Below are 72,089 nucleotides of genomic sequence, written 5' to 3'. Positions count from 1 at the left end.
TCTGAGGGATTCAGTCCTTAGCAAGAACAAGGAGATTCCCAGAGACAGTCTGACTCAAGTTTTGGAGGGGAAATAAATCGTCTCAATTCCATGTGCCTCTGAAGAGTTTTGGGGCTAGGGCTAGGAAGTTGGGGAGCAGTAGATCTGAAAGTTAAGCAAGTGTGTTCCATATGAAGCCTTGTTAGGGGACCACCTTCATGAATGATCCCTTGAGAGTTACTGGTAGGATGGAGACAGCTGTGTCAGATCAATTTAGGTGGGGAAGGGCCTATATTTAATGGATATCCTGTGTGGTTTTGTGATTGGAGTTGGTTTTGGATAAGCCTAGAAATTATTAAGCATTTGAAAATCATATTTATTAGAAGAGACTGGAAAATATGGCCTCAGACAGGGACCTTGAGTCCCTAAACTAGAGCTTCCTCTGCCCTTGCACCTAGTTTTACAGAAGCGAGGAATAATGCAAGCCTGTGAGCTCAGCCACAAAGAAAGCAAATTCAGCACTCTCACAAAAACACTCTTGGGTAACCCTGAGCTTTATTTCTACATTCCTTTTGCGAGTTTCCATTTTCAATAGAAAAATCTGGAGCTAGGATGGAAAACTGTGTAACAGCATACAATCATCATCTAAAAGGCTTGACATTGTGACGTATGGCTCTAACTATTCCTCCAGGGTAAAATTCCCACAAATCACTTATCGATGTATCAATTACCCTGAATGCCAGTTACCGTTATAAGATGTTACCACGAAATAGGCTAATGCCTCTCCTGAACACTATTGCTTAACGTCCATTGCTAATCGTGGGAGGGAAGGCTGTGCTCGTTTCTAAAATAAAAATAATCCCAAAGCTAGACATATAATAATCCTTGCCCTGTAAATTCCATTCCAACAGTCACTTGTGTTTATGATAATAGAGTTTGAAGATATATTCTGACCTGTCAAAGAGAGTTCCAAACCACATGCATAAATGTCAACTAGATGTTCTAAGCTATTTCCTGAATACAAGTCAGGCATCTTTTGAAGCAGAATTAACACCTTGAGTCCCTGGTGTTTGAATACAACACTGCAGCCTTTATTTAATGATTAGCATTTGAATAACCTGAAAAAATGAATGTAACCTCCAAACTTATTTAAGCGTTTTGTAATGGGAAACCTCAGTTTATGTGTGACATTATAAATACTAGTTCAACTCACTGTTATTTCCATTTGCTAAAAATAAATGCAAATGTCCTTGTCTAATCTTTAGTATACTTGGACAGAGGAAGTGGCTCCCTGAATCACATTACTTGAGGACTATTTTCTTCAAAATTCCTCTTCATTGTCCTTTTTTTTCTTCTAAGAACTAAAACACGGTATCCAAGAAGTTCTTAAAAAAAAAGATATCCTTGGAAGAATGAACACAGTACAGTACTAACGCATTAGCATAAATTAGTTGTTAGATTAGCTACCATTTTCACCTTTGGGTTTTTAATTACGTTATTGCTCTTAACTACCTTGGAAAGGATTGTTTCTTCAAGTCTTTTCTTCCACAGTCTAGGAGCTCTTCAAAGACTGAAAATCTCCTTAATCCCTATGTTCTCTTATCCCTACTCCCCTGGAAACCCTGGTGTCTGGCAATGTGACGAACAAATAGTACTCAATAGATGTCTATTGAACAAAAGAATTAATAATTCAATATGAAAAATATAGCAAGTTGATTTAAATATTCAGAGGTGGAATTACAAAAGAGATTTCCCCTTTTATCATGGAAAAATCAATTTTATTTTAGATTAATTTTTTAAACAAAATTATCCTATAAAATTATAGCTAATTAAAAATAGCTATAATGGAAGGGAATGACTTGGAAAAAAGACCCTGTTCTAGTCGTATGTGGTCCATTCTATCACTCTTCAATTATTCTACAGTTCCCAAATATCTCTATTGACACTATTACTTCCATCAAACATTTCCAGAAGGAGAACAACAAATACATATATATTCAGTATTACTTTTCTTAGGTTGTAAATCACAACTATTACTAAAAATCACAGAGATATAGCCAATGATGCCTTTGATCTATGATTACTTTGCTCGTAATTGTTACAATGAAAATAAAATTTAAAATTTCGCTGGGACATTTCAGTGCATATACCATGGTCCTTGGCATTTGTTGCCACTATCATTACCTGTTCTGCTTTGTCATATTTCTAGGTGAACTTCCTATTGAGGTGAAACACCAGTCACACAAAGTAGGCCCAGATCCAGTAGAAAATAACCATATTGCCATATTTTTTGGTTAGGATGGTTTTAATCTGGAAGTGCCAGAAAACTCAGCATGTTTAAACAATAAGAAAATATATCAGTATTGGCTCAAATAAGAAGTCCAAAGGTAAGGCAACTTGTGAGTTAGCATAATTTAGTGGATCCAGTTTCTTTGCCCTTAGGTTTTTATGTCTCTGAATGTACCATATGTTCGCCTCATCCTTAAGATAAAATCAAGGAGACTGCATCATTTCTGGGCTTCACATACATGCGGGCTGTCCTTCCCGGCATTCTTTCTTAAGATGGAGAAGATATTTCCCAGAATCTTCGCAAACTTCATTTCACCTCTCACTGTCACATGCCTAATCTTGAACCAGTTTCATACTCCGGGATGTGCCATGCCCTGAAACTGAGGTCATCTCCCCAATCACATGGCTTCCATACAAATTAAGGGCATGAAGGCAAGCATCAAGGAGAAAATTATCATTTCCAATCACACCATCTTTGTACCAGGATTGTGTAACAACTATTATAAACAACTCTGATACTTTCAGCTAAAGATGAAATTTGTTTCTTTCAAAACTTACCCAGAATAACAAGAAGGATACAACAGGAGATGGCAACAACCCCAAATCACATACTATAAAATATCTGCCAACTATTACATTGGGGTCAAAATAAATAAGGGCATTGAGAGATAACATGTACTTCCTCAGACTTGTGGCAAAATACAGATGAGCTAAAAATAACTGTCACTGCCCAAAAAGGACCATCTACGGATGTTATGATTAAAAGAGCAAGATTTAGCTATATGTCAGGCAGTTGGGAGTGGCTATATGAAAAGCAGGTAATGTGATTTGACAGAGGTTGGTAGACATAAGAACCAAACTGAGGAGACCTGACATCCATATGAAAGGAATTTCTGAAGAATAATACAGAACATATGAAATAGAGAAAAGTATTCTACAACACAGAAGAAAACTTTTCTGGAATAATTGATAGAATTGAATCTACAGGTTGAAAGAAAAATCTCAACCCAGAAAAGATGATACAGAATAAGCAATCCCAAACTATATCCTAAAAAGAGCTTCCAGAACAACAACAAAAAAATGAGATGTAAGTTTACCCACAGGTGGAAAAATAAGTTTCTGAAGAAACTTATTTCTATAGCTCTCTAATCTCAAATCTCATATTATTTCTCTTGACAAATGTTAATAAAGTTTCAGAAGCCTATTATTTTCTACTATCGAAACAGAACAGGAAAAGCTAAAAGCAGCAGCAGCAAAACGTAGGAAGTAAATTTTTGTTAAAAAAAAACAAACAAAAAAAAACACCTCTGTGACTGCCTCTTTCTTCTCCAATATAAGATTTTTTAATGTTAAATTTATTGGATTACCTGATATTTGCATAATAACTTTCCTCTCATCATCTTCTTTCAGCTGATCTCAACTAATTAGTTTAAAATGACTTTCTTCTTTTCTAGATTTTTAGTCCACTGGTGGGTAAAATTTAGGTAATACATTTCTCTGAAGTACAGCGAAGAACCCATCCATCTGTGATGATAAACCACAGATTATCACAGAGAACTAAGCTCCTCACTTAGGTAGCGTCAGGCAGCCCTCCTTATCCAGTCCCTTTTGGTAAATGGCCTGATAAGCTGGGAGGCCAAGGCAAAATACAGTGACGTTTGGCTAACAATTCTTTTAGATTTTCCTTTCTTGAGTTGCCCTTGAACTAGAATATTGCATGGAAGATACTATCTGGCCAATAAAATTTCCCAAGAATTGGCTCACCAAGGAAGCTTTATCTTTTATAATGTTTACCCCAGGTCACCCAAAAGGAATATGACTTCTAAATGAGGGTTGAGTCCTTGAAGTTATAACACTTGCCTGTATTACTTCCCCTGGATTAGAAGTCTCTGATTGCTCTGTAGAATATTGAAAAAATGGCAGAGGAGACATAAGGGATTATATTGGTTTACGGGTTAGTGTGAAGGAGGAACCTGGCTTCAGAGGTCTCAAATGTCTGGTTTGATCTAAGGGAAACTCACCAGTTCCGGGGGAAGATGCTCCAGCCTGCAGAGAAAGAGATAATAGTCTGATTCCAGCCAACGCCTGCATGAGGGCCTCTTGTTCTGGACAGAGAAGAATAAGGGAAAAAGGATGGAAGGTGAGCTGTCTCAAGATATTATGTGAACCAATCAGAAAGAACAAAGAATTATTAATATTTATTTAATTGATGATTGGAACTGATATATGTAAAATTTTTACAGAGGGGACAAGTTTTTGGCATTTTTTGGTAAACATTTTAATACAACTGTCTTTTTATCTCTCTGCACTTCAATGATGGCATCTCTTTTAAGGATAGTGATGGCTCTAGCTTCCAGTCCACGTGACCACAGGAGTCTAGCCCTAACAAGGCTTCCCTTACTGATCATTTCTAGAACCCACAAGGAATGCTTGCACGGTCCACACACCTGTCTTGGCTGCTTGGCTGTACCCACCCCCTCTAGCCCCCTCACCAGCTCCTGTGTCTGCTCACCCCGCTGTCCCCTTCCTCTCACTATTTCTCCCAAGTGTGGGCACAGATCCCACATATCCTTCACTTCTCCAAAGCACAGCTAAGGCCAGACAATCATGTTTCACCAAATGTTACTGCGGGTTTAGGAGTCACAAAAGGTAATTAAAATATCGCAAACTTAAACATTGATATAAACTGGACTCTGCCCAAGGTCCCTAGATTACACCTCTACAGGGTCCCTCATTGGTGTCTCTGTCCTTAGATCATGATTTAGGGCCAATCTGACCTTCCTTCCTCACCCAATCTGAGACCTGGACTCCTCAGAGTCTTCCTGTCACCCCCAGACTCAGAGCAGCTTCTGCTGGGATATGACACCTCTCAAGGGGACAAACGGGACTGGGCTATGGGACTCATCCTCCCAACTTTTACCATTTAAAAAAAAGGTTTTTGGCTTCATCTTCCTTAATCATAAAGCCAAAATATTAGGTTGGTGCAAAAGTAATTGCGGGTTTTGCAATTATTTTTAACCTTTTAAACCGCAATTACTTTTGCACTAACCTAACAGATGTTTTCCCAATACAAACAAGGGCAATTTTCTCTTAAAGTTGAACTCATATCTCCACCTCTAAAAGAAATTTCAGACTTGTACTCCCAATTCTGTCAAAGAATATGGAGGGGCCAGTCTCAGGTACAGCACCCTGTAAAATGAGGCACAGGCAATATATTATTGATATTACTGTACACGTTATCTCCATTGTTAAGACAAGACAAAAAGCTGTTGATCCTGTCAAATTTGCCCCCAAAATTATAATGGTTGTCCTTCTTCCAACATTATAGGAGAATATCTCTAGAAAGAAAATCTCTGTGACAGATTTCTGATATTACTATAGAATTATATCAATAAGTTAATGTACACTTTAATTTTTTTTCCTAGTGAAAAACTAGAAGATACTTTTTCTTTTTCCTAGTGAAAAACTGAAGCATATTTTCGATCATTCTTAATCCTGCGGTGGACGGCTTTGTGAGTTCCCATTGATACAGCAGAAGAAATGGGATCCAGTTGTGCTCCTGGATGAAATTAGCTCCACTTGAAGGCATGGTCCCTTGTATAAAATTGCCACTTCAAAGACTTCTTTTGTCACCCAGCCTCTTCTGACCCCTCAATTTTGCTAGAAGCCTTTAAATTATTAAGCAATTATCTCTGTACCTCACAATTCTTTCCCTTCTTTATGAAATGAGCTTAGAGCTAGGTTTTGCCAATTTCATTCAATGTGGTAGTGCTTATTAATGATGTAAATGGTTTCTTGGCCATCTGTAGTAAGTTATTTTCCCATGCTCCTAGGTTCCATTGCCCTTGTTGAGAGGTCATTTCCTTGTGTTTACATGATTCCTTCCACACACACCCCAGCTTTTCTCTCTAGGACTTTGTATCCCAATCTAGTCCCTTACAAACAGGGTGACGACCCCCTGACTATTCACGTGTAATCCCTTCTTTCTTTTTTCTGAAACCCTCCATCCCTTGCTCTACTCCCAGACCATCTTGCACTGCTCATTTTAGCTTTTCAGATTGCTCACAGAATCATATATTGGCCTGAAATTTTTGTCAATAACAATATAGCATGTAGAGCCATGACCCTTTGGCCTTCTGGGGAAGTACCGTGTTTCCCCGAAAATAAGACCTAGCCAGACCAACAGCTCTAATGCGTCTTTTGGAGCAAAAATTAATATAAGACCCAGTCTTTTGGAGCAAAAATTAATATAAGACCCGGTCTTATATAAGAGCTGATTATCCGGCTAGGTCTTATTTTCGGGGAAACACAGTAAGGGGGTATTTTTACTCCATTTGCATGAAAATACTGCAATATGGCTTCTGTTAGGTCTCACCCAATTTCTCAGCTAAGAGTACAGTTGGCTGCATGATCTCATTGGGTTCCATGTGTTTGCCTATTAAATTCTTCCTTGCTTTTTTACAATATCACTCCTATTTTTGTTCAGAATTTCTGCTTATCTTATTGCCATCTTAAATGCAGCATTCTCATAAATTGATGGTGTGTGGGAAGGGAGCTGGACTTGAGATAAAAAAACAGAGTTACAATCTATCACTAAACTACACATAATATTGGGTAAGTTCTTCAGCCTCCTGTAAGCTTTAGTTTCCTCATCTTTAAGAGGAGGCAGATAGTGACGTCACACAGATGTTAGAAGGGTTCATTGAGAGCATAAGCCCGGACATAAACTCCTCAGGTCTGCTGGTTTATCATTATCCTGAAGGACATCTCACACGACGTTAAGAAGGTCACCTGAATGACGTTGAAGCACTTTCAGGTAAAAGATTTCATGTGTGTTCTAAGTATGTGCCATACAATCAGATCATGCTCTTCCCTGCTATCTTCCCATCTATTGCACCTGGGCAGGCTCTAACACCTTGCCTATCTGGGCACAATAGCTCTCGAGTTTCTGTAAAAGCAGGAATTAGGGGCAGCATTTTAGTATGGGGACTGGGGGATGGTTAAGTAGTGCTTTATTTGCAAAGCACTGGGGAATCTGCTATTATTTCTATCAGAGAATTGGTGGAGCTGGTGAAGCTTATGAAGGTCCCATTGCCCTCCCCCCCCGCCCCCCCCGCCACACAGACACAAATTAGTCTGCCCCTTGGTGCTGCCACTGGTTCGGTACAAAGGAGAGAGGGAGTTACTTTTATTTTGTGAAGTCAACCACTGAACAGAGTGCCCTAGGCAGCCCATGGCTTGGACATGGCAGCCAGAAGAATGTATTATGCTTGCACTTTCTAAGTGTGTAGGAAAACTTTCCCCATGAGCCAAGGGAAATTGAGAAACATATACACCATATTGGATCCCACCATTTCCCATTTTAAGCCTCATTATATGAGAGTAATCACCTCAAGAGGACAGCAGCATGTCCACTCTTTAGCTCTCTTGGAGTTTTTTACATTCTTTCCACCAAAGAGTCTTAATGTACTGTTCAGAATAGATTCTTCTCTCTCAGCTTGAGCCATAAATTCTAATCATGTACAGATCCAAAAGGCATCATCACCAGAATTTGCAAGAATGATCATTTTAATATGCCCAGTATATATCAGGTATTGTACTAGGTACACAGGACATAAAGATTATATCATGCTATTGGAGTCCTCAAGGAGTTTGTATTTTAGGGAGAGAATTAAGAAAAAATGTAGAAGAAAATATAAAGAAAGGAGCATAAATTCATATAACAGGTAGACCAGTACAGAAGAGTCAGTAGAGATCCAAGATCCTCATGGAGTTGGTGGTTACTTCCTCCCCCGGCTCCCTAACACTCTCTGCACTACTGACCCCGAATTACCCCCTTCTTCTTTTTAGTAATAGGATTCTGAATTTTATTAGGTGAGTGCAAAAGTAATTGCGGCTTTTGCAATTATTAACCTTTTAAACTGCAATTACTTTTGCACCAACCTAATAGCCTGGGTGGGACTCCCAGACAGAAACTACATTTCCCAGCCCCCCTTGTAGCTAACTAAGTGTGGTCCTGTGACTAAGTACTGCCCAATAAGATGAGAAAGGTAAATGATTTGCTCAACTTCCAAGTCACACCCTCCAAATGTAGCTGCTCATCTTCAACTTTCTCTCTTGCTTTTACTGTAGTCCGGAACACGGACCTTTGCCTTTTGCCCTGACGAAGCTCTCACCATGTGAATGAGTATAGCAACAAGACAGAAGGCTCTGGATCATCTCATAAACAGAGGCCTAGCCATTCCAGACTGCCTGCCTACCTCTAGACTATTACATGAGAGGAAAGTGAATCTCTGTCTTATTTGAGTTACGGAATGCTTTGGTCTCCTTTTTATCATAGGGTAACCTGTACAGTGGTAAAAGAGAAGATTTAGATGAAAGGGAAGTGAAAATGAAGGACGGTGAGAGAAAGAAAATAAGATTTCCCACTTGAAGCAAAATAAGAACAAAGGTCCACACCTTTGTGTACAAGACCTGTTTGAGGGGGAGTTGATGGACTGATTTTGTTGAAGCTAAAGATGTACACATAGGAGGGATAACAAAGTTCAAGTTGGGTTTGGACCAAATAGAGGAAGCACTTGAATAAAAATAAGTAAAGTAAAATTCTGTACATAGGAAATGGGAGTAGTGTTTTAATAGAAAATCTGTCTGAAGGGCACTGAACGGCCAGAGGCAGCTCACAGAGATGCCCCCTAGGAGGGCAAAGGAAAGGTGAGCCTGAATTGGGATGGAAAGAAAGAACAGATTTGGGGGAGACATTTGCTGGCCTTGTTGACGATTTAGATATGTAGAGGTGAGGTTTTGAGCCGAGATGACTGGAGGATAATGATACCACAGAGGAGGTACTTTAAAAATATACGCATATAAAGAAAGTCGGAGTTTTATATACTCTGAGATGATAGCAGTGCATGCATTGAAGAGGAAATACCCAAGAGCAGAAATGCGACATTAAAGCTCTGGGGATCTGTTCAGGTTGGAGATATATAATTAGAGGCATCAGAAAGAGAGACTAAAGCCATGTGAAAAGGGATGACAGAGAGATAGATGGAAAAGAAGAAAACAATGTGATTGAAGGTCAAGGGAAGATTTTTGACAAAATAGGAGCTAATTAACATGAGAATGTGAGAGGGAAGGTGACTATAAAAAGAGATTAAACTTGGCTCCAGGGTTCATGTTCTCTTTATCTCTATATCCTCAATCTAGCTTTACTTAAAATCTTTTTTTCCCTAAAATCTGTTCTTTTTTTCTTTCTCTCGGCTGCCAAGACACTCATCACATCCTGCCTTGATTTACACAAACTCCTTCTCATTGGCCTCTTTCTCATCAGTTCCCTACTGCAATCTTTGCCAAATGTTACTGCCAAGTCCATTTTCCTTTCCTGCTGTTCAGTCTATGTTTCTCCCACTCTGCCTTGGCTTCCCTTCACCTTGCAGCCTCCCCACGACTCTGCACCTGCTTACAACACTTCCTCATCCTTCCTGCAGCCCCCAGGCTGCACCACACCCCCACGTCTTTCTCTGGCCCTGTCATCTCCTCTGGCATCTGTAACTGTCAGATTCTGGCCCTCATAACTTCAGGCTCACGCCCCACGTTATCCTCCCCTGCAGACCTCCCAACTTGTGCACATGACCACAGCTCCTATTCCTGCCTGCTGCAAAGAAACCCAGCTATCCACTTCCTTTATGAAGCTAGCGAGCTCTAATAACTGTATGCCATGTGCTGCTTTTCCCCAGAGTATGCAAAAGAGTATTGCTTGTACTGTACTCTTTCCTGTCCCTAATACCTCTAGGGCCTTATATTGTTTGTTCTGGAAAAACATGATTTCATTACTGTCGGATGATTTCTGTTCCTTGTAAAGTACTTATTGGCGTTACCTTGGGGTACTGCATAAATAATACAAATCTGACAATGCCTCTTTGGTGAGAGGGCTTAAACCCAACCAGTTTGTTCAAAAGCACCTTGAATTTTGTCTTAGTAATGCTGGAAGAAAATCATATCTGTCAAAAAATATAAAATAAAAAAAGGTGTGTGGGGGAGATTAATGTACAGAAAGAAAGCTGTGGTTTCTATTGTCCTCAAAAAATAATGCCCCCTCCCCCGAAAAAATGTATCTAAGTGAAAGAGAAATTCAGAGAGCATCATAGATAGGTCAGCATAACTCCTCTACAGCTATGGAAACTTTTGTCAAGCACATATTGTACTGTCATCAGATAAAGCGACAATTTGCATTGCTGCCTTTGAAATTTTGCTCATGCATGTTTCACTTAGCAGAAGTATTCAGTACTTCATTTCTAATAAAGTAATAATAATAATAATAATAATACTCACTACAGAACCTAGAGGATTAATTTCAAATAATGTTTATATTTCAATACATAGATACGAAAAGAAATAAACTAGCATATATGTCTCTAAGAGCATGATTTAAATGATTATTGCTTAATCTTAAATTTTCTTCTTAACAAGAAAAAAGATTTGAATACCAATCATTTATCTAAATACATGTGATAGTTTCACAAAATTAGAAATTGAACATCAAAGAAAGATGTGTACTTTTTTTCCCCATTTTATTTCCTTTAAATGGTGAAAAGAAAAAACCTTTGATTTTCTATATCCAAGCTTCATTTTCAGCAAGAAGCAGAAAATGGTCAAAGACAAACTGTTTTTCTCATACAAATGACTTGATCACAGATAATAAAATTGCACAAACCTCAAAGCCTAAATAACCATGTAAATGGGTTCTATTTTTTTTTTTTTTTTGAGACAGATGGTGGATCACAACAGTGATGGGTTATGAATTCCAAAAAGATTGTCCTCAAGAATATAACAAAAGATGACTGAAGAAGTAGATTTAAAATATAATTAAAGTGGAACTAAAATGGAAAAATCACATCAATTTTTAAGAGATCAAGAAGACAAACAGAGAACATAAAGATTGTATTAAAACCACTCTGGGAAGAAAACCATTTTGAGCTGAAACATTATGCATATGTTAAAAGAAAGAAATTGGAATGTGTTTCAACAGGATGAGTAATACTATCTGCTTTATTCAATGTCATGTCCAAGATTGTAGAAAACTGCAGCCTGCTAAGTCTAACAACCACCTTATCACTTGCCACTGGCCCCAGAGGTATGCCCACCCACCGTGGTCATTGTTGGGAGCTCTTAATCTCCTGTGTCCAGCTCTTAGCTGCATAATATGAGAATAAATCGGGAACTGTTGTGAATGAGAATTAAGGTCTAATTAATGCAATTTTGCATTTCAGTAAGACTCAAAGGAATCCAGATTAAAGTATAAACTATCTAGGTAAGCATCAACAGTCATCATTTGTCAAAAGGCCAACAATAAATAGATTCCAGGAAGGTGTGGGCAAATACGGTGCAGCAAAATAATCAGGAGTGTTAATTTCAACACTGACTGCCTTGTTATGTGTTCTCAGGTCATTTAGCTATATTTTACACACACACACACACACACACACACACACACACACACACACACAACACCTGCTGCTGCATACATCCCCAGCCTCATCCCCCACAACTCTTTTTCCCTTTCTCTACACTCCAGTTCAGCCAGCCTTCTTTCACGTGTCATGCTCCTTCCTGACTCAGAGCCTTCACACCTGCTCTTCCTCTGCCTAGGCTCTCCTCCCCATTGACCGGGGTAATTCCTATTCAGGCTGTAATTCCTATTCAGTCTCCTTTTCCAGTTCCCCCTATAACAGCTTCACAAACAATTTCAGGTTTCCTTCAATATATTCATCCCAGTTGTGGTTAATTGTAATGTCTGTGTCTTGGGTAAATGACAAACTCTTAGAGAAGAGGGATCTTCTCTCTCTCTCTCTCTCTCTCTCTCTCTCACACACACACACACACACACACACACACACACACACATACACACACACAAACTATATTCCTCGTGCCTAGTACAGTACTTGGCTCATAGGAATAGCTTAATGAATGTTAGTTGAATGAAAGGATGAATGAAGAATTCTCTTGGTGAGTAAGGAATTATTTGAACACTTCACAAAATCCTGCTGCTGCATATACAGAGACCAATGTCTTGGGATCCAAAAGGAAAGACTCTTTTTGATACATAATTGCTTGGCTTGATTTACTTCAGGGATCCAAATGCAAAATTTAAGGCTTTCCCTGTGATTTTGGTGACTAGGAAAAGTAACAGGTGCCTAGAATTGAGTAGATGAGAACTAGAAGATGCCTCTGGCTCAGTCTGCTCGAGAGGGAAGAGATTGGCCCCTTTAATATTTAGTGGTGTGCAATGGAGACCTCATGGACCACGGCAAGGAGAGAGCCCCCTAACACACAGACAATAAGTGGCAAATGACAAAAGGTCTTTGTGAGACCTGGGGCATTTCATGGAAACCTGGAGCATATTATAATCTATTCCAATATAAAGTTTATTGCTTATTTCAACCTAATGCAGTGTGGTCATAGTACTTAAGAGAGAGGAGCCCCTAGTCTTAGGAGTAGGATGATTTTAAGAAAGGCCGTCAAGGTGGGTCTGGACCAGTGGAAAGTCTAAGTAACATCCAGAGAGCTAAGAGAAAACGCGCTACTATTGTCAAGTGCTTTGCTGATTTGCTGTGTGTTATACATTGAAAGACTAGCTCACTGAGCTCTGAGCTCTTGTAGACAGACCTATCAGACACTCCTGCTCCAAAGTGTATTTCTGAGTTGGTATAATATTAACATTCATGCATACTTCATTTAGTTCCACAGACCATCAATAAATTTGGAAATATTGTACCTATATCCCCTTCTTGGAGAGTAACAATGTGAAATGCACATTGATGGGGAGTTGTGCACTAAAGAAATCTTCAACTCATTTGACTATGAAAACTTATTTTTTTCAGAAAACATTTATGTGTCAGTCAGGATAGTCTTAGGAAGGTTGCTTATCAAACAACCTCTAGCCCTGTGGCTTAACATAACAAGTTTCTCTCTTTCTCATGCTATATAGTCACTGTTGGTTGATGACATTCTGTGCCATGTGGCCCTCACTCTGGGATCAAGGTGTCAGAGCAGTCACCATCTGAGCATTTCTCGTTGTTCTAGCAGAGAGAAGGTGACTGTGGAGGACAGATTCTTTCATTATGTGACCACTGTCTGTCCCGTGAGGTGGACCCAGGCTAGAACCGAGCTGACTTTCCACAGATTCTCTCTTTGTGACTGTCTGATTGTAACTGATGTTCACTTTGGTTCCTGGAGCAGGTTATTGTTCTGACCTGGTCAAGCATGTAAAGTAATTTCTATACCTGGCAGAGTTCACATCTAGTATCCCTTACTATTGCCCCATCGCTCTTACCTGTATAATTCTTTGGTGTCTGCCAAGTGGTACAGATCCAATTTGTCTTGCACATGCCCAGGACATGTCTCCTATGTAAGTTTCCCTTAAAAAACTCTGTTACTGGACTGGAGTGGCTACCCTCTTTCTTTGGTCTTTCCCTCCCTTCTGTTTATTGAGGTAGATTTTCAATCTCGGGGCTTTTTCCTGGGTCTGCATGTGCAAACAGTGAGCTCTGAAGATTTTCACAATGAAATGTTCTAGTCTGAAAGTCACATTTCAAATTTTGGCTCATAATTCATTGGCTAGAACTAGTCATATGGCCCCACTCAAACATGAGGGGCTGAGGAGGTACTATCCTACCACATGCCCACTGACAACCAAACCTTGTTAACCTGACTGAATATCGATGGTCATTGAAATACAGTTGGAAACCACTGCTGTTCATGGTTTTAAAAATAAGAATTGATAATAATTACTATTCAAGAATGTTTACCACGTAGACTAAAGTTGCATGACCATACTTAGTCAGAAATAAGAAATAGAAGGCTAATTTTTTTCACTTATCTGGGGGGAGGAAGGGTGTCATAAAAAGAAAAAAAAGATTCTTTTGGAATCTTTTATGAAAACAATTTCTTTTCACTTAAAATCTCTAGTGGAATTCTCACAACAGATAACAAAATCATTTTCTAGCCAATTTTTTATTGCTTCTCTCAAGTACAAATACTATGTAATAGAAAGCATGGATAATTCCACAACACAGCCTATTTCAGGCTGCTAGAGGAATTAATGCCCATTTACAATATCTTCTTCACAGATATGCAGAGATAATTCTATCATTAGAATTATATAAATCCCGTAATAATAACAATGAAGTTGGCATAGAATTCATCTAAACCAAAAATTAAGTGTATTTTGTGCTACTATCATAACCTCTGAAAATTAATTTCTGCTGAAGTCTACCTAATCAAGTTATCTAATGCAGTGGTATCTTGTTTGATACCATACAAAAAGGCAGTGATGTTCAGAAATAAGTACCTTGGTTTTGAGATGTTATCATCTGCATACCAACTACACTGAAGGAACTTAGTGGTTATTCAAAAGTCCTTAATTCACCGTTTCTGTGAGGAATACAGGGTATGCTAAATTCATGACATTTACTCAGCCACCTTCAAGTTCCTCCCCAGTTCTTTACACATTTCCAATATACAATCATAATTAAATTACCTAATATAGGTAAAATGCTTTGGGCAATGTTTGGAACACAGTAGTCACTAAGTGTTGTATGTTATCATTATTATTATTTCATGTCTTACAAGGGATGCTTTGTATGTCTCATGCCTTGCAGAGATGCTAAAGAATGATTGGCTTGATTTCCGGTCAAGATGGTGGAATAGGTAAATGCTGTGCTCACCTCTTCTCAGGACCACATCAATTACAACTAAACAACAGAACAACCATCATTGAGAATCACCTGAAGTCTAGCTGAACCAAAGCCTTACAACTACAGACAGAAGAAGCCACCTCAAGACTGGGAGGAGGGGCAGAGACATGGAATAGGCTGGTCCCACATCCCCATGTGACCATTAAGAATCAGGAGGGATAGCTCAGCTGCGGAGATACACCCCTGAGGAACGAGGGGTCCCAACCCCTACCCAGGCCAGGGTTTCAGTGCAGGGAAGAGAAGTCCCCATAACTTTTGGCTGCAAAAACCAGAAGAGATTGTGGCTGAGACAGAGGGCAGCTGCACTCCCAGGTGTTCCACTTAAAAAGCCCGCATACAGACTTACTCACTGATGAACTCATTCGCTCTGAGTTCCAGCGCTGGGGCAGCAGCTCAAAAGGTTCCAGAGATATACAGGGAGAAACTGAATTGTCTAGAATCAGGCTGAGGGCTGGAGGGGCAGCTTTTTCCTGAACGGAGAAGCTGGCAAAAGCCATTGTTTCTCTGTTAAGCCCTCCCTCTCCCTGCATGCAGATGCAGGCACATGCCATAACTGCGTCTCCGCCAAACTGGCTATCACCTTTCAGTTGCCCCGCCCTAGTGATTCCCTGAGACCACGCCCCACACAACTTTACGGCACACCCAAGCCGCTTCCATTGGCTTTTCCATATAAATGGCCTGCCTTGGCTCATGCTGCAGACTTTCCTAAAATCTCTTAAAGGTTCACAAAACCCAAACAAGGAAGATCTGGCTTCAGTGTGTCCTGTAGCTCTGGCTGAGCAGCCCTAAGCCCAGCACTGCAACAGCCAGTCTTGTTTCATAGCTTGGCCTCTCAGGGCACGTCCAAGTACAATGTGGGCAGCAGCTATCTCTGGATTGCTTTGTGGTTCATGCCTAGTGGCTTCAGTCAGGGCACAGACTGCAGCTGAACTTGGCCTGCAGTGGTTCCCCTCTTAGGAGGCCCCAGGGCTGGTAGGCCCAGTAGCCAGCTTCAGACTAGGCCAGAGCATCACCTGGCCACCTCCAAGGATGACAAACCCACAGGGCAGACTAGGTAGGCACCAGAGCCCCACTAAAGCAAACCTTGCTCTGTAGGGTCAGCCTGTTCTTAACAGCTCCTCTGCTATAGTCAGAGCCAGTCCTTACAACCAATCAGCCTGAGGGTCAATCCCTTTGATTGACATGCAAACAGCAATCAAGTCTCAACTGCAACAGGAGGGCATACACAATCCACACAGGGATACATCTGGGGCACCTGGCTCTGGTGAGCAGGGAGACTGCACCATTGGGTCCCACAGGACACCTACTACTTAAGGCCACTCTATTAAGACTGGGAGGCATAGCAGCCCTACATAAAAACAAACACAGGGAGGCAGCCAAAATAGAAAGACAAAGAAACATTTCACAAATAAAAGAACAGAACAAAGCTCCAGAAAAGGAACTAAACAAAATGGAGACAAGCAATCTACCAGACGCAGAGTTCCAAACGCTGGTTATAAGGATGCTCAGTGATCACAGTGACAACTTCAACAGACTGGAAACACAAAAATGGAGATAGAAAACATAAAAAATAATCAGAAATAAAGACTACAATAACTGAAAAGGATACATTAGAGGGAACCAACAGATTAGATGAAGCAGAAGATCAAATCAGTGATTTAGAAGGTAGCAAAAAACATCCACTCACAACAGCAAAAAGCAAAAAGAATCCAAAAAAATTAGGATAGTTTAAGGGACGTCTGGGACAATAACAAGCATACCAACATTCTCATCATAGGGGTACCAGAAGGAGAAGAGAGAGAGCAAGGAATTGAAAACCTATTTGAAGGAATAATGACTGGAAACTTCCATAATCTGGTAAAAGAAATAGACATACAAGCCCAAAAAGCACAAAGAGTCCCAAACAAGATGAACCCAAACAGGCCCACAACAAGACACATCATAATTAAAATGCCAAAAGTTTAAGACAAAGAGAGAATCTTAAAAAGCAGCAGAGAAAAGCAGTTAGCTACCTACAAAGGAGCTCCCATAAGACTGCCAGCTGATTTCTAAAAATAAACACTGCAGGCTAGACAGGATTGGAAAGAAATATTCAAAGTGATGAAAAGCACGGACCTATAACCAAGATTACCTCTCAAAGCTATTATTTAGAATTGAAGGACAGATAAAGAGCTTCCTAAACAAGAAGAAGCTAAAGGAGTTCCTCACCACCAAACCAGTATTACAATGAATGTTAGCGGGACTTATTTAAGATAGAAAAAAACATCAAAGTTATGAATAATAAAATGGCAATATCTACATATCTGTCAACAATTACTTTAAATGTAAATGGAATAAATGCTGAATGGATAAGAAACAAGAACATTACATGTGCTGCCTACAAGCGACTCACTTGTATACTCAAAGTATACTCAAAATGTATACACATTTTAAGAAAGGAAATTATATTTAAATTGTTATACTCAATATATACTGATAACAAAAGATGAATACAAGTCACGTTTGACTTCTGCAATTACAAGAGGTGCTCAAAATGGTTACCATCAGTGTCCAGACACTTCTGATTACAGCAAACTATTGCTTGAGCAACGTTAACCAAACTGTCCACTTGTATATATTTTTGGCACCCTGGTAGTAATAACTATGTATGGTGTCAAATGGGAACTAGATTTATTGGGGTGATACCACATTTCCCCAAAAATAATACCTAGCCAGACCATCAGCTCTAATGCGTCTTTTAGAGCAAAAATTAATATAAGACACGGTCTTATACTACATTATATAAGACCCGATCTTATATTAAAATAAGACCGGGTCTTACATTAATTTTTGCTCCAAAAGACGCATTAGAGCTGATGGTCTGGCTACTTCTTATTTTCAGGGAAACATGGTAGATGGGAGGGGGTGAGGGGCAGGGTGTAAAAGGTAAAGGCATTAAGTACAAATTGGGAGTTATAAAATAGTCACAGGGATATAAAGCAAAGCATAAGCAATATAGTCAATCATATGGTAATAACTACAAAGATCAGACAATTAAGTTCACGAACTCATCCTAGAAAAAGTGCTACATACCTCATTGCTGAATATCACTGTGGTCACCTTTGAAGGCTCCCCTCGGGAAGCTATGCACCCATGCCAGTGCCTGGTCCACCCTTCAAAGCAATTTTGGAACTCTTTTTCTGGAATGGCCATCAGACCTGTTGTCGCATTACCCTTGATATCCTGAATGTCATCAAAATATTTTCCTTTCAATATTTCCTTTATCTTCGGGTAAAGAAAGAAGTCATTGGGGGCCAGATCAGGTGAGTAGGGAGGGTGTTGCAATACAGTTATTTGTTTACTGGCTAAAAACCCCCTCAAAGACAGTGCTGTGTGAGTTGGTGCACTGTTGTGATGCAAGAGCCATGAATTGTTGGGGAAAAGTTCAGGTCATCTAACTTTTTCACGCAGCTTTTTCAGCACTTCCAAATGGTAGACTTGGTTAACTGTTTGTCCAGTTGGTACAAATTCATAATGAATAATCCCTCTGATATCCAAAAAAAGGTTAGCAACATTGTTGCAACAAGTTCACGAACTTACTTGTCAGACCTCATTTGTATAGTGTTAGGTGGGTACTAGACTAGTCAGGGGGATCACTTCTTAAATTATGTAAATGTCTAACCACTATGCTGTACACCTGAAATTAATATAAAATAATATTGAATATCGTAGTTGAGAAATTAACAAACGTGAGGAAAAGGTGAAGGGGAATAAGAGATTCAAATTTCCAGGTATAAAACAAGTAAGTCATGGGATATAACATACAGCATGGGGAAGTGAATAATGGTTGCTGGACTTGTGATCACTTCTTTAGATTATAAATGTTGAATAACGATCGTGTACACTTGAAACTAATGTAATATTGGATGTTAGCGGTATTTTAATAAAAATCTTAAAAATTATATAAAACATGATTAGCTTTACAAGTTCAAACCAGTGTTCCCAGCAGAGGGAAAGTCTAATATGCAAGGCATCTTCTACATTACATTCTTCTTGCTTGAGACAGAATAGGAAAATCAACTTAGAAGTGATCAAAGTGATAAAAAACGTGTTAGAAGATTTTGTTTGTGTGTATCTCTAGATAAATGTACCAAGTGATCATCTGAAATGGTAAATGTTGAAAACAAATTAAAAATAGTTTTTGATAACTCCATCACAAAGATGCACTGATTAAAACAGCCTCTTCTTATATTGTATTACCTTTAGACTGTGGTAAATCACCTGCAATATTATTAAAGTATTTCGCTATATATTTTATTTTTATAATAATGAATCTGATATGCTTGAATCTCCTTTGGTTTGTTATATATCATCCATACATCATTCATTCCATTCACTTAAGGCATCATCTTCCTGTCCAGGTATTTCTGTTGGTGATTGGTCAAAAGAAGTTGAATCTTTGTATCTCGTTGAACTCAGCTCAGAATGCATCTCAGCAGCTGAGGCTTTTGGCCCCCAGATAGCCTTAACTGCCGCCCTGGGAGAAAAAACAAAAACAAAAACAAAAAACTCTCTTAAGAATCTATTTCTGTTTAGTTTTCTCTATATAAAAGTGCATCCTTAGTCACAATATATTTCCAGTTTGTGGTGCAACAGTTGCATTGTGATAATAGATGAGCCCTCAGATGTACCAGGGTGTGATACTCATGAAAGTATTAGAAATATTTTCATATAAATGCATTGGTAGGTTATAATTAACCAAATGTTAGACTTGTGATAACTACAACTGACAACACAAATATTCATTCAATAAACTTTTTTTTTTTAGCAACTACTATGCAAAAATTTAAAAATTGCATTTAAAAGCTCTCTCATGACTGGGGAAGCAAGTCATGAGATTAGGTAGCCTGAACTAGGACAGTCACGGGAGGAATTAAGGGAGTTGGACGGTTTGAAGACACATGTGAGAAGCATCAATGACAGGGCTTTCAATTCATGGGACAAGGGAGGGGCAGATAGAAGGACATCAGTCCAGGGTGAGACTCAGCTTCAGTCCTTCACCTACCAGTTTATAATTATGAAGATCAGCACAAAGATCACAAATATGCAGATAACTACTCCTATGGTCAGCACAAAAACTAGGACTGCATCAGTGTCTGGTTGCCTTGATCTTTTCATCTGTAATTCTAGAGAAAACACACACACCTGATGATTATTACTACTGGAAAGAAAAAAAAAAGAAATGGACATCTAAATGGAAACTTTATATCTGAAAAACAACTCTAGAAAAAGAATCAGTGGAAAGAAAATTATTAACTAACTTGTTCTACATGTTTAAAATGTCAGTTTCAAACATGCAGAAGTTGAAAGAATTTGACAATGAACATCTTATAGTCCCACCACCTATGGTAGCTACTACCATCAATATTTTACTATTTATTCATGCTTCTATCAATCCATTGATCCATCTTATATTTTTGATGCATGCCAACATAATTTGGTGTCTGTACACTTTTCGCAAAATTTTTCTCAACAAGCATATCATTAACTAGAGTTCAGTATTTATTTATATATTTTCTTTTGACGTAAAATTTCAGATCAAAGAGCTGAAAGATCCTAAATGTACATTTGTTTAATTTTGGCAAATGCAAGCACACATGTGTAATTTAAACCCCCTATCAAGACACAAAATATGAGTATACCCCAAAAAGTTCCCTCGAGCCTCTCCCAGTTAATCCCTACCCCATCCTCCGGAGGCAAGTACTGTCCTCATTTTCTTTTTCACCATAGATTAGTTCTGCCTGTTCCAGAACTTCATAGAAACGGAAACATAGGCTATGTACTCTTTTGTGTAAGGCTTATTTATTCAGTATATTTTAGAAATTCACCCATGTCGGCACATGTATCACTAGTTTTTTTTCTGTTTGTTTGTTTTTTGTTTTTTTATTAATGAGTAGTATACCTCAATTTGTTTATAATTTGTTTATATATTCATTCTCCTACTGATGGACACTAAGAGTGTTCCAGTTTGGGGCTATTATAAAGTAACTGCTATGAACATTTCTGTAGAAGTCATTTTGTGAACACACATTTTCATTTCTTCTGGATAAATACCTAAGAGTGGAACTGCTGGGTTATAGGGTAGAGGGACACTTACTTTTCCAAGAAACTGCAAGATCTTTTCCTAAATTGATTGTACTGACTGTACATGTTTTATAATTATTTTTCTCCCAGATTTTGGCTTTCCTATTTATGTTTTAATGGTTTCTTTTAACGAACTGAAGTTTTTAACTTTAATGAAGCCTACTTTATCAATGTTTCCTTTTATGGTGATTGTTTTCTGAGTCATATCTAAGAAACCCTTGCCTACTCCTGAATCATGCAGATATTCTCCTATGTTTCCTTTTTAAAGCTTTATGGATTTAGTTCTTACATCCAGCACTATGCTACATCTTTAATTTTTGTATATATTGTAAGGGACGGTATAGAAGCTCATTCTTTTTTATACAAATACCCACACACCACTTTTAAATCAGTCATTCTTTCCTATATCTTTCTGCTCTTCCTGAAAATAAGGCTATTAAAGAGACAAAGCCAGCCTATCATATAACATTGTTACATTGTAATTGGTGAAAAGCCAATTTACATCAAGTATTACTCATTTTGTGAATTATACAGCTTTCTTGTGGCTCTTCCTGGTCCCTAAATCACACAATCATAAAATATTTAGGTGGGGAAGGACAAGGGATGCAACTGTTGAATCATACTGACAAGTAAAACAATGTCCAAGGAGATTTAATAATTTCTGCAAGCTATGTTTTATGTATTTTAAACATTTAATTTTGGTAAGTACCACTGTATCAGAAGTAGTCTACTATATGGACAATCTCAACCGTTTATTTGTCCGAATTTTTCTTTCTACACTTTAAATACCACAGAGTATAATTTTCCATTTTCCTTAGTAATTCTAGAGTTATACACTCAATTTAATGATCGCCAAATAGTTCCACATATGATAGAGAAATTACATGATATTTATATTCCAACGTTGTTGGACTTTAAAAATCTTTTTACTTTTGATAATTTTAGGTTTACAGAAGCAGAGGGATTTTTAAGCTCAAATAAAAGACATGTTTTAGGATTAAAACCTGAGAAGAAATCCAAAATTCCTTTCCATTTATCCACTACCCCAACACTAGCCAAGACAGGGTGGAGAATGAGGGGTATGAAGATTTCAGCTCATTTCAATAGTAGTCTTCTTGCAAGGGTCACTTAGATTACTTTCATATTGTGGACAGAAAAGGAGGTTCTGTGGAAAGTAATCTCACGTGGTGATCTAGTCATAAATTCCTAATTGGGCAGGTCACAGTGGGTATCCATGCCCCAGGGTATATAACTTTTTAGCAAAAGGTTTATCTTTGCCTTAACCAAGCCCTGTCCATTGTTTCTGTGCATCTAGCTAGGTTAACACATCTTTGAAATAAACCTTAAAACACCCCCAAGACAGCACATATTCTTAACTATCCTGTAATCCCATCCCTTGTTGCTTCCTCCCAACCTCATGTAATCTCCCCTATGTTCCCTCCTTAATCTCAAATGCATAAAAAAAATTGCAAACTGTTATTTTCGGAAGCATTTATCTCAGTCGGTTGAGCTCTGACTTCCAGGTGTATCCTCTTTCAGGCTCAAATAAATTTTTATAAAAATTCTCTATAAGTTTGGACATTTCTTACATGGACAATAGCTAATGACAACAAAAAAGGTTGCATTTCCTATTGAAATTTTCTAATGAAAAAATAGGCTGAATTTTGATGCTCTCACTTTTTACTAAAACTAAGCCTATGTCTGTATTAGTTTCCTAGGGCCACCATAACAAAGTACCACAAACTGGTTGACTTAAAAACAACACAAATGTATTGTCTCATAGTTCTAGAAGCCAAAATTCTGAACACAAGGTACTGGCAAGGCCATGCTCCCTCCAAAGACTCTGGGGGAGCATCCCTCCTTTCCTCTTCAGCTTCTGGTAGCTGTCCCTTGGCTGTAATCTCTGACTCCGTTTTCATAAGACAACTCTGTTGTCTTCTCCCGCCAACCCTCCCCACCCCCCATGTGTCTCTGTGTCTTCACATGGCATTCTCCTCTGTCTCTCTCTATCTACATCCACACTTTCCTCTTCTTATAAAGACACCAGTGATATTAGATCAAAAACCCACTCTAGTATGTATGTATGACCGTATCTTAACTGAACTAATTCTATCTGCAATGACCCTGTTTCCAAATATGAGGTTCTACAAGTTAGGACTTGAAAATATCTTTTTAGGGGAAATACAATTCAATCCAAAACAATGCCTAATTATGAAGGACAACTACTGTGGAAGTGAAAAATCTAATATGACAGGAAATTTTCATTAACTAAATCATATTTACCCTAAAAATATTCAAGTATGTATTTGTTTCAAGCCAGTACCATATTGTGTGCACATTTATAGCCAACACAGCTGTTTGATGTCTAAACAACCAAAAGGGTCTGTCACATGGTGTACCCAATTGTCATTTAAAAAAGAAACTAATAGATATCAAAGTGTTTTGAAAACACTTTATCGTTTAACCAGTGCATGTATTGAGATGGCAGAGCTACCCCATCAGCCCTAGCGTGCTACGGGAGAAGAATCAACTTTGTCTCACTTAAGGGCTGACATTTTGGGGTCTGTGTTCCAGCCCTTAGCTTACACACTATCAAATGCATGTTGCCTTCTAATCACGGAAAGAGCTAACCACTGAGTTGTCTTACAAGGACCAGGCTATGAGGACAAAAACTGAGAATGGCCCCCAAAACTTTTGATGGCCTGAACTAGGACTCAATTAGATATTTTTCAGTTTGATGATGCTTGGTCCTTTTTTGCTTTTGTAGCACCTTGTTGAAATTATCCTTTTAATAACACCTGATATCCAACATAGGCGTAAGATTATTAGCCTTCACTATAAAGATGTTTTTCAAAGACACTATGCAACACATCAAAAAAAGTTATAGTTTATTTTTAAAAACCACCCCCCAAATAGTTTAGCTTGTTTTCATTTCAATAAAAGGTGCTATGTTGTTGTACGGCATCTCTAGACTACAGCATAAATTCTTCACTTAGGATTAAGAAATAGCTTCAAGAAATCCATGAACTCCCTTAAAATTACAGGTAACTTTTGGCATGTTTGTAAATGTGGGCATTTTTCTGGGAAAAGCCTCTTGAGCTTGATTGGATTCCAAAACACCCTATGACCAAACCCCCACACTCACAACAAAGATGACAGCAACAATAAAAACAGTTAAGAGCAACTGAACAAAAATAAATAATTATTTGGATATAGACGACATCATAGTTTAAATTGAAAGGACATGCACATGAATCCATTTCACAAGGGAAGTAATTTCTAACATGTAAAATTACATTCAGGACAAGATTTGCCTTTTGTGACATATCGATGACTATTATTGTTTCATCAAAAACATTTTCTTTAAATGAATAATTTTCAGAGAGACATGCCTTGACATAATGTTTCTTAATTTTATTTACTTTACTGTACAAAAATTTTTGTTAGCATACATAAGAATTCCATGTATCCATTTTCACTTTCGTGATAGAAGTAAAAGTAAGAATATAATACAAGTTAGAGGACTATTCTTTGGAGATACTTCAGAAATACACCAGATTCCCCAAAGTAAGGCACACCTGGCTTTACTTTGTGAAAAATAAATTAAGCACTACCTTGTGAGAAAGTCTAAATGGTATAAACCAGTGGTTCTCACATTGTGGTCTCCCAGTAGCACCTGGGAACTTGTTAGAAACGCAAATTCTTGTGTCAGCCCCACCCAAAATCTACCGAATCAGAAACTTGGTGGGTGGGGTTATGGATCTGTGTTTCAATAAGCCCCCCCCACCCCCCCACCCCCCCAGGTGATTTTGACCCTCTTTAAAGTTTGAGATATGAGGAAACCAAAACATTGCTGGGCACTTACCATTTGTTGTATAGATTGTGAATTTAATAGATGCTACTATTTCATTATTATCAAAGGTATCACACTGGAAAGCCAAGGGGTGGATTTCCCTGTGTACATCCAGGATTGCTGAATCATTTGCAAGTACAATGGGTTGCTATTTTAAAAGAAAAGAAAGTATCAACACTCTTCATGTAAACATAAGATCAGGAAACAATTTTATTTCCTGTAAAAAAGAGTCATTGTCTCTCAGTCTGGGACAGTAATTAATTATGCACATGAATTTTACAGTCAGACAAACCAGACATCAAGTACCAATGCTACCACTTCCTGCCTGTATGACCTAGAATAAGTTACTTTCTGCATTTCAGTTACTTATCTGTAAAATGGGTGTGTGATAGAAATTACCTTATAGGATTGCTTTGTGTGTTAAAAGAAACACTAACACTCGGCGTACGTCTGTGTATAGAGCATTTATTATGAACACAAAATGGACGCTAATAATTCTGATAGCTACGTCAATCACAAAGTGACAGCAATGCCAGGGCATCATGTGAAAGGAATGCCTAGTGAATGCCCTAACCAGATAACTCCAGATGCAGAGTGGAGTGTGACCATCTGGACGGCTTTATGGGTCTGCAGATGGATGCACCGCACCCAGTGTTGAACATAAAATCAGAGCTCTTTGACGGCTCATCGCCCAGGCCTCACTGATGAGCTGACAGCCGCATCTGCACTCATCCCAGACAGAGATCTTGAAGCCGTCTCTGGACTGTCTCACCAGCCCAGCCTGAGGCCCAACGCTACGAACCCCAGTACCATAGGTACTCTTGCTGAACACCAGACTCTCATCCTGCTGTCGTAAGACCCTTGCCTAACCCTACTGCTTGCAAACCGGTGTGACCCTCTTGTGTGAAACTGCTCTACCCTGACTATTGGAGGCTATCCTCTGGCCAGAGCCTTGGTTAATGCCTGTGGTAAACCGAGTCAGTAGGACTAGATCCAGGGCTTTATTCTAATAAAGGCTGACATTGTGGAAAGACACAAACCTGGGTGAGACTGCTACTTTGATAACCACATCCCTCTCACAACAGTCTGGCACTTAATAAGCCCTCAATTAATGTTAGCTACTGTTATCATTACATAACTCCTATGTATACAAATGAAAACCTTGCTCCAAAATAGACTACTTTATATAAAATGGAGGTTTTTAAATTCTGATAACTAACCCTAAAACATATATAAATATATAAATAATGAAAAAACTTAAATCCTAGTAACAATAAAGTTGTATGATTTTAACTTCATTTTTGCAAACTTCTTTTAAAGACAGTTTTCTGACAGTCATCAAGCACTGCGAAACAAATTTTATCACTCACTAGGAAGCACCAAATTACATATTCATTACTCACTTGGTCTGGCCTTAGAAGTTTCCAAACATATTTGAAACGATTTACAGGCGATGTATGAACACATGCCAATTTAGCACTTTCAAGGCTTTCTGATATTGGTTTACCCCCTGAAAAAAGGAAAAATTAAATACACATATACCATGGGGCACTGCAAATTGCTTTATAAACCATATTACTTTTAAAAGCCACCTCCAATTTCAAAATCAATTATATGCTGGAAGTTATCAAATGTATTGAGTGTTTGGGTGTAGAAGAACAGAGAGGAGTGATGGGTGCAAAGATGAAGTCACCAAAAGCAGCAGGTGGGAGACACCACAGCTATCTGCTCCTTCTGCAGAATAAATTGTGAAAAAGAGGTATAGTAAGGGCAACCAACTTAGTGATCGTATAAGCTTTGAGGTCTACTAGTGGCTTCCAATTTACTGGTTAGGGGCCTCTATTAGAAATATTGAAATCTCAGAATAGTGTACTTTGATATAGAACATCTCTTAAAGTTCCCAATTTAGGGTGGACCAATCTACTGATATAATGGCATGACTAACATGTCCAATGCATTTCACTATAGGACAGCTTGACCACAGGCCCTGCGTACAATAAGGTTACAGTGTATCCCAGAGAATATATGTTAAATGTTAGACATCATTGAAAAATATAAAGCAACAACAGAAAGTAACTCAGAGCTGCAACTGTCTAGAGAAATGGAATTTTAAGTTTTATTACAATTTCCTTTCAGTATAGCAGTTCTTCACGGCAACCTGAGATTAAGGCTATCTCCCCAGAGTAAACTCTTTCCCCCTCCGTCTCCCCACCAACAGAGTCCAACTCACAGCCACAGTCTACCGGTCCATGGCATTCTTCCACCCGGACAATACACTTAGATTCACCTCCAGGGCATCCATTCGTTAATATAACTTCTCTAATACCAACACCTTTGGTAAAAGAAATCAGCAAATGTTAAGAAAACTAATTCCAGAGAATCTTTTTTTTTTCCATCTAGATCTCTTTTGAGACTTTTCTTCTAATTTCAGAAATTAAATTCCTAAATTCAAGGTGATAACATTTAGAATGCTTCTAGGCTTCTCATTTTGAATTACTTCATAAAACAGCATTACCAAAGCAAGTTACATGAAACACTAGTTCCTCTGGTTGTTACCATAAGAAAAAGAAATCCATGATTATACACATTTGAAAACGATACATTAAATAAAATTAAAGGGACCTCTTTACTACACAATTTGTGGGAGACTTTTAATATGCTAATAAATTAATGTGCTATTGTGTATAAACTTTCATTGATCTAAGATGTAAAATTTTTGTATTCTAACATCTTTGAAATCAGAATGCATCTTACAATTGACAGCATGTCACAAATTGGCAGCATTTTTCCTTTTGGGGGGGGTGTATAAAATGTGCTTCTTACAGCCAATAAATTCTTAGATTTAATGAAACACAGTAGTACACAGGATCTCCCAAATTTATTTGACCATGGAACTTTTAGGAGGGAGAGGGGGATTTGGGGGATTGGGATTTGGAGGAAATTCCAAAATCACATTTTAACATAAATAATGCTTTTTAATATTTAGATTGGTAATAAATATAGCAGGACAAAGTATTTATGATCAAATCTCCATTTCCAACAAGATATTCTCTTTAGAATTGCCACACATTTTTATAACAAGAAATCAAGTCTTTACTAACTGATTTCAAATTTCCACTGAGTTTGCCTTTCATCACCAGAATTGAGGGAGATAAAATGCTGCAGCAGTGACATGCTGAACATGTCCTGTGACAAATGACTGTGGACAAAAACGGGCACACATACTTAACCTGACAAGCTCCAGAGAGGTCTGCATGGCAGGCCTTACAAACTCAGGGACCAAAAGTAACCACAGAGGATGGTTTGAACATAAAAATTCCTAACTAAAAGCGGGTCATGGAGGGTAGTCACGTCCTAGGCCTGTAGCTTCCTTGACAAAGGTCAGTCTTTACCATAAGAGAGTCTTTTTGCATCTAAGATAACATACTTTTGAAATGTCAGAGTAATCTTCTTTTCCAGACCCCTTAAGGCCCAACCTTGGGACAGGAGAATATGAGATCACATAACCCCTCATCGTTGTACTGTACCCTGCATACCATCTGTATGTGCTGTGGACGTTTATTATGAACTACTCTGCACTCACCAATGTGTCTCTCTGTTTCACTTTTTATCCAATCCCAGAGATTTCCCTGGTTTGATTTCTCCTGCCCCCTTAATCTACTATGAATGGATTTCATGTAACCCTCTTTACATCTCCTCCTTTTATTCTAATGTATAAAATAAGCTGCAAAATTGCCATTCTCTGGAGCATTTTCTCAATCCCTTGAAATTTTGCTTCCTGGCAATTGTCAGTTTGGCTCAAATAAACTTATAAAAATTCTCCACATGTTTAGACGTTTCTTACGTCGACATGACCTATAATGACGACATAGTCATAGGCCAAGGAACTGTCCATCTTGGTTTCCTTGTCTCCCAGATTTCCTCTTTCAACTCCTACAAGGTGTTAATCCTAAAACCCATTCTCAAGGGCAAGGGAAAGTTGAAATTTACAACAGTGCTTCTCAAAGTTCAGAGTGCATGCAAATCACCTGGGGATCTTCCTAACATGAAGTTCTGATTTGGCAGGTCTCAAGTAGGTCCTGCGATTCTGCATTTCTAACGAATTCCCAGGCAATGCTGATGTGGCTGGTCTCTGGACCAAACTTTGAGTAGCAAGGAAGAGGATTCCATATGAGATAAGGAGATAGAAGGTTGGAGATAAACGGTCTCTTTTGATTAAAAGCAATACCTAAGAATGACTACAGTATGGCTCAACTTGAATTTATGAAAGGTACTTCTCTAGAAGCACAGAGTTATTCTGACATATATAAATATTTTTCAAGCAGGTGTTTTATGTATTTATTTATTTAACCAAATACAGTTCATTGCGATGATGTGTGTAGGTGTGAGCTTTTATGTTCAGTCCAAGTAAAACTTAAAAAATCTGTCTGTGTATTCCAGAAAAAGAAAACTTTTTGACTACTAAAATATTGTTTTGCACTACAGCACTATAGCATTTTTTCCTCTGTATAGTTCTGTTATAAATGGAAAAGATTTTTAAATGTTTAAAAAATATCTTAGATGTGAACTATTGCATTTTCTGGTTTATTTTCCCCGTTAGAACTTATCACTGTCTGATATATTACATATATTACATATTATTTATCACTTTATCCCAACTAAAATACATACTGCTTGAAGGCAGATTTTTCTCTGCTTTGTTCACTGCTGTATTCCCAGTACTAAAACAATGCCTACCGCATACGTGTTTCCCCAAAAATAAGACCTAGCAGACCATCAGCTCCAATGTGTCTTTTGGAGCAAAAATTAATATAAGACCCAGTATTATATTATATTATATTATATTATATTATATTATATTATACCAGGTATTATATTATATTATATTATATTATATTATATTATATTATATTCGGTCTTATATTAAAATAAGACCGGTTCTTATATTAATTTTTGCTCCAAAAGACGCATTAGAGCTGATGGTCTGGCTAGGTCTTATTTTCAGGTAAACATGGTAGTAGTAAAAAGTTTTTTAAAAGCCCCCAAAACAGAGAATCATTTGTTGAATGAACAAATGTAACATATAATTTCTGAAACACATCCTTAAATAATAAAAGTAAAACAATATCATTTGTTATGAAAATAATTCTCTTATGAAAATTTCTCAAGCAGCAGAAGAAAGATATAAATTGCAAATAAATAATCACAGGTTTATTACAGGCTTAATTTTTTTTCACTCATTAAGAAGTTAAGGTGAAAAACAGGTTTAAAAACTATCTCAAGAGACAAAGAGTAGAATGGTGGTTTCCAAAGGCTGAGGAAGGGGGAAGTGGAGAATTAGTGTTTAATGAGTGGGGAGGTTTCAGTTTGGGATGATGAAAAAGTTCTGGAGACAGATGATGATGATGGTCGTACAATAATGTGAACGTGCTTAGTGTCACTGAATTGGACATTTAAAAATAGTTAAAATAGTAAGTTTTATGTTTACCTAACACAGTTTACCAAACACACACACACACACACACACACACACACACACAGAGCTATTGCAAATAAAAACAATTCAAGTATAATTTTTGACAAAAAAAAGTCATTCTGATCAAGATATTCATGGATTTTCTGTCCTCTTACCCTCTGGTTTTTGTCTTTCCCTCCTATTACTGTCTTTTTTTTTTCAAGGCAGATTCTGTTAAGAATAAACTTAATTTCATTGTGAATTATCTATTATCTGCTCAGCATGCTAGTCTATTGTGGTTCTCAAAGTGGTTCTCAAAAGATGGTCTTGTAACCAGCGGCATCGACTTCACTTGTGAACTTGTTTAGAAATATAAATTCTTAGGCCCCTCTGAAGGCCTAGTGAGTTCGAAACTCTGGGGTAGGCCCAGCAATCTGTTTTAACAAGCGCTTCAGGCACTAAGGGTGAACAGTTAGTTTGAGAAACACTGGTCTATTATAGAACACGTGTTGCCTTAAGCCAATCCTCATGTAAGAGATTTTATGGCCAATTTCCATCCATGGAATGATCAAAATAAGTCACAGTCCCTGAATATTATGTTCCCCACAAAGCCAATCCTCTTTTTTCCAAGATATGACATATACATCAGAGAAATGTAGAATTTAGAACAGACTATTACAAATAAGCAAATTTCATAGATTTGCCACCAAAGTATGTGGGAAGACATCTGTGAGATTCATTGGAAGATCTTTCATCTTCTGAACATCTGTGAGATAAAGAAAATTTTACTTTGGTTGAAGGCAGTTTATGTGACAAAAAATATAGGGAGCTGGCTTAAAATAAGACTTAGAACTGATATAAGCAACCTTTTAAAGAAATCAGTTTCCATTTTGTGTGCAAATTGGAGTCATTAGAAATAGAAATCAATGAGAGAGTACAAAAATTACAAATACAAACTGCCACAGTTTTTACCATTCCTCCCCCCCAAAATTACGATATTGTTTATGTGCTCTATGCTACTTACCACATGTAACGGTGCACATCCCAAATTCTACTTCTTTGACTGCTGTCGAATTTGAAACTAAACATAAAGTGCAAAACACATTATTTAACTATATTAAAATTATTCTAAGTGCAAAACTCTTACTTGGGAATGGAGGATGCAAGTACTTATCATGTGGGAAGCAGATATTTTAAATTTTTTATTAAATCAGAAAAGCAGTACTATTCTTAGTATATCTTCTATTATTGTTTAAATAAAAAGGAGCCTAAGCCTTTAAAGTAATAAATTATGAAATAACTTGCAAATAAAGTTTATATTTAAACCTTGAATATAACTTAAAAATAATTTTTTAATTAGTTTAATACATGGTGAGTTAAAGTTCTATAGAAGGTCAGAAAAACACAAAAAAGCCAGCTAATTGTAAGGTCTAATTTTTTTCTAGTCCCTATTTCTCAAAAAAAAAAAAATTGGATATATCATTTCCATCCAAAACAGAAGTCTTTATACCACGTGTTCATTAAAATCATGTTATAGGTTGGTTCTACTCATTCTCAGGTTAAGATAGTAAATTATTCCTAAGAATTTATTTCAACACTTTATTTAGCAGGATAATTTAGGAATATAAAAGTATTTAAGCAGTTAAATATCATTGGTTTTAAATGACATAATGTGTTTCTTTTTCTAATCTTTCTGAAATTTGGCATGAATTCCACTAGCTGTGTAGTATATAACCAATTCTCCATAGCTCAGATTAGGATGAAAATCTCAACAGAAAAAATATTAATGAAGTATTAGAAGATAATTTTTAAAAGTCATTGTATCGTGAGGCAATACTATTACATGGGAAAGTGCACTGAAGTCCAAATTACTGCTTCTACCACTAATTAGCTGTTTTGAGTTTGAATAAATTACTTAAACTGTCAGGCCTAGTTAACCTTCAGTAAAATTTGAAAAAGGATAAGCTGTCTTATTTGACAACTATGAGAATTAAATGAGAGAATGTGTATGAAAACATTCTGTAACTTGTTTAGAGCTATAGGTATGCTTAAGATATAACTTCACTCACACTCATTTCATACTTATTGACTTTATATAATCCTAAATTCTTTTTTGTATTTTGATTACTGTAAAATACTTTCATAAACACCTCTATTCTATACTTATATGCACCAAATACAGTGCCTTGAATACATAGTAAGCACCAGTATATATGTTAAGTAAATCAACATTGACTATTAAATAAATTATTTGGACTATCACAATCAATTTTGAATTGACATTTTTGCTTGAAATGCTTGGATACTTTCTGCTGGAAACATATGATATATAAATTAAAAGCCAAATCTTGAATATAGAAAACACAGGTAGGAGAATGAGTACTAGACTTTTTAAAATAACCTCTTTTCGAAAACCATTTAAAAAATTACTTAATCAGCTCGATTATTCACTGCCTATGCTACTTTGGGAAGGTTACTTAAGTTCTCCTAACTTTAAAAAAAGAAAGAGAGAAAGATTTAATCAGATTATTTTCAGAGTCCCTTTCCTCTTTGAGTATTGAGTGCCCATTAAGTCATTCAATGACTTCCTTTTCTGATGAGGATCCTACAATGGTGGGACAAGGGAAATTATATGTATCTGGACTCCAGTGTGGCATTTGTCAAAATTTCCCGTTGTGCAGCTATGAGTGAAAAGGAAAAATATGGTTTTAATGTCATTAAAGTTTTATGTGTAACTTGCTAAACAGTAAGATCTACTGATGCTAATTAATTGGTTGGTGTCAATGTGTCAGTGTCACAGGACTCTGTCTTGTTCAACATTTTTATTAATGACAGAAAATACTGAGTTCATGCTGACTGAATCTGGGGATTCTGCAAAACCACAAAGGATAGCAAATATGTTTGGAGATAAATCTGGATCTAAAGAGGACAGGGTGGAATAATGGGCAAATATAACAAAATGAAACCTGAGAAATAAAAAGTCCTGTACACAGAACTGAAAAGCCAGGTATTCCCCAGGTACTTTATAGGCTGTCTTAATTTGATAGCAGAACAGGTGAAAATGAGTGAAGTTCAACGTGAGTTCAATAGGAGTCAAGAGTGTGCTGAGTGCTCCCCCAAAATCTACTTGGTCTTAGATGTGCTGATAAAACCTTGACATCTACAATGATGCAGATCATGATCCTGCTCTTTGTTGTTCTGGCCAGATGCTGGAATGTTCTCTTCAATTCTGGATAGCACCCTTTGTTGGTATATACTATTAGAGTCCAATTTTTAATTTTTTAGCTCCTTTTTTGAAAGTTGACTTGTAAGGTTATTTCATGATTTTTATTCTTCCATAGAAGTCTTCCAAAGAAAAAGAAAAAAATATATACAGGATAAAACTCATTTTATAGAATAAAACTCTATCTTGCAATTATTATGTAGGTCTACTATTGGTCCCTTTTATAAATCTAAGGGTAAATAGGGTAAGAATAAATTATAAATCTTAAGATTTATAAAAGGTATATGGGTATATTATAAAAGGTATAAAAGGAACAGGGGTATAAAAGGTTTATGAGTATATATCTAACATAATATCTTGGTAATTTTTCCTACATTTTGAAACACTGCTATTTCATCATCCATAATGATGGATTTTAGTACTACTTATCACCTATTCCCAACTACATTTTTAGAAAAAACTATAATAATAAAGGGAATAATGGTTGGAGTTGTCTAGAAAGATGATGTAATTGTGAAATAAATCACAGCTACTACGTCACCTTTTGTTTTCTTATTGCTTTGCTCAAAGGATCACATCATCTTTCAGGAAGATGTAAAAGAAGTCTAGAGGCACCTTTCTCACAAATTATTTTCAGCTTTCATTGAACACAGCTGAGATTTTAGAATTTTTCTTTTATTTCTTTTTGTCCATACTGGGAAAGAAAAGAAAACTGATAGAGAAAAATATTTCACAATTATTGGATGAATCAGAAGATGAACATAGACATAGAGTAGCATTCTAGATGCCAGTGATGATTGTGAAATTGATTGCATAAGCAAAATGAGAGATGGTATCTTAGATGAATATCCTATATCAATTTTCTCTAATTCAAGAATCAATAAATGAACACTGTATTTCTAAGGATGAAAAGGATATATGGTATTCTCATCCAGTTAGTCTTTCAACAGGAAGGAGTTGATCCTGAAATATTTTGTGAAAATAAGCTAGACGATTCCTGTTTTGCTAAAAGGATATGGACAGTATTCTTTCCTTTTTTTAAGTTGTTTATACCACAAAATTTACTTGATAATGTTTGTAAACAGACAAATCAGGATGGCAGGTGTGTATACAAAGGTGATTGGAAAAAAAAACCAGAAGATGTAGAAATGAATAAATTCATTGGACCAATAATTCTAATTGTTTTATAAATCTAAGATGAACATGTTTTGCAATTATGGAGAAAGAATATGGCAGTCTTCTCAACAAAATATGTGCCTTCATAGTTTTCAAAAGTATTGTTTTTACAATGCAAGTGCAAAAATAACAATAACTAGAATCTATTAGAAATGTACTTGAAATCTGGAATCAGTACTTACAAGATGGATCTATTCCAGACTCATGCATAACAATTGATGAGCTTTCAGTTGCGTTCAAAGTACTTTGCCCATATATCTTTAAAACCAGGGAAAATGAGTAAAATTGGGGGTTTTCCATGTTTAAATTCTTGTTGAAATTTCAAGCAAGTTGTTTTCACAATTCCTTTATTCCTACTTTTGTAAATTATTTGTAAAATGACTCAAAAGTAAAAAAAACAGAGTTCATGAGATAGTAAATGGTGATGACTATTTTTATACTGGTCCCCTGAGGGTTAAGAGGACAAATTTTAATAATGGCTCTGGAAATTTTCAGATGTCAGATACCTCAGATTAAAGTTCTGGATTCTCACTCTCCCCAGGAAAACGCAGCTACGCATGAAATTGTATATATAAAAATCCAGAAGGTACATGGCCTCCCTGAAGTTCACAGATAAGGAAATGAAGACTGGGAGCGAGAATAAATAACTTTCCTACATTTGAATTTGAATCTAAGGCATTCTAACTCCATCACATGGCTTTAGCCTAAACTCTGTTTAGCATTTATAGCTAGGACTATTCCCTTGACAAGTTTAGTACTAAAATTGTTAATTCAATTACTTTTAAAACTAGAGTGAAACGCTACTGTGCTTTGTTTAAAACATGTTTTCTTCTCTAGTCCTCTTTTTCACATTTCCAAAGTCAAGGACCTCTGCAAGTTCTCTGTAATCAAGTCAGTACAAACCTCAACCCCACCATTAACCTCAGATAGCCAATTTCTTTCTGTCACTGAGGGTCACTATCTGTCATCAGGAAATAAAAAAACGCTGATAAATATAGAACCTACTCTGTATGTATAGGAGACATGAGACTGCCAAGGATATTAAAAGAATCTCAGCTGGGTCATTTATGGGGGAAGGGAATCATTTCCCTTTAGATGGCTGCAAACCTGCAACTGACCTTATACCTACTAGCATGTGAGTTACTAATCAATATAACATGTACAACAGCTTGTCAAGTTTTATTGCTTAATGAGCCAGCAGAGTAAGGCAAATTTATGTACCAAGCACAGGCTCATTCTCCCTTGGTTAACGCGTATCATCTAACAAAGCCACTGGTTGGATCCCTTGACAGATGTTATTCTAAGGCCACCCGTTCCTTTGTGGGTCGAATGTACAAATAAAACACCACACTGCAAAGGTGCTCAAGGTTAGGGCTGCAAGGAGTTGATAAAGGGCTTCTGGGCAGTTTTATCAGCATATTGGCCTATCTAGATGTGTCACAGTGAGGGGAATTCTGAATTCCATTGTGTTCAAAATCAAAGTGCAAATGTGGAAAGGAGGAAGACCTCAAGCAATTTGGAACTTCAAAATAAATCCACAATGGGAACGAAAAACTTAACTGCACAGGAAGTCAAAATAATGCCCCTAGGTGGAAGGTTACTCCTACCAATTTGGGAAAGAAAGAAAAAAAAGCATCGTTTTCCTTTTCCGGAGCAATATTTAGCAGTATTTCTGTAGCAACTTCTAGATGTGGGCTTGTTTAGCTTGCTGTGGCCTTGTAGGATTAACACACCTTTCTTCAAGGCCACTACGCATGCGAAAAATGTATACATTTGGGGCTATTTAGGACAGGGTTCTGTAGATGTTAACACGGATAATTCTCATTGCCATCGGACAAAGCTGGGCTTTGCCCTCCAACAGGTGCCTTCGAACCCAGCAAGGAGCCTCCTACCCTCACCATCCTCCCGGGGCGCGGTCTCAGCATCGCCCATGTAGTTCTCGGGCTCTTCCTCGCCCTCGTTCTCATTCTCGCTCTCGCCTTCGGCTTCGCCTTCGCCTTCGCCTTCAGCTTCGCCCTCGGCGCCGCCCAAGCCGGGATCCTGGATGGCAGTGACGTTTGTCCCCCACGCGGACTGGAGGCCCGCCAGGAGCAGCCAGCCGACCGTCAGCAGCAGCCCCGCGGAGCAGCCTGCGCCCCCGGGGCTCATGCTTCTCGGCCCCGACGGCCGCCCAAGCGCAATCGCAGCCGCCCGCTCTCAACGAAAAGTGTCGAAGGAAGGAGCCGCGGGTCTTCGAAACCCCACGGCGCACCCGGGCAACCACTGCGGCGTCACAGCTCGTCACAGGCGCGCGGCCCGCCGCCTCGGCCCTCGGCGCCCGCGGAACGGGAGCGGGCCCGCCTGCGTCGCGCCGCGCGGACCACTTACGACGGCGCCCCGGCCGCGGCTTCGCCTTCCGGCGCTCGTGCGGCGCCGCCCCTGCTCGCGTGGCCTCCTGAGCTACCCGCTAACCGCCGCCTGGGCCTTTCTCGCTCACCCTGCTTGCTCCTGAAAGACATTCGTCCTTCCTACGTTTACTCCTCGCTGTGACTCCGTCTACGTGTGACTTGGTTTCAGATTCCTTAAGCAGAACACGCAAGTCGGCGCGTATCAAGATGGAGTCCTCACAGCCTGATGGAGAGTATGGTGCCGCCAGCTAGTTCCGTCTCTGCAGATGAGTCTTGACTTACAGGTGATATAGGGGCGCACGTCCTTTGATCTAAACACTAGTGTTATTGTAGCTCGAGCATGTAATTACATTTTAAGATTTTGTGCAGTGCCTTCAGCTCTGTGTGGGGCTTCATTGTGCTAGATTGGGGAGCTCGGAGAGAGGAAGGGCGAGGGTCCAACTATTGTCAAGCTGGTTCTTCTCCATTCTGTGTTTGGCTAGCGGATGCTTTTGGAACCAAATATCAGACTTAAACGTTGCCCCTGTTAATTTCTGATCTCTTGCTTTTGACCTATTTTTTAAGCTTCCTTGGTATTCTTTTGAATCCTGATTCTGTTGTCTTAACATATTAGATATTTCTCCCAAGTTTGATTTGGAAAATATGTCTCCTTAAGGTCGCTAACAAAAATATTAAAAAGGGCAACGAGCAACTGTAGGGCACCAAGAGATTACTCTGACAATGATCCACTAATTTACCATTGATTTAACCCAAGAGTCAATTATTTTACCAAAAAGGAGCCATATTTTTTACTAGAGTTGATTCAGACTAGAAGCAAGAATACCTTGGCATTCCCACTTGAATCAGTAGAAAATCGTAGAAGGAAATGTAATTCCCCACAGCTTCTTGATGGTGTTCAGTATCAATATGTCCAGTTGTGCCATAGAAAGAAATAAAGTTTGGTAGATTCCGTTGATTGATGTTCATTTCAAGAAGCCTGCTCTATTCATTCAGATTTCTTCTTTAGGAATACAATCACAGACCCTTTGAGTCAGAAAGAAGCTTAGAAATCATCTACTACTCCAAGACCCTGATTTTTAAATGAGGAGATAAAGAACTGGATAGATTAAATGTCTCACTCAGAATCATCCAGCAAATGATTTGCAAAGCAGGATCTCACCAGCCAGATCTCCTGAATGCTCATCCAGTGCTTAGTGATTCGTATAATTTAAAGTTAACAATAAAGAAGCATTCATTGGGGTGTTTGGGAGTCAAGAGTTCAAGCACTGAAAAAAAATAGGGTTGAATTTTTTATCTTGTTATTCCAAGTTTGATTTGATCTAATAGCTACAATGTGGTAGTAAGAGAATATTAATGAGTAGGAGGTTCAATGGATTTATATCTGGGCTTGTAACAAACCTCATTTGGCTATGTTTCTATATACTATCCTATACTTTGAGGTTTAATGTCTAAATTCTTAAGATTCATGGGATAAAGAGTAACCTACTACAAAGTGAACTTGAGGAATAAACTCTGGCTTTTGGAACATATGTATATCTGGCCTCAGTAGACTAACAGGTAAGCAAGTAACAAAAAATACTAAGAGAGTCTTCAGATCCACTTATAACAAAAATAGATTATTTGAAACAAAAGTAGAAACTTTTATTTGAATTTTAATCTCACAGAGGCTTCTAGTTGTGAAAATAGGAAAAGACAAGAACTGCTTATAATGGTCAGTATTAAAGTTAAAATTGGTATTGTGAGGAGTTTCTGGGAATATTTTATATCAACTAAAATACCATAAAATACAGCACCTGACAAGATTACGAGGGAAATTAAAATGGGAAAATTAGGTATGATCTTGAGACATAAAGACTTTTGTGTTTTGGCCAAATGAAGGAGTCAAAACTTTTCTTTTTGAAATGCTAAAAAAATAAGTAAGGAGTTATGCTTTCAAATACAAACTTTAAAACCATCTATAGTAGTGTCACAGGTAATATTGTTGAATATTTCAAGTCAAATTAGGACATAGTTCCTGAAGATAGTATCCTTTTTGGTCAGAGGAAGTCCAATAAACTCTAAAGTATGTAATTTGATTCAAGGAGACATTAATGATGAAATAAACAGCTCAAAAGAGAATCCAAATGGAAATTAAGGGTTTCAAAGAGGAACTGAAAGACTTGACTCTGGAATAAAGAATATTAAAATAATACCTGTAATAGCAACAATACAAATCACTTGTAAAATATTGTTACATAAATTATAAGAAACAGTATAATATCTGTCCTCAACAAATTTATGCTATCTAGTTAAAGTCACACATAAGTGAAAGGTAAATATTTAGCCAGAGGGTAAAGACACAGCATGCAGAAGGGTTGACCCTACTCTGACCTAAGAATACCAAGGACCAGGAATTTCAATCTCAATCCCTGATTTGTTCCTCTGACCCACTTCACCTCAGTTCACATAGCTCCCCTGACCCTGCCTGGCAGTAAACATCTTCACCTTTACCCCCAGTTTCCAAGGAGCAGAGATTGAGTCTTCTGTGACTTCTCTGCCTCACTCACTCCACCCAAACCTCTCTCACCTATCCTGATCTGCCTTTACCTTTCCTGAGCTCACCTGGCATGCCTGGAGGGAAGTAAAATCATTTATCTGGTTTCCACTTTACCCTAGAGAAGGACCTCATGCTCTGAAAAGGAAGACCAATATGAAGTTTTTGTAATATAAACACAAGATAATAAAGGCCTGAAAAAAAATTACTATAATAATGGGGAAAAAAAGAAATGAATGAGAGAAATTACAAAGGAAGGGTTAACAAAATTGAGGGACTGGCTGCCTAAAATAATGAGGGAGAGGAGCAAGTAAAGGGAATTAGGAAAGTCAGTAGATGTTTTGTTTAGACATGTTAATTTGGAGATCAAAGGTTAAGGTGAAGTTGGATGTATGAGATCAAGTGGAAATGTCCAGGGGGCAGTTAGAGTTGACCACAAGAAAAAAAAGAAAGAAAGCCAGAAGATGAAGACCACTGCCAAAGTTACTAACGTTAGTTTACAGTAGTATTTGTGAAAATTGGTACATTGGAGCTAAATTGATTTTGGCTTTAATATGCTTGAATTAGTAAAAAGCATTACCCATAATAACCCCCCAGAGAGAAGGCCTTCAAACCACTTTTATCCTATTTTCAATGTTTAGGGGAAAAGAGTTTTCTCTTCCAGGAACAAGTTTTTAAGAGCAGAATTTCTCCCCTATCTTTTTGGCACACTCACCCCTGCTGTGATCATATATTGTGCTTCTTTCTTTTACTTTTGAGTCAATGGTAAGGACAAGTACTCTGATTTCCTTTGGTTACTGAGGAACAAGGTCTCTCCCACAATTCCATTTCCACACTGTTGTACTTGCACCCATTGCAAACCCAACTTAACTGCTCTCCTGTTTTGTTCATCTAATTCCTCCAAAATAGATGAGCATTCTGAGCACAGACTCCCAGGTGACAAGCCTAAACTGTCCTAATTTCTGAACTCAAAAGTTCCCCCCAAATCTCAAGTTTCTTTATAGTATCTAGAATATATAATAACACCTGCTAAAATTTAAAAAAAATGACAATACCAAATGTTGGTGAGAATGCAGAGAACATCAATCACTCATATTTTGCTGGTGGAAATGTAAAATGGCACTGTTTTCCAGAGTGATTGTACCCTTGTTGTGCCCTCATTCTCTGTCGGTCATTTAAAACTATATTGTTAAACAATGGAGTAATTTTGTCATAGAAACTATAGGAAGCCCCCTGGATTTTTGTACATAGGAATAGTGCTTTCAAATAGCCACAGTATGTCTTCTCAGTCTATCAAATGTCCACTCATTTCTTTATTCCAGTCTCAGCCACTCCTACCCCTTTATTTTCTCATCTAATGGAGCTGCCCACAAAGGCCCTTCTTCTAAATGCCTTCTAAGGCAATAAGTATTGACAAGGTGCTAAGGGAAGAGCAGTACCCAAAAGATGTTCTTTCTCTATTTTAGTGACAAGAGTTGAAAAAGCTTTTGAAAATTAAATTATATTCTAGAGAAAGGCAATCAGTATTTTGTGAAAGAAATGTGTCACTTGGTGAAAGCAATAAGTGTCACATTGTGAATAAGTCTGGATAGAATGCATGTGGTACTCTCAAATGCATTTATTTGTAGGGTTATTTAAGCCACGTTTCTAAGATTGAATAGGGTGCCCCCTCTGTGGTTACTCAGGTTATAGGTGCACAGCCCCACTCAGCTACATGTGTCCCACATGAATACATAAAACAGAGTTCTGATCTTTGGATTTCCCCTGTAATTTTTGTGATCACTTGGAAAGAATTTGTATTTAGCTACTGTTGGGTGGAATGTTCTATAAATGTCAGTTACGTTCTGTTTGTTCTTGGTGCGGTTGAGTTGTTCTATATCCTTGCTGATTTTTCTGTCTAGTTGTTCTATTGCTGAGAGAGTGCTGTGTTGAGTCTCCAACTATAATTTTGGATCGTATGTTTCTCCTTTCAGTTCTATCAGGTTTTGCTTCATACATTTTGCAACTCTTGTTCAGTACATACACATTTAAAATTGCAATGTCTTCTTGAAGGATTGACTTGTTTATCATTTTATGTAATGTCAAATCCATTTCCTCACTCAGAGTCCACCAGGCTCTGCCTAACTTTACCCTCCTTGTGCCACAGACTGGAAACTCTCACAGGGCAAAATGGGGCAACTGTAGGCTCACCTCATTTGTTTCCTGTCATTCATGGATGACTGTACTTCATAGCCTGATGGCCAGTGTCTTCACAACTGTTGTTTCATGTCTTTTTATTCCTGTTTTTTTTTTATTTGTTTGCTTTTTGTTGTTTGTTTGTGGGTGTTTTTTTGTTTTGTTTTTTGGTGAGTGGGGGTGTTGCTAGAAATGACAGGGTAAAGCTGATCCCTCATATTCCATCTTTGGCATAAGCCAAAGTCTCAATATGAGTATTTTTTTTGTTGTTGTTGTTTTTTAAGTGGTGAAAGAGTAATTTATTAGAAGAGATAGTACACTTCAAAGAAATGGAAGTGGACCCGAGTAGTAGAGAATGGCTCAAGGGCTCAATATGAGTTTGAATAGTATTGGATATAGTGGACTCCTTCCCTGTGCTCCTATTCTCTAAACGACAATCTAGAAAATTCAGGCTTTCAGAAAGCTCCAGTTGAATATTATGAATAAGGAGTTAGTCCAACTTTGCATTACAGTGCAGTGATAAGTTTAGATTTTATGGACAAGGCTCTGAGACTTTTTCTCTTGAGAGACAGTTTTATAGCTGCTCGAGTCCACATTTTTTACATCTCAAAACCAGTTTTGATTTGGTGAATAAAACCTCTTCTCTGCATGTTTATTATTAATAGTCTAGTAGGTAGAGTAGTTCCTTTATAGGAGCCAAGTATTTAGGGGAAAGTGGCCAATAGGTGTCATTATTAGACATGATTTCTAGTCATTAGATAACTTTCCCAAGTTTGAGATGGCTTTTTCCCTGGTAGATCTGGGTTGGACAAGCTTTTATGCAGGTACTCTGTTATAATCAGTTATAAGCACTGCAGGTCCTTGAATAATGTCATTTAACTAAATATCATTTTGTTATAACATTCATGTGAAAAAAGTCGAATCCCAGCAGGGCTACTGTCTGTGTGGAGTTTGCACATTCTCTCCATGTCTGTGTGGGTTTTCTCTGGTACTTTGGTTTCCTCTCATGTCTCAATGATGTGCATGTTAGGTTAATTGGAGTGTCTAAATTGTCCCAATACAAATGAGAGAGAGAGAGAGACAGAGAGGGAAGAGGGAAAAGGAAGGATGGAGGAGGGAAAATGCACCCTGTGATGGAATGGCATCCTGTCTAGGTTTGATTCCCACCTGTTCACTGAGCTGCCAGGATAGGCTCCTGGCCACCTGCAACCTTGAACTAAAATAAATAGATTAGAAAAGAATTATCTTACTTGTTTTTATTAATCTTTCATCTATATATGTGTATGTGTGTGTGTGTGTGTGTGTGTGTGTGTGTGTGTATATATATATATGTATGTATGTATATATATATATATATATATATATATATATATATATATATATACAGAGAGAGAGAGAGAGAGAGAGAGTTCACATTTATTTCAGTCTTTAATATTAGAAGTTTTTTGCATCTTTAGAAGATTGGTGATGTTTTTTGTGATCAGAAATATGGTGTAGGAATTTCACTCTTGTTTATATCAATTAGCCTATAGTAAAATTGGTTTTATTATACATCATTTCACTTAAAGTTGCAGTTTCTAAGAAACTGCATTCAGTGAGGACTTACTGTACCTTTAAAATAAATGAATCATGTATACACTTATCACCTGAGTTTTAAATTCACATTTTATTTAATAAAGATGCCTTTAGTTGTAGAGGGAGCATCATAATGGCACCAGCCTCTACCCTAGCAGTAGAACTTGTCTGAACACTATATAACATGATAGGGACATTCTCCCTCCTTTCCGAGTGTTTCACAAGAAATTTTTTTTCACACCAAACTTAGGACCAGTTGACTTAATAGTGGTACATCTCCTCTTTTTCTTTTTTATTTATAGAATATATTTGATGGAATTGTGAATACTGTTTTGAGGTTGTAGATGAAAGACCATCTTATATTTGATTTTTTAAATCTTGTTTTAATCTTATACAATTACTCTTGACTTGCTAGGTAGACTATATGTCCAAGAAATCATAACCATTCTAAACATGTATGCACCTAATAACAGGGTGTCAAAATATGTGACACAAAGATTGTTGGAATTGAAAGGATAAATACACAAATCCATTATTATAGTTGGAGACTTCAACACCCCTCTCTCAAGTAATTGAGAGATCAAGCAAGCAGATGATAAATAAAGATACAGTTGACCTGAACAGCACTATCAATCAACTGGATCTAAGTGACATTTCTAAAATACTCCATCTAACAGCAACAGAATACTCATTCTTTTCAAACTCATCTGGAACATTCATCAAGATAGGCCACGCCTTAACAGATATTTAAAGATAGAAATCATACAAAGTATGTTCTCAGACTGCAATCAAATTAAGCTGGAAATCAATAAAAGATAGCTAGAAAATCACCAACATATTTGGACATTAAACTACACACTTCCAAATAACACGAGTCAAAGAATAACTCTCAAGGGAAACTTAGAAATATTTTGAACTAAGTGAAGATAAAAATATAACTAATCAAGATTTGTGGGATATAGTAAAAGCAATGCTTAGAGGGAATTTTATAGCATTGAATGCATATACTAGAAGAGGAAACATATCTAAAAATCAATAATCCAAAGCTTCTACTTTAAACTAGAAAAAGTAAAAAATTAAACCCAAATAAGCAGAAGAAAAGAAATAATAAAAACTAGACTGGAAACTCATGAAATTGAAAACAGGAAATCAATAAAGAAAATCAACAAAACCCAAAAGATTGATAAAATCAATAAACTTCTAGCGAGTCTAAGTAAGAAAAAAAGGGAGAAGACACAAATTACCAATATTGGAAAGGAAAGTAGGGCCATTACTACTGATCCTATGGACATTCAAAGGATAATAACAGAATAGTATAACAAACTCTATGCCCACAGATTTGACAACCTAGATGAAATGGACAAATTCCTTGAAAGACACAATCTACCGAAACTTACACAAGGAGAAATAGACTATCTGAACAGCTTATATCTATTAAGGAAATTAAATCAATAATTAATGACCTGCCAAAACAGAAAGCACCAGGCCTAGGTGGCTTTACTTGTAAATACTACCAAACATATAAGGAAGAAATTATACCAATTCTCTACAATCTCTTCCAGAAAACAGAAGCAGAGGGACTGCCTCCTAACTAATTCTATGAGACCAGTATTACTCTAATACTAAAACGAGACAAACACATTACAAAAAAGGAAAACTAGAGACCAGTAACTCTCAAAAATATAGATGCAAAAATGTTCAACAAAATACTAGTAAATCAAATCCAACATTATAAAAGGAATTACACATGACCAGATAGGATTTATTCCAGTTATGCAAGACTAGTTCAACATTTAAAAAATCAATATAATTCATTATGTCAACAGGTTAAAAAATAAATATGATTATATCAATAAATGCAGAAAAATATTTTATAAAATCCAACACCTATTCATGATAAAAACTCTGAGCCAAATAGGAAAAAGGAGAACTTCCTCAACTTGATATAGAACATCTACAAAAACCCTACAGCTAACATTATACTTAGTGGTGAGAAATTAGATGCCGTCTCCCTAAGATCAGGAAGAAGGCAAGGATGTCTGCTTTTAACACTCCCATTCAACAGTGTATTGGAAGTCCTAGCTAACTCAATAAGACAAGAAAATGAAATAAAAACTATACAGATTGGGAAAGAAGAAATAAAACTTTTTTTGCAGATGACATGATTGGCTGTATAAAAAATACAAAAGAATAAACAAAATCTGGAACTAATAAGGAATTATAGCAAGGTTACAGGATACAAGGTTAATACACAAAAGTCAGTTGCTTTCTTATATACTGGCAAGGAAAATTTATATTTGGAATTTTAGAAAATCATTTACATTAGCACCCCCTCCCAAAATACTTAAGTATAAATCTAACAAAATATGTACAAGAGCTATATGAGATAAACCACAAAATTCTGATGAAAGAAATCAAGGAGCATCTAAATATATGGAGAGACATTCCATGTACACAGATAGAAAGACTTAATGTTTTCAAGTTGTCAGTTCTTCCCAACTTAATCTGTAAATTCAACACAATCCCAATCAAAATCCCAGTTTGTGGACATCAACAAACTGTTGACATCTAAAGTTTACATGGAAAGGTAAAACAACCAGAATAGCCAATACACTATTTGAAAGAGGAGAGCGTCAGAGGACTGACACTGCCTGACTTCAAGATTTAATATACAGCTGCAGTAACCCAGACAATGTGATGTTGGCAAAAAAAAAAAAAAAAAAAAAAAAAAGAAAGAAAGAAAGAAAGAAAGAAAAGATAAACAGTTCTTCAGTGGAACAGCCGAGAGCCCAGAAATGGACTCAAACAAATACAGTCAACAGATCTTTGACAGAGGAGCAAAGGTAATCCAATGCAGAAAGGATAACTTTTTCAACAAATGGTGCTGGAACAACTGGTCATCCACATGCAAAAAAAAAAAGATAATTCAAAATGAATCTTAGACTTAAATGTAAAATGCAAACTATAAAACTACTAGAAGATAACATAGAAAATCTAGGGGACATTGGGATTGGCAATGATTTCTTAGATACAACACAAAAAGCCTAATCTATGAACGAAAAAATTGATAAGTTGGACTTCATTCGAATTAAAAAAAATGTCTGCTCTGTGAAAGACACTGTTAAGAGAATGAAAAGACAAGCCACCAACTGGAAGAAAATGTTTGCAAAGCACATGTCTGGTAAAGGACTGGTATCCAAAATATATAAAGAACTCTTAAAGCTCAACAATAAAACAAACAACTTGATATAAAACTGGACAAAAGATCTGAATAGACATCAAAGAAGATATACAGATGGCAAATAAGCATATGAAAAATGTTCAACACTATGTCATTAGGGAATTGCAAATTAAAACGATATATCACTACACACTTAAAATAAAAAACACTGAAACACCAGATGCTGGCAAGGATGTGGAGCAACAAGGAACTCATTCATTGCTGATGGAAATGCAAAATGGTATGGCTACTTTGGAATACAGTTTGGTAGTACAGTATTTAAAGAACTAAACATACTACTCTTATTGTCTCATCAACCACAGAGCAGTTGAGCTTCTTGGTGTTTACTAAAAATGAATTAAAAATCTAAGTCCACACAAAAACCTGTACACAAATGTTTATAGCAGCTTTATTCATAATTGCTAAAATTTGGAAGCAACAAAGGTGAATGGATAAACTATGGTACATCCATACAACAGAGTATCATTCAACAGTTAAAAGAAATGAGCTATCAAGCCATAAAAAGACATGGAAGAACCTTAAACGCATATGGCCAAGTTAAAAAAGCCAATCAGAAATGGCTATATACTGTATGATTCCAACTATAAAACATTCTGGAGAAGGCACAACTATGGAGACAACACAAAAATTAATGGTGCCAGAGGTTTAAGGTAAGGGAGAAGTGAATAAGTGGACCACAGTTGATTTAGTTGATTTTTAGAGCAGGGAAACTATTCTGTATGCTACTGTAATAGTGGATATACGTCATTTGTCAAAATCCACAGGATGTACAACACAAAGAGTAAACCCTGATGTGAACTATGGGCTCTATTTTATAACAGTGGTCAATATTGGCCCATCAGTTGTAGCAAATGTACCACACTAATGTGAGATGTTAATAATAGGGGACTGGGTTCAGCAGGTTGGCGGGGAGGGTGGAGGCTCCTATGTTCTATATGGGAACAATGTACTTACTGCTCAATTTTTCTGTAAACCTACAACTGCTAAAAAAATAAAGTCTATTAATTTTTTAAATTAAAAAATAGTGAGAAAGAGATTTAAAGTGGGAAAACAGTGAGCATAAGGCTGCACTTACCAAACTTTTCTCAATCTGTTAGTGGTGGAGGGTGACCGTCCAGGAGGCTTTTGCTCTCTCCAGCTCTACTCAGAAAATTGCAGAGCACAGTATCTCAACACATGTGCAGCCCATTCATGGCTTAGGCCACAAAACACGTGTTGGGAAATTCTGCTCTAAGAAAACAAGAGAGAAAACGTGAATTTTAATGATGGTTTTAATTATTTTCATTGTGAAAAATCATGAGCTGTATACTTATTAATTAGCAAATTTGGAAATAACTGTTTCTGTTGCAAGATGTGGTGAAACTGGAATGCTCTAACAACGCAGGTTTCAAAGTAAGTTTGTTATAGACCATTTCTAAAAGAGCTTATACATAAGTTTTCAAGTATGTATAGTATTATACCCAATAATCCCAATATTGGTGCTATGGAAATAAATTTAATGCTACGGAAATAAATGTAATGAATTAAATTATTATGCAAAGGTGTTCATTACTAAATTATGTATAAAAGCAAAACATAGAAACTATCTGACTATCCACAGACTAGGAGAATGATGAAATAATCTTTGTGCATCAACTCAATGGGATGTGATGCAGCCATTAGGAAGTTTGATTATAGTTGGAATTGTTATTAATAATCATGATTGTTATTTCAACATAGTACTTTATGAAAAAGAATGAATACAAAAGCTTCAGACATGACATTCTTTCCATTTAACCTCCACAAGTTGGTCCACACTAGCCCCTTACCTTGGAATAAATGAATTAGTATACAGATACAAGTATGCAAATATTGTATGTAAATATACAGAAGATATTGGCAAGGCATTGAAATTAAAAAGCCACATGGTGAGATATAGGATTTTCTTTTTAATTTTTAAATTCCTATCATTATACAATAAATAATTTATCTTTAAATGATGAGCAGTGCTATGCCTCTCCCAATTCATTAGGGATTTAAGAGACTTAAATGATTACCCTTGAACAGTCATCATGGCAGTACCAACTCAGGCAGAAAATTTTGAGAATTGAGATACTTATCCAGATAATTCCACATCCTGATCATTCCCCAAAATAATCATGTAAAAAAAAATCATATGGATAATTGAAACAGGTTTTTTTTTTGTTTTTGTTTTTTCCCCTTAGATAAAACTCTCAACTCACTTTGCTGGTTAAAATCTGTTACAGCAATGCTTCTCGAAGTTTAATTGTATATGAATCACCTGGTGATCTTATTAAAAGGCAGGCTTTTTGATTTGGTAGATGTAAGGCGGGGCCTGAGAATCTTCATTTCTCACAAGCTCCCTGTGATGCGTATGCTGCTGTTCCAAGGACCATAGCTGAGTAACAAAAGCATAGAGCCTTTGAGTGATTTACTTATCCTAGTGAATCCAGATAATTCATGTACTTACATATATGTGTGTATGCATATATGTGCATACATATGCCTACATACCTATACATATATTTTAAATGTTCTGTCAGGTTTGGCTATCAACATCAAGCAACTTTTGAAAATAGCCCAATTTACACTGCAATTTATGCTATATGAACAGCCTAATTTCCTTAGTTTTCTGATTTTTGAAACACAGATAATAAACATGGTTACTGTTCCTAAATTCTGTGGTAAAGAAAGAAATGAAATGTTGAGTGAGATCACTCTTGGCAGAGGTTTGACTTGTTCAATGATATAAAAGCAAAATCTGGTTGTAAATGTTCAGAAAGCATCAATAGACTATCGTAACTCTTGCTGATGGAATTGACACCTGGCACTCTTCTTTCTCAGAGACTATGCTCAATAAATACTTGCTGGTGAATGCCACATGAACAAATTCATGAATACCTACAGCTATATATCTTTAATATCTTTATAATGCATCTTATGCAGCAATTTTTAGCTACTGGCTGAAAATATTATCTTTTTTTCATGGTGTTCTCAAATGATAACTTTATCAACTTCAAATATGATGACAGTATTCATTTTGTGGAAAATCTTAAATCAGTGAGATGCAGTTTTCTACGACATAGTGCTTGAATCAATATCTTCCAGAGTCACTGAGTAACTCTCAACAAATTTTATTTTCCAAACACTGTCCTCAGCAAAAATAATGCTGAGAGGTCAGGGCACATCTGCAGAGTGTAAAAACGCATAATCTGAAATACTCTTTTCACTTGCTTCTTTGCATAGATAATGCATTGCTTTCCCCCACTGAATAGGGATTGTTGCCATAGTAATGTTTTTAAAACACTCCTAGATCAATATTAGAACTGCAAAAAGTATCTCAGATATGCAACACAATTTGTGAGTCTAAAGCTATACCTTCCTTCTTTTGTTTATTTGCTCAACTGTAGAATAAAAATTTGACAAACTCCTCATGACTCATCAGTTCTATAATATGAAGAATTGGTCAACCAACAAGTGTCCTGTAACAGCTTTGAAAGCAGAGGACTATGCCAGATGCTAAAACACAGTAATGTCAAATGCAGAGGCTGCAGATCTGCCAATCTGGAAAAAAATGTGTGCCGAATGTACCAGGGAACCAGGATCTCAGCTGCCTCTTAAAACGCACACTCTGATTGTTGCCATATTATATTTCAGAGTTCACCTAAGAAAATTAAATATCTTTTCGCATTGTCCTCTTCATCTTTACCATTACAATTCTCCACCTGTCCACATGACTGCCACATAAATACCACACACACCCTGCACAAAATACGAGAAATGAGATGCAATTTCTTATATTACAGAATGTTTAGAAACATTCAGATGGTTTAGACTCAAGAGCTAGAAGGAAAAAATATATACCAATTATGTGTCTGCTTCTGAACAAAGCTACACATACACAGGCAGTGCTTATTATGCCAAGATGTAGACATTTACTCCCAAAGAGCCCATTATCTTCAAGTACTATTATACAAAGCTCCTCAAATTATCCCATTAATGAATGTGCTGAGGAGCTTGGTAGGAAAAGGCCTGGGTTCCAGCTGCAACCCCGCTTCTAGCCATGTGACCCTGAACAAGTCATTTCACCTTTCCTAAGCTGGGTTTCACATGTGTAAAAAGGATGAAGCTGTATTTCACAATCTTCGAGTTCCCATCTGACTACAAATCCCTATGGACCCACGAAGCAGAGAAAAATATGGGATCCCTTTATCATTCTTTGATGTTTTTGCTCCACTTTTATAGTCCTTACTGACATAATGCAGTACTAAGTATCTGTTCTCATGGAAACTTGGCAGTAAACACAACCTGCCTGTCAAAAAGATTTAATTCAGTGTTTTCCCAGTCATGCATATTGTAGGAATAAATTCAAGGATTCATACTGGGAGCTATAACTTCAGAGGGTTCTTGTTATTTCAAGTTTTTAAAAATATATATGTAAACTATGTATACCGGGGTGCCAAAAAAAATGTATACACATTTTAAGAGATGTTATCTATGTATTACTTAGTAGTTTACCATAATCAGAAGTATCTGGATGCTGATGGTAACCACTTTGAGCATCTCTTGTAATTGCAGAAGTCACATGACTTGTATTCATCTTTTATCGGTATATAATAAATGTTACAATTTTTGTACAGTGTTTTCCTTTCTTAAAATGTGTGTACATTTTTTTGGCACCCTTTGTGTGTGTGTGTGTGTGTGTGTGTGTGTGTGTGTGTGTATGCCATATATCATATATGTAATGTATCATATATATAATAACTAAAAGTAAGTAGTGTCAGGTAATAGATCAAGTTCCCTTAATTTTCTTCAAACTTAGAAGTAAAATAATGCCCTACTATTATGGCTTCTAACCATCAGTACTATGTTATTCCCCTATTGTGGACTTGACTGAAATTGCATGAGGTTAGTCCATTGACATTTAAAATAAGTTTTGGCCTTTAAAATGCAAGCTATGTTCAATATAAATCATAGTTTGTTTGACTAGTTATAACAGTCACTTTATATGAAAAGTGGTCTAAGTGTTGGCTCAGAATGCTAAATTATAATTTAAGTATTATTTGGCATAGAGTTGAACTGTGCCGCTAAGTGAATTCCTGGTTACCTGCATTGTGGCAAAGTGCCATCTGCCCAGGTAAATGAAAATTGATTGTATTTTCATTAGTCTGAAATTTCCTTTGGTCTGTTGCTTTTCTCCCAATCATCTCTGGCTACTTAACCTTTCCTCACCAGGACCTATTTCTTGAGTTGGAAAAATTCAGAAACAATATCGTGTGGGTCCCCTGTATCTCTAGATGTTAGAGAAGTAGTGATATAAGAAGGATGTTCAGGATCCTTTTATTCACTCAAATTAAATGGAATGAATAATTGTGATAACTTCCACAATTAAACAGAACTTTGTACTGTTCCATGATCATCAGGCGAGATGGCAGCATGAGCTGATGTGAGCAGGCTACCTCCCAGCATCATCATCCTTGCACACAGCTTCCAAAATATAGAAATGCTGGATAACACAGGACAACACCACCATACACCAGCACAAAAGAAAGGTAAAAGTGTAGGAAGCCGACACAAAGAAGCCAAAGCCAGAACAACGAGCAATAGTACTGTGATGCAGCAGTAGCCTAAAGGGATGGGATGGGATGGAGATCCCAGGATGGCCAACTCAGGGCCAGTAAGCTCAACCTGGGTCTAGTGAGGAGCCTCACTGGGTCTGGGCATGAAGATCAGAGTGGGAAGCACTGCCTGCTCTAGGGAAAATGGTCCAGGAAAACTTCCCCACTAGTCTGGACAAGCCTTGAAGAAGGTTGTTGTCCTTCTGGGGCCTTAGGTTGGAAAACAGTCACCAGAAATCAAAACCTGAGTTTTGTGACACACTGGGATGTACAACTTGAATTTATACTATAGTGGGGAAGCCCCAGGCCAAGAAAACAAGCCTAAAAATTGGCCCAGGCCTATTGGGACCCCAGAGCCCAGAGGAAAGAATTCCAACTGAGGGGATCTGGGAAGGTTTCCTAGTGAAGGTGATATTTGAGTTGACAGTTGGAGCTTGAAGGATAAACAATTTCAATAGACAATTAGGGGAGGGGTATTTCAGGTGGAGACCTTCCTGGCCAAAGGCACAGGACGGGGTTTGCGGCTTGTGAAGTGAGTAGAGTGAGAAAACAGACTGAATTGGGGGTAGATTAGAGAGACAATATAGCCAAAGCGTTTTTGTTGTAAAAATAACTAGTATTCCGTTCAAGCGGATTGCAAATGTCATAACGTAGAAGTAACCAAGGTTTGTTCCTTTATGCTGTATAATGAGTAGTATGAATAATGAATGGTATGAATGAGTGAAAGGGTTATTTGGTACTGGCTAACCTCCCCCTGAGTTTTCTTGAGTGAATTATTGCCCATCATCAGATAAATACATTTTTGGTGCTGCTACTCACCATGCAGATTGCTATAGAGAAGGCTAAATGAGATGCAGCTCTGTCTTCATATGATTTGGAGCATTAGTCCTCATTATTTTCAATTTGGTGCTCATATTGTTTGTCTGGTATGTCTCAATCATACACAGTCACTGAATCTCAGTTTCAGCTGCCTTAGGAGATCACTACCTATTTCCTGATATCTTCCCTGGGATCTCCCTAACATATTATTTAATAGTCTATATAACTTATACTTAAAGTCAAACCATACCAAAAAGGATATTAAAAAGATATATAGCTTGTTATTTTGCATGAAAGGGTGCGTGTCACACAAAAACTTAATTTTCTTAAAATAGGTCAGACATAGGCAAACTTTTTCAATAAATAGCCAAATAGCAAATATTTTAGGCTCTTTGGGGTATATACAGTCACTAGTGCATATTCTTATTTTTTGCTTGCTCTTATAAAACTTAAAAAATGTAAAAACCTGTCTTAGCTAATAGGCCATACAAAAAGAAGCTAAGACCAGATTTGGCCCACCAGCTGTTGTTTGCCAAACCCTGATATAGATTAATCCACGGAATACAACAGTTTTGGCATTTAATTACAAAGAAGTCCAGAGCTGGCATGAACGAATGCCTGAGACCTTGAGGGGTGACTGTTGGAGTGCTGAGACCAGCTAACAGAACGTTAAGAACACAAGACCACGCTTGCCTGAACAACCAGAGCATCCATCAAAAGAAAATCATTTTCAAAGTGAAATTATTCTTGCATGACGAACAACAGAATATCAATCCAAACAGATGTGTAGGAGGCAATGGGAAGTCAGAACCACAGAACAGTGAATTATTAAAAGCAAATGAAGTTAAGTGCCAGAGAAGATGTATAAAATAGCCTCAAATGGAAGTTTAAGAAGGACCCTACATCAGAGTGAAACTGTACCCTGCTGCGTCACCTCCCAACTCAGTTTCAAGTCATTTACGACCAGTTGACCACCTCTTGTCTAACTACCTATTATAATTATAAAAAATAGAAAGCTCTGATTCATGAGAAAGGGGGAAGAGAGCTGTGAAAGAATGGGAGAGAGGAGAGAGGGGGAAAGGAGGACAGGTAGGAAGGGAAAGGAAAGAAGGGGAAAGAAATGGAAAGGGGGAAGAAAAATAACATCTAATAAAGCTTTAAATAAGTATAAGATGACCATTGGCATTTGTCTTAAAACACTAACTACAAAAAAATAAAAGTATTGTCTTTTTCTTTCTCTTCATTTATTTTCCACAAGGAGGTGACAATTGATTCTCCAGTATTAGTCACATGGCCACACACAGTTTCAAGTCGTCTGGGAAATATATTTTAGCTAACTACATGGCCTCTTCTTATAAAATCAAGAAGAAAGAGACAATAATATTGGGGTAGGCTATGATTGTCCTTGCCACCCTCAGATAACATGACTTTCACATCATTATGGTGATTGGAATATTTTTTACCCAACCCAGGCATCTGAAATCACAGGAAATTTAAGAAGCATTCGGAGTCACAGGTATGTAATTGGTCAAAGTATTGGGATAAATGGACATCAGTAAATACTAGTGCATTAAATAGAAATGAATGTATGTAAAATGCACTGCTCTTTTAAACTATTCAAAAGAATATGACAATAACTTTGGAATAATAGCAGTAGTCTTGAACTAAACAAAGCATAGTTTACTAGAAGTGAGCTTTTGAAATCAAAGCAATTTTAAAAAGTGCTGTGGGACTGGGAGAAAATATTCTGATACCTGACAAAAGTCTTGTATCCAGATTATCTAAAGAACTTTTAGAACTCAGTCATAAAACGGCAAACAACCCAATCTAAAAATGGGCAAAAGATTTGAGTAGACACTGAAAAGGAGATATACAGATGACTGATAAGTACATAAAAAGATGTTCAACATTACTATTCACCAAGGAAATGCAAATTAAAACCACAATGAGAGACCTGTGCATACCCACTAGAATGGCTATTAGTAAAAAGGCTGACAAAACCAAGTGTTAATAAATAGTAGAAAAACATGGAACTCTTTTCATTGCTGATAGGAATATAAAATAATACAGCCACTTTGGAGAACAATTTGGCAATTTCTTAATCAAGTTAACATGCAGCCCAGCAATTTCATTCCTAAGTATTTACCCAAGAGAAATGAAAACTATGTTCACAAAAAGAACTGATCTTCCTTAACTGTCTTATTCATAATCTCAGAAACTGAAAACAATCCAAATTTCCATCAACAGGTGAATGAATAATCAAATGGTGATATATTTGTATAATGAAGTTCTACTCAGCAGGAAAAAAGACAAACTAATGCACTCAACACCCCAGATGAATCTCAGAAACATTTCACTGTGAAAGAAGCCAGACACTTAAAAGTACATAATGATGATTATATTTATACAATACTATAACAGATACAACTGATCTATAGTGACAAAAAGCAGGTAAGTGGTTGTCTGGGCCGGTGGTGATGGTGGGGCAGTTGACTGCAAAGGAGGCCACAAGAACTTTTGGAGATGTTGGGGAAGTTCTATATCTTGATTGTGGTGATAAATTTGCTAAAACTTATCAAAATATATACTTAAAATTAAATCATTTTATTGTATGTAAATTATACCCCAATAAATTGGAAAAAGATTATTGCTGTTGGATTGCAGTTTCAAAACAAAAACAGTTTATCTGATAAAATAAATTGAAGTCATGAAGTCCTTTCATATTCCTGAACCTGGCCCATGTGGTCCTTACCTTTTGTTTTCCAGAAAGCCATGTCTCTGTCAGTATCTATACTCTCATCAAAAATTGCCAAGAACTATGAAGGATCTGATTTGAAAGCTGATTGGTTAGCCTGCCGTAGTTTTCATGGATGCTGGAAACACAAGATTCCTGGTGCTGTAGACTGAATGTTTGTGTTCTCCCCCCAACAAAAAAATTATTTGTTGAAGGCTAATCTCCATTATGATGGGATTTGGAGGTAGGGCTTTTGGGATGTGATTAGGTCATGAGGGTAGAGCCCTCAAGAATGGGATTAGCGCCCTTATTAAAGAGGCCCCAGAGAGCTCCGTTACCCCTTCTATCATGTGAGGATGAAGTGACTATCTGTGAACCACAAACAGAGCCCTCACCACACACTGAATCTGTTGGTGGGTTGATCTTGGACTTCCCAGCCTCTAGCACTGTAAGAAATACATTTCTGTTGTTTATAAGCCACCCAGTCTATGGTATGATGTTATAGCACCCCAAACAGACTAAGACACCTGGTTCAGAGACAGTACCTTATTGCTCAAAGTATAGCAAATGGCATGAGCTTCATGTTTCTGTCACTTCCCCTGGCCCCTCAAATCCAGTGAGGGCAATGTGGAGGGGGCCCATGTGAATGCTACGCATACACACTGGGTGGTTTTAGAACTCTGGCCTTAGGGAACCCAAATCTTTCGTACTGGATGGTAGGCAGATCTACCTCCCCTCTGCTCCAGAGGGGGACACTCTATCTTCTAAGGCTGTTTGCTATACAAATAACCATGAAAAGAGTTCAGAACAAGAGGAAAATTAGTGCCTTTGCTCATAGACATGCAAAAATGCAGCACATCCATGGAGAATTGTCTCAACATCCACTGTGTTTCTCTTCTTGGTATTCTCTTATTTGTCTACTTTTTTCTTGTATTTTGCTCCCACCAGAACATAAGTTTCATGAGAGCAGGGACTATCTATGTCTTAGCCTCTGCTCTTCTCCTGTCATCTAAAACAGCACTTGGCACATAATAGAAGCTTGGTGAATATGTTGAACAAATAAATCTCTGAAAATCCTACTTGACCTTCAAAATGCAGTTTAGATGTTCTGTCTTTAGAGGAGCCATACCAGATCCCTGGAATGGAAATTTCCTGTTCAGATATCTGGGCTTTCAGATATACTTCTTTTTTTTTTTAAAGTAATATTCAATATTGTTTTATATTAGTTTCAGGCATACAGCATAGTGGTTAGACATTTATATAAACCACTATACTCCTCATACTTTTAGCATGACACTTGTAATTAAACCTTTCGTATTATAGTTCTTTTTATTTGTTTGACTAGACTGAAAAATCCTTGAAGGGGAAAATGGAGTCTTATTCATAGAGTTTAGACCAGGATGAAGCAGGTGAAGCACCTTGAATGCAAAATTGAGGGTGGCACTCACTCTCAAGTTCTTGCAAGTATGCCCGAGGTGCCGTGCTTGCCTCACCCAAGTCCAGCGCTGTGTTTTCATCTTTGTGTCCTCAGTACCCGATAAAGTGGTTCTAATCTGTTCCATCAATGTTTGCTCAATTAAAATGAATAAGATTTAAAGGATCACAAACAAAAAGTGTTTGAGACCCACGTGCTTAGTTACTTTACCTGATAATTGCCCTTTGCCACTTCTGAGTCATTCCTGCTCTCCCATTCTCTGCCCCGCTGTGAGCCCCAGAGGCTGATCTCTATGCACTGCCCGTATCTAAAGGCACTCTTGCCTCTAGCTTCTAGATGGGAATGGTCAATGGGAATTCCCAGTAGGAGTTGGAAGGGTAGGAAGAAAATGGACTTGGGGTATTTACTGCTCCAGCTCCCTCCCTGCAAGGTCACCTTGGACTGATCTTGTCCATAACAAAGACATACATCTTGTCAGTCTTCTGTCTTAGTCACAGTTACTCTCTTCAGGTTTCAATAATTGCTTCCTCCCTTTGCTCATTCATGCCTAAAATAGGTAATGGCTCCCACTGGGGCTACCTCAGGAACGCATTCTCATACCTTTTTGTTTTCTTCAGCCCTGCCTGCACCATATTATGTAGTTAACTTATTAAAAGTCTTTCAGTACCACATTTGAATGAAATTTTTTTTCCTACTGAGTCTCCAAAAGAATATGATATTGGCCCTCAAGAGATATTTTATAATAAACATGGCAAAAAACAAAGATATATACCACTTAAATTTTTTGTATAAAAATACAATTTTAAAAGATAATTTGACAATAACTATAGGGTATTGTTGATTTTAACCAAATGGATTTAAGTTCAATGGATCATGATACCTAAAATTGATGAAGTAACAATATTAGGGCAAAGGTGAACGTGTTTGAAGGCCAGGAGACTGGTGATATATTATGGATGGTGGATGCTAGAGGGTGCTGGAATTCACCTTTATGTCATTAATAAGTTAATAGCAAATCTATACATCAAAGTTAAAATGTTCAATTGTAATATTACACAGGGCCTTAGATGACTCCAAGAATTTTTAAGGCTTAAAGGCATAAAAGAGTCCGGAGACTAAAGGGTGCCTATTCAAAACAATTTTAATTATTTTAATGATTAACAGTATAAGCATGAACAGTCTCAACACAAAATGGCATAAATGGTCCTGGCTAGTAAAAGGAAAATTTTAATTGAATAGAAAAGGGTTAAAGTTGATACACTATTTCATCTGGAAAACTCAATTACCAAAAAGTAGAAGAGCAAATTGAGTAATAGGTGGCTCTAACAATGATTTTATGTTTTGGTCACTCCAAATAATGTGAGGGTGATGGAAATCCTACTAATTAGGTTTATAATATCTTAATAAATCCAGAGAGTTTTGGAAAATAACAGCAGGTTTATTCTGATGTGACACTGACATGTTACATTAGATTCTGTCTCTTCTAATAGTGTCATTTTTTTTAAAAAAAATCTTTGGACAACATGGAAAAGACAGTTCCTTAATCCCCCTTTTTCCCTGCAAGTAATTACCTACAGAAAGAACATGATTGCCTGTTAAATTTTAAGTATGTTTAGAAGATGCAGAGCAGAATTGAATAATTATACAGTAATTGAAACCCTGAGCTTTTCTCTTTGTGCAAAGAGTCCAAATTAATGCAAGGATGAATTATCCAGATTGTGATCTCATTTCTGGACTTCTCTTTAGTAATTGCAGATTAAAATTCAACCAACAGTTATTGAACAGCAGCTGATTCTAAGGTTTTTCCATATGCTGTCTCAGTTAATCTTCCTAACACCTTTGTAGCGTAGGTGTCAATTGCATCTTACGGATGAGGAGACTCGAGTTCAGAAAGGTATTTATAACTTGCCATGGAGTTAGATTTGAACCCACACCTCCGTACATTAAGTCACGCACAGTTTCCTCTAAACCAGACAGACACATAAGTGAGAAATGAACTTGAACATGGGTGTCAAAGCCACAAACTCCAGGTAAATACCACTAGCAGGAATGCGTTTGCTCCTCTGAGGTCTAACTGAAAATGCCTTGAATGTCATGGGGAGCCTATCACACAGGGAGGAGAGTAAGTTTACACCAAAATCGCTTTGTTTTCTTCGTCTATTACCTGTCACTTTCTCTGGTAACTATTTACGATTTTCACCTGGTTTTTTGAGAAATGGAGGAAATACTATGACATTAAATGGTCAGCAGTTAAAAAGTGACTTATGATTTATCTAAGGACTACTATAGAGAAACTTTCTGGAAGACTACATTCCAGTGTTACAGAGAAACATTTTATTTTACATATAGAAGATCGAAACTCTGAAAAGGAACAAACAAAAATTTAATATTTCAATGCCTGTGGAAAAAAAAATGTATCCAAAGAGATAATTCCTCAGGCGCTTACTATCTCCTATTCACAGGGAAAAGAATGCATGCAATTGAAAAATACGAGAGAACTGAAAGAAGCAGGAGGTAGAGAGAACAGAATAGCTGTTGTCTAGAAAAGAGCAGATGGTTCTCAGTTAGTAAGAATAACAATTGCATTCCAGTGGTATGTGACCAACTTAATAGAACCAAAATAAATGACATATTGGTCCAGAGAGTAAACTGTCACAAGCATAAGCTGGCCAGAGAAAGAAAGAGCTTTAGAATGTGTTCAAGGAAACGTGATTTTCATTTGCATTTTCCTCTTGGTTTGATTTTGTACCTCACATCTCCACTCTCCTGCACATTAAACAATGAAATGAGTTTCATCTAGACCCTCACTCAGTGATCCACCCAAAATCTGTTTCAGTAAGTGCCCAGCAGAAACCAATCTGTACAAAACCCCCAAAACCCCAGAGAGGTTCATGATGCTTTACCCCATTTCCTATCCCACCTTCTCCTAGCCTTTCTCAGTCCATAAATTGCCATGGTCTTCATCAGAAATAGTCTTGAGTGAAACCTATACTTCCTTTTTTCTTTTCCCCCAATAAGGTACTAGAGTAAAATTCTTAAAAGGAAGGGTCAATTAGTCTTTTTGGATAAACCTATTAGAAAGATGGCAGTGTCTATGTTTATTCATTCATTCCTCAATTGTTTAATTAGTGCCTAGTCATTTCCAGACACTATGCCAGGGGCTGAGGGTTCTGAGGATCCAGCTTTCAAGCTAGGTGGGAAGACAAAACACAATACATGGTAGCTAGGGTACTGCACAGGAAGGCCACTGTAGAATACCACAAAGATAGAAGCTTAAAAACGTTATTATTTAAAATGGCCATCTCATGGTTTGACGGTAGTGTTTCTTGCAAATACATGTGTTACAAAATCCAAAGTGGGCTCTGGCCATAGAGTGATGACTGCAACCCTCTCCCATCTATAATTCTGAGGTTACTTCTGACAAACTAAGTGGTCACTGTCCATTGGGGTGGCTCCTTTATGGTGAAGAGATGTTCTCTTTACCTGAGCAGTTTTGAAGTGAACAAACCCCTGATTCTGTTGTCACAGCCTCTTACTAAGTCCCTTTAAATGTAGTGAGCTCTTTGTTTTCCATAATTGCTTTGTGGGGGGAAAACTTAAATAATAAAAAGTGTCCACAAGAATTTAACACTAAGTGTATTCTAATTTGTATCATGTCTATGTCAAATGAGTTACCATAGGAGGTGTGCAGGAATGAGGCCAGGTTTCCCTTGTATTAAACTGCAACAATCCCGAAAATGGCATTCTTGAGCACAGAGAAGATTTTCCCTTTTTCCCTAAAGAGTTGTCACTCCTTCTGTTAAGCTATCAAAGTGGAGGATATAGTCCACTGCTGCCAGCACTCCTCCCATTTCCAGTGTTGGTTCGTGCCCTCCCTGGAGGGAAGGTCGCTGGTGGGGTGGAAGATGGGGAGCAGGGAAGCGGGAGGACAGAGTCTCCTTCAGCTTTTTCTTCCTGAACCTTCCTCCGGCTCTGAGATGGCAGGCATGGCAGATAGAGGTATTCCCCTGCCTCTTCGCCACCCTTTCATTCCTTTTTTATGCCTTGCAGAAAGTCAGAGAAGGTCACCGAGCGCATAATCCATCATGGCAGTTTGACAGAATACCCAACCCTGCTGAGGGAAGACACTGCATCATTAAGGGCTTTCAACATAGAGGAGGAGGAACCACATTATATGTGAACCCAATTACTTCTTTCTTGGCCATGAAGGGTATTAATATTGAAATGGGTCACCTAGGTTTGTCGCAGGAGCCTCCAGCCTGGGCACCTTGAAGAAGAGAAGCAGCACCATTGTGTCTCGTGCTAGATGGGTGAGAAGAACTTGGAGGTGAAGAGTAAAGCCCCCACGTTTTCTTCCAGCTTTAGATTTCTATTCAATTCTATTAGATATTGGTCACAAGATGCTTTGGGAAAAGTATTAGATATGAAGTGAAACCGATCATTTACCTTCACTTAGATCACCTTTGGGTATACATCAGTTGTTGATGAGACATAACAAAATTAATGGAAACTGTCTGCTGGAGAGAAATTGTTACCTCCCTTTCTGCTCCCTGCAGGCTTCTATAACCAGGAGAATCAGTTACCAGAAAGCCTGCTGGGGGAAAATAAAGTTAAGGGACAAAAGCAAGAAGAAATGATCCTTAAGTCAATGACCCCATTTTATCCCCTTCTAAACAACCACAACCACACTCCACATTTCTATCGACTTAAGTGAAAATGTGAATTGGGTCCCTAGTTCCCATTGATTAATCACACTGAGAGGCAAATCAGCCAAGAAACCAATTGAATTAAAAGGCTTCGTTATTTGCTGAACAAGATAAATAAAATCTAGGAACCATCCTTTAACATAGACAATTACGACTCAGTTGTGAACACAGCACAGAATGACACTGAGGCGACAGAGAGAAATGACAGCTATCATTATTGTTAGTTGCTATTATCACATTTTATAAAAAATTCATGAAAAAAATAGATGTGCCACAGAAAAATTTATCTTGAGAGCTTAAACTATAGAGAAAAAAGAAATTTAGGCTTCCATGATTGAGCTCTTATTAAATTACTGTTAATACATTCTGCTAACTCAATATTTTAGCCTCTGACTATAACTAAGAGACTAAAAGGACTTTTGCATTTTTAGAAGAAGAAAATGAAATCAGGATTCTACAGTAAAATAAAAATCATTCTAGTTGATAATTATCACACAATACAGTAACTTTCAATTAACTTGGTCACAGTTTAATTAAAACCTAAGTTTTACTTGATCAGATCTCCAGGAAGCTAGTAATTTGCATTTGCAGTGTGCTTAGACTGCAAATTTTTGTTCACCTCCAGTTGTTATTACCAGGCAATTCAATAATGATTGCTTGTGACTAGTCCCTGATAGTCACAGAATTTATCACCTCACTATAGAATGACCTCTGCTCAAATCTCATTCGGTTTCTCTAATTTGTTTTATTCATGAGGCACTCTTGTTCCAGGAGGCCAAGGTCAGCACCTGTCTTTAGATAGCTCATAAACTTAGTGGCCCTATGAGGGGTTATTGCATTGCAGTGAATATTATGGACTGAATGTGCCAGAAAAGCAAACAAACAAATGAAAAGCAAGATACTATCCTTTCCCTTCCAAAGTCTGTGATCTGGTTTGGGAAGGTATGTTCATATTGTATCCCTTCACAGGGGCCTCCCAGCTAGTCTTGCTTTCTCCAGTCTCTACTTCCTACCAGAAATCTGCCTGGCACTCTTTCATGTGATCAATCTTCCTAAGACCACTAACTCTGCCACTCTCCTCAGGATAGCTGAGTCCAAATTCCTCAACCCTCTGAATGCACACAATGTGGTTCCAATTACATACATCTATCTCTTCTCCCCATGATACCCCATCAATACCCCATGATGATGCTGGCTCCAGTCTTTGTTCCCCACCTGAGCCATTACCTCCCCCTCCTTTGTCTAGATATATTCTACCTGTACCTCAGTTCAAGTTTTCCATAAAACTTGTCAGAACATTCTAGCCCTCAGCTTTCTCTCCCATTCTACTTTGGTAGACTTTCCACTTTGGTAGAGATTTCATTTAACAATCAACCTTCCAAATTAAACCATTGGTTTTCTATACAGAGACCAGGATTTACACCTTCTCGATATCCCCAGGCCTTATCTCACCATTATTTTTTCCCTACTTATTAATCCTCAACAAATGTTAGAAAGTGACGATGGACTATGATAAAAATGGTAAGTGATGATGTAAGGCCTGAAAACATTCCTAATATGTGACATGTACAACCATTGTATTTTGAATTACTTATGTTTTGCCTCTCTCACCTATATTATATTTTCTCTGAGAATCTAGATAATGTCTTCTACTTTCCTGTGCTAGTCCAAATTTTAGCACAGAAAACTGTAGACATTTATTAAGCAGTTGTTGGTTTAATTTGTTAATTTAATTAATTTGGTACAGCTGACACAAATATCTGCAAAATGAAATACAAATATATCTGTGCCACTGCTAAAGACTAAGTTAATTACTATTCTTCAACAATGTTAGTAGACTGTCCTTGTGTTGACATTTCACTTTTCAGCCTGATGGGTTATTTATTTAATTAATAGCTACTACTTGCCCATTAGAATTCATTAGCGTACCAAAATTGTTTTTTTCGGAGACTGGCCAAAAAGAATAAATTATATATGTGTTTACTCTGTGACTCTTAATTCTATTACTTTAAAATATATTACATCTCTTTGAAGATCTAGGAGTCTCTAATTAAGATAACAAATTAATATACAAAACAGATTTGTAACTCCTTTGTAAAAGCAAGCATATTATATGAATTTGCTGATGTTTTAAATCTTTTCTGAAGTAAATCAAGGTAAAATAAATCAGCTGGATTCTACAGGACTTTACTCAAATAATAAACACACAAGTGCATGAAGATATCCTTGGGTTAATGTTAGTTGTGTTTCTAGGAGTTTCTATGGTTTAGTTTCAGGTTGTATTTGTTTTTTAGAGTTTTTGTGTCTTGTTGCTTCTGGCACATCAGAAAAAGGAGGCTTTGGTTAGTATGTCATTTTACCTGTAATAAAGTTCTATGCTGGAATCTTCTTGGTTTCTACACCCTACAGACAGCCCATTCTCTATTAAGAGAAGAGCCTGCTAAGAAAAAAGAAAGCTAAACAGCAGCAGGCAAAATAAATCAATGTTCAAGTCTACCTAGTAAGCAAATGAGCCAAGCCATTGCCTTGAATTTAGGCCAACTGAACTGAAAAGGCTGCTGTGAGACACAGTGAAGAATCTGATGTCATTTACTCTGTTTCTTGGAATTTATATACTAAAGATTTCAGTTTATCTTGAAGCAAACAACATAGATGAACATGAACAAAGGAGACCATGTTCTTGTTTTTATATGAGACTTAAATGCAGTCCAGTCCAGTCTCTCACCACTCCTGTTTCACTTAGGACCAGATCATTTAATGAAATTATTGAATTATTAAAGAAGCATTTCTTACCAGCCCATCAGTCACTGTTTAGGGATTTATAGTTCACAAACAAAATCAATAGTCTTGTGAGGACATTGCTGCTTATATTGCAGAGCAGCACCATCTGTCAACACTGAAACTTGGGAATATATGGCATGCCATGGAAGCATTTCATATGCAGAGACCAAAAAAAAAAAATGTCTATGAGTGCCTCTTCACTGGACACGTTTAACAGTCCAAGAAAAAGGCATCATTCATGAAACTCACTGAAACATTCTTAACAGTCAAAGCCATCATAGCTGCAAAGTATTCTTATCATGTGGGTCAGCCAAATATAGGAAATGCCCAGTGTGGAAAAACCACAGAATTGAATTCTGCAAAAGGCCAATGCCTATTTCTCCACCCAGCCACACAATACATGCACACACACGCATGTTCTGTGTGCATTCAAGGCTATAAATCAAAGGTCCTGCAATATATAATCATATCGCTCGGTGCCAGATGTTTTTCTTACTCTAACACCAGAAATTATGGGGAGATGTATCTTCCTCCGAGGGTAAAGAGAAGGTGCCTCAGAAAACAGAATTTTTGCCACAGAAGTCATGCGCAAGTTAGAAGGCAATTCTGATTGTAGAATTTCTCAAAATGTTAAAGATAATCTCTACAGAGATTCTCCTCAAGAACCATTTGACAAGTTGCTTGCATTCTACGGTGTCATTCAAGGTGAGAGTGTCACAACAGATGGTTCTAGACACTGGGTTATAAAGTGGAATCCACATGAAAATGTTTTCTATTTTTTCAAGTCAAGGAGATGGTTGAAAGGGTGCCACTGATTGAATGTTTTTGTCCCCCAAAATTCGTATGTTGAAACTTTACCCCCAATGTGATGGTATTTGGTGGTAGGGCCTTTGGGAGTTGGTTAGATGCTGAGAGTGGAGTCTTTCATGAATGGACTGTTATAAAAGAGACCCCAGAGATCTCCCTTGCCCCTTCTACCATGTGAGGACACGGCAAAAACACAGCCATCTATGAACCAAGAAGCGGGCTCTCCCCAGACACTAAAACTGTGGACACCTTGATCTTGGACTTCCCAGCTACCAGAAATGTGAGAAATAAATGTTTGTTGTTTAATCCATGTAGTCTATGGTGTTCTGTTAAAGCAGCTCAAATGAATGAAGACAAAGGGATTCTTGGGAAAGCATTTTACTACACTTAAAATTTGTGGAAATCACTCCAGCCATTAGAACATCACAGTTTCAGATGGGTTTTAACAGATATTCCAAAATCCCTTCTAAGAAAATAGAAGTATACGAGGTGAGCTAGTATGCAGTCTTCTGAACTCAGTCATAAGATTAGTGTCCTTAGGGAAGAAAGACAATGTTCTCAAATCACTCAAACTTATTAAGTGTCCTGTACCAATGTTTGCTGGCTGTAGATTACTCATTCTTTATGAATGTCTACAGTGTTTCAGGCACTATTTTGGGTCTGATAACACAGCAGTGAGCAAAGAAGGCAAGATCTATGCCCTCATGGAGAATCATTCTGGTTGGGGAAATGGGCAATAAGCATAATAATAAATAAATAGGATACTATCTGATACTGGTAAATAGTATAAATAAAATAGACTAATAAGGGAATGCAATGGCATTGTGAATTAAAAGAAACTTAAAAATTAAATGAAAGTCCTTTGAGAGCAAAATATCCATGTCCTGTTTATCCTAAGATCCCTGGAATCTAATGCTATGCTTGGTACTCAGTAGGTATGCACCTTTTTCTTTTTTTCCCTTTGAGAGTGATTGAATTAATTCTAAATGCATAAAATATAAGACATCAACCGAAGCAGGAACATTGAAAGAAAGGATTAGAAATTTACCAACAAAGCTTAAAATCCTTGACAATCAAAATTCTAATGCAAAGGGCATACAGCACAAGGAAAACAGAGTTGCTCTCTGCCAAAGATGGAGCTGCCAGCCCTCCTCCAATCAGGGCACTGCACAAAAGCTTTCATATCCATCTAAACCCCAAAATACTCTGTGCTCACTGAAAGGAAGGGAGCACTGGCTTTACTTTGACTCAGATTTATTATGGCAGGACACGCAATTGCTTCATTATTGCTGAACTTGAGGGAGATTCTAGGATAAAACCTAGGTTTTAAAAGCCATTTGATGCTGAGCTTTCAGCCACACCTCCTGAGGGGTCAACCAAGACACCAAGTGGAGAAACAAGTCATCCTCCTATAGAGAGCAGACTGCTGAACCATTGCCAATAGATAGCACATTACGGAGACAGGCAGCAAGAGGCCACAGCTTCAAGGAGGAGGTGTTAGGTTATTTATTTATTTGGGATGTCGGCATTAGCTCCTACAGACATGTTTATTAGAGCAAGTAGGGTGTGCTTGGTTTTGTAGGTCTTAGTTGTACTAAGATCCTGTGTTGGAGTCACACTGGTCTCTATTTATAATTACATTTTTTTAAAACCAAACTGCAGTGTCCATAGAGCAAAAATAAATTATTGCAAACTCATTAATGAAGGCAATATCTTAGGGCAATTGGTTTATATTGCACTAGTAATAGAAATTGTTATGAACCTTCAGGGTTTTTATTAGGATCATTAGTAGGAAATAACATCCTTATTTTACAGGGCGCCCCTTTGTCACAGAGCACTGGACCTGGGGTCCTGTATAAGCTCGCTCATGCACTGGCTCTGTGACCACTGACTTTGAGGCGACATCTGGATTTGGATTTTGGCTCTTTCCTCTCTTCTCTGCATGAGCGTGAGCAAATTACCCACCTTCTCTGAGCTTCTACTCCCACCTCCATAAAGAGAAGATAACAATATGTATTTCAAAGATTTTATGATGACTAAATAGCAATTTGTATTAGTTTGCCAGGGCTGCTATAACAAAATACCACAGACTGGACAGCTTAAATCACAGAAATTTATTTTCTCACTCTTTGGGAGGCTGGAAGTCCCAAAATCAAGGTGCCGACAGGGCTGGATTCCTCTGAGGCCTGTCTCGTTGCAGATGGCTGCCCTCTTGCTACCTCTTCACATGGTCACGCCCCTGTGCACAGGCTGATCCCTGGGGTCTCTTCCTCTTCTTATAAGGACCACATATAGATTAGTTTAGGGCCCCACCCTAATGGTCTCCATTTTAACTTAATCACCTCTTTAAAGACCTTATTTCTAAATACAGTTACATTCTGGGGAGGAGTTGGGAGTTCAGCATATGAATTTGGGGGGACACAATTCAGGCCATAACATAATGTTTATTAGGTACTTAATGTATATTCCTTCCCCTTCCCTCTAATTTTACAAATTAGGGGTTGGCCTAAACTACCATATCTCAGTGTGGCCTTGGATCTTTGAGAGTCAACAAGCTTCTTTCAGGGAATTTATGAGATCAAAACTATTTTCACAGTAATACTGAAACCGAGATGTTATTTGACTTTTTTTCAGTATTGACTATTACACTAATGGTGTTAAAACAATGATGGGTAAAACCACTAGCCCCTTATCATGAATCAAGGCCATGATAACATACTTTACTTGTATGTACTCGTATTTTTCAACACCATGAACTCAGGGTAAAAACTATCACTAATTTCACTTGACAAAGTCTTTGATAAAGTCAGGGTTATTAATTTTATTATATCTTGGCCTTCAAATGCATGTATTTTTAATATTTTGAGTGACAAAATGGGATATGCACACATAAAGTATATCTGCTTCATACTAAATTATGATGGTTGTCTCAAGGAAAAGCACTTGTGAGGTTGAGGTGTAAGCTGACATAGCTGCCATTTTCATGGAGCACCAGTTTACTGGTAAGACTTACACACTTTACAGACTTTGATTTCATGAAGTATGAATTACAGACAAATGATGATTATTGGCACATTGGTATTTGATGACATTTTCTTTAAAATGAACTAAGTGGACCTTTCAATTCCAGGGGAAAAAAATTCTTTTTTTTTCTTCAGTATTTGTTGCCAATGATAAAATTGAAACTCTCAAGAAAAATTGGAATTTTGGAAAACTTGTATCTGTCACCACAAGCTTAACAGCATTCTAATACTTCACTATTTTCCTGATGTGGCCAGTGGTGATGTTTGAAATGTGATTTTTAAATATTACATAAGGAAATGTGCCAAAATTTGGAAGATCTGCTTAACTCAGTGAAATAATATTTTCCAAATGACCAATATATGCTTTCACAAAGTCATGCATTGGTAAAAGATTCATTCAAAGTGGAAGGTAGACTAATAGATTCTAAAGTAAAAGTTCATTGATTTGATTTCAGATTCTATATCTTGTTGAACTTTGGTGTAATATCAAAGAAGAATATCTATAATTATCTAGAAAGACTATTAAAATATACTTCTCCTTTCAAAGTACATACTGTGTTTCCCCAAAAATAAGACCTAGCTGGACAATCAGCTCTAATGCATCTTTTGGAGCAAAAATTAATATAAGACCAGGTCTTTAATATAATAAAATATAATATAGTATAGTATAGTATAGTATAGTATAGTATAGTATAGTATAGTATAATATAATATAATATAATATAATATAATATAATATAATATAATATAATACTGGGTCTTATATTAATTTTTGCTCCAAAAGACACATTAGAGCTGATTGTCTGGCAAGGTCTTATTTTTGGGGAAACACAGTATTTGTGTGAAGCCAGATATTCTTTATAAACTTCAACCAAAACAATATATCACAACATAGTGAATTCAGACACAGGTGTGAGAACTCAACTATCTTCTATTAAGCAAGACATTAATTTACAAAAATGTAAAACAATGCCACTATCCTCAATACATGTTTTTTGCTTTGGAAAACAGAGTTATTTTTAATAACAACTATGATATTTATGTTACCACATGATAACATAAATTTATTTTGTTATGGTTTATTTTTAAATGGATAAATACATATGAGGTCTGAAAATTAAGTTCACAAACTTGTTGCAACGATGTTGGTAACCTTTTTTGATATCAGAGGGATTTGTACCAACTGGACAAACAGTTACCCAAATTTACTATTTGAAAGTGCTGAAAAGGCTGCATGAAAAAGTTAGACGACCTGAACTTTTCGCCAACAATTCATGGCTCTTGCATCATGACAATGCACCAGCTCACATGTCACTGCCTATGAGGGTGTTTTTAGCCAGTAAACAAATCACTGTATTGGAACACCCTCCCTACTCACCTGATCTGGCCCCCAGAGACTTCTTTCTTTACCCAAGGATAAAGGAGATATTGAAAGGAAGACATTTTGATGTCATTTAGGACATCAAGAGTAATACCACAACAGCTAGAATTCCAAAATTGCTTTGAAGGGTGGACTAGGCGCTGGCATTGGTGCATAGCTTCCCAAGGGGAGTACTTCAAAGGTGACCATACTGATATTCGTCAATGAGGTATATAGCAATTTTTCTAGGATGAGTTCACAAACTTAATTGTCCGATCTTGTATTTTGAACACTTCTTAGTTTTAACTTCTAATGTAGCAAACATTTATAGGTATAACCCACATAAATAAAATACCTTTGGAGGTTCTCAATAATTTTTAAGAGTTTGTAAATGGCTCCTGAATCACCTCCGCCCCACCCCTAAAAAATATTGATAACTCCTATCCTAGATCAGTGTTTCCCAAGGCACAGTACACACACTGCTGATTGTACATGAGATGGTTATAATGGGAGCACAGATACATTTTAAAAAATTTATAGCTACACATTTATTTTAATATTTTATGGAAAATAATACTGGCTTACTTTTTTTGTAGTTTTATAAAGTTTTCCTCTTTCCATATATTTATTTATATTAAAAATAAATTTAACAGAAACACAGATATGGTAAAAATGGTGACGGTGGTATGTGAATGACTGAAGTGTGGGAAACCCTCATTCCCAGAATACATTTTCAAAGGCATCTATTGTAAAGGCTTATTTTTTCTAACTTGAGTCTTCTCACCCAATGATTTTACATACTAACAATTGTTATGAAGAATAGAATTTACTTAGAATGTGTCCCTCACATTCAGACCATAAATTTCTATTTGATGCCTGGATAATTGATTTTGTTTGGCTATTTACAATAACAGTATGAAGTCCCCATCTTATTTTGGATTTTGTAGGCATAGTTCTTGTTACACAACAAATAGTATCACGTGGTGAAATAAAAAACATTACTCACCAGTTCTCTGACTTTATAATCTCATCTTCCATCTATAAGCTATGTCAAACTCTGGGCTTCATTCCCAAACTCATGCTGTGCAGACACTGACTAATACCTCTGTTCATTTCCTAACTCCATGGAAAGAGGCTTGGGAGCCAGTCTTGAGAAAAAGGATGGTCTACGGGGTGGAGTGTTGAAGCTAGCTAGTATCAGGAGATCTTATCCTGATACTGATCCAAGTTTGTCCCGAGGCCCTGGGAAAGACCCTTAATCTCTCCAAAACTGGCTTTCCTTCTCTGCAAAACAAGTGAATAGCCTGAGTGCGAAGAAGACTAGAAACAGATTCTGGAGGAGCCATTTGTCTAGGGGATTCCAAAGAGATGGGAGCAACCAGACCATGTGAAGCACCACTCATGCCGCTAAATACCAGGCTCTGCCTTTGTGGACATAGACTCCATTTCCATGTAAACTGTGCTGTTTTATCTTAATCTGAGACTCTGTGATGGCACCAAAACCATATAGTAAAGGAAGGGAATGGATACATCAGATGGGTAACAAAGCATGGCTGCCTGAGCCCCAGGAACGGTGAATTCTAATCTTAGCTCTGCCACTGTCTCAGGACACATCATGTACCCTTTCTAAAACCTAGACAGCTTCCAGACAATAGCATTAGCCTATCTCACAGGACTGTTGTGAGAAATAATTTTTAAAAATAGCAATGTAAAAGAGTTTGCAAAATGAAGTGTTAAACTGAAATTTGGGCAACATGCTGAGTATTCTTACTCCATCCAGCTAACTAATAAATATAAATTTGCATCAGTTGAAAAGTCTTTAAGAATATAACTTCTTAATCAATACAACACTAGCAGCCTGGCAAATTGCATGAAGCCACAGGCCTGAGACCTGGAAGAAATTAAATTGGTGCTTAATAGAAATTGGACTTCTGAGCAAGAAGATTTCTGGAAATTTAAAATCTAACCCACATAGCTAGAACCATGTTATACACCTTCAGGGCTAGGTACATGTAATGATCATGTATATATTGATACATCTA

The 72,089-nt window shown here is 37.3% G+C and overlaps 1 protein-coding gene across 1 annotated transcript; it reads right to left on the bottom strand.

Moving 5' to 3' along the window:
• Positions 1-18,658: 18,658 nt before the first annotated feature.
• Positions 18,659-37,971, bottom strand: SPACA1 (sperm acrosome associated 1). The gene is made up of 7 exons (XM_019743243.2): positions 36,752-37,971; positions 31,479-31,535; positions 27,230-27,331; positions 26,403-26,509; positions 25,012-25,147; positions 20,068-20,188; positions 18,659-19,539 (listed from the first exon to the last, which is right to left on the bottom strand). Exons 1-7 carry the CDS (start codon positions 36,999-37,001, stop codon positions 19,383-19,385), a joined length of 930 nt encoding a protein of 309 aa, XP_019598802.2. The 5' UTR covers positions 37,002-37,971; the 3' UTR covers positions 18,659-19,382.
• Between the last annotated feature and the right edge of the window lie 34,118 nt (positions 37,972-72,089).

The sequence above is a fragment of the Rhinolophus sinicus genome, linkage group LG05 (genome assembly GCF_036562045.2).
Source record: "Rhinolophus sinicus isolate RSC01 linkage group LG05, ASM3656204v1, whole genome shotgun sequence".
Classification (NCBI taxonomy): domain Eukaryota; kingdom Metazoa; phylum Chordata; class Mammalia; order Chiroptera; family Rhinolophidae; genus Rhinolophus; species Rhinolophus sinicus.
The sequence above is the reverse complement of the archived record's forward strand: the minus strand, read 5'-3'. Positions and strand labels throughout refer to the sequence as shown.

Coding starts and splice junctions, on each gene's coding strand:
- SPACA1 (XM_019743243.2), bottom strand. CDS start 37,001: ATGAGCCCCGGGGGCGCAGGCTGCTCCGCGGGGCTGCTGCTGACGGTC. Junction 25,148..26,402: donor AACTTCTAAGGCCAGACCAA/GTGAGTAATGAA, acceptor CTTTTAAAATAG/CAACCCATTGTACTTGCAAA. Junction 19,540..20,067: donor ATCTTCATAATTATAAACTG/GTAGGTGAAGGA, acceptor TTTTTCTCCCAG/GGCGGCAGTTAAGGCTATCT.